Here is a 72089-nt window from a genome sequence, read left to right on the forward strand (position 1 = left end):
AACTCTACACTTTCTCTTTTAGGCTCAACCCCAAAATGTGCTTAGATTTTAAATTAGGTTTCTAGGGTAGAATTTAAATGCTGAAAATTAGGGTTTTTCGGAAATTCCAATTCAACACCAAAGATTTTGAACTTGAGTCAATCCATACAAGTCAACACATATAACATAATAGTAAACTTATTTTAGTGGATGCATATCAAAGTTTTCACTAACACATGAATGATGTGCAATGCATATGATGACATGGCATGTTTTAGGGTTTAAAACACTAGAAGTGTTACATCAAGTTCCCAAGCAACCCGTCATCCAACGAGGATGAATTGCCTTCCCACCACTCCTCTAAGGAAAATGTCTCCTCTGATGATGGGATGTCTCATTATAGTCCTCCATGGAGCTCCGAGAAGGAGGACAAGGACAACGACGACATCGACGCCGACGATGACACCGATGACTCTGACTTCGCCTCGCCTCCTCCCAAGCGAGTGAGGCTAGCACGAGAGGATCATATATTTAGATTAAGTAGTTTATAGTTAGTATAAGTAGTTTTAATAGTTTAGGTTAGTTATTATGCTTCCGAACGAGTACAATCATATACTCGTCCAAATTGTATCTATATGTTAGTTATATATAATCAATCAATGAAAAAAATTCTATTCGCGCAGATTTGATCTCTTCAATGTCACCTTTTTTATATGAAATGCAAAGAAAGTTCTTTCCAATACTACTTCCAAATGGCAGTGCACGGATTTGATCTCTTGATGAATGTTTTTTAATTTTTTGTATATTTGTGAATTAAAAGGAAAAAACTATCATGTACAGTTGTGGTTGTTTCTAGGAGAATTTAAAAGCAATTTAACCGCTGACAATCGCCATATTATAGCGTTGGATTAGCGTGGCAATGGTCGGCTTAATATGGACACTGTTTAACTTATCCCATGCCATCCGTTCTCGCTGCCAATCAATCAAGACCGTCCGTTTGGCAACAAACATAGAAGTGCCTTGCCCATTCCCAACTCCCCTCAGGTCCTATCGGCACCTTGGCAGTGGTTTGACCAACTAAAAACCCCAATACAAATCCATTAGTTCTCCCCACCCATTGTTGCTTCATCTTCATTCTCCCCGCCCATTGCTTCATCTTTATTTTGACCCATCGCCTGTACTTGCCTTGCCTCGAGCTCCTTGCATTGTCATTATGAACAACGCCCCGTGAAGGTTAGATGGATTTGGTCACCCCCCCTATTTGCATTTGGTTCCAATTGGTTTTGGGTTCGGTATCAGTTTTGTTCATATTAGGAATTTCTTTATTGCAACAGATGTCTTACTTCAGAAGAAGCCATTTCAATATGAGCAAACTTGTGTTTTGGCAGCTAGGGGTGGCACCAGGACCCCAGATGATGTTGTTTGCTACATGGGGATGGAGCATTCACCCAGACCAACTGTTGATTATTGAAGCCATTGTTCGTCACCTTCTCGGACCACAAAATTTGACAAGAATCATTTAAGACCCTGTTTGTGGAGAGATTTTGTGCTTTGCAGGACTGGATAGGAAGTAGACATACTTTATATGGACGGAGATGTCATCTTTACTATAGTTCACTACCTCTAGCTTTTGAGACCGCATCAACCAATTGAGTACCTTAGCAACTGCCTACCCATCTGACATTAAGTCTTAGAATCTGTGAAACTTTTATGCTAATGAAGATAATATGTACTAATGCAACATATAGATTAGTATGTATCAGTACTGCATAATCGTTGAACTATTACTTTGGTTGAACTATTAATTGAATCAGCTGGTCTTGATTGTGGTCCATATGTACACCTCTATGAGCACAGAGGATCCAAAATAAGCCTTCTTCTACATGCATATAGTACCCTGAACCACTGGTGACATAGCATTTCATCTTGGCGGGAATGCAAGGTATTTGAAGGACGTTTTGGCGCCTTGGCGGGAGGCAAAAGTGTAGACAAAACACCTGGGCCGACCTCTTCACTCAGAGTGTGCAACACTTTGAACCTTGACTGATCCATGGCTGCATCTAGCTCCAACTCCTCCCAGTGGTCGGTTCCATCCTAGGGTACCATCATGAGAATAACACCACCTTTCAGCGGACCAGGCTACAATGGGAGGGGGCTACCCATCCTGTGCCGTGTCGAGAACCACCCCTATGCAAATGAGCCACCACTTTTGTGTCGCTGCGGCTTGAAGACGCCTCGGTGGATTTCGTGGATGGATGGAAACCTTGGACGTCGGGACCACAGATGCTGTAGGGCAAATAATCTAACTCAATTTCTTTCTTGTTCATTCTATTTTTCACAATGCAAATGCTAAAATCCTACTGCACTTATGATAATTTGGTTTTTTCATAGCCTGACTTAGATTGTAGGTTCCTTAAGTGGCACAATCCCCCATATAGAAAATTTTTTAGGACTTTGATTTTAGATTTATGTAACAAGATTTGGGAGCTGAAGGCGGAGGCCAATGTTACAACAAATGAAGAACATCTGCAGGAGGAGGAAGAGATTATGCCACAGATTGAAGAAATGGTCAGGGCTCCAACGAAGATGATGGAAGATTTTGTACCTTTGAGAAAGAAATGTGCTTCCTATTCTTGTTTCACCTATTTTGTACTTACCTTATTTCTTGGTATGTTCATTGGCAAGTTGCTTAGTTCACCACAGTAGATTCAAGTATCAATTTATGTATCGGACTGAAATCTATCACTTTTATACAACCATTGTGGAACTAAATGCAAGGTAATTAACTAGGTGTTCAATTTATTGAACTCTAAATGATAGTAGATCCAAGTATCAATTGATGTTTTGAAGGCATCCTACTTCCTTGGACGCTGGGCCCTGGTATAGGGGCAACCAATGTATTGAATTGTATATATACTCTACTATGGTTCTACCACACCTTCCTCCCAACCATTTTGCACTCTGCTCCCTTGCTCTACTTCACCCTGATAGCGTTGGATGAAAGGCAGCCTCTTGAGTGCTCACTGCGCCGTAACCTCCAACCTCACTGACACACAAATCTTTAGCGCACCGTCCCTACTTCTCTGCTCCATCCAGATCCAAGATAACTGCACTAGATCTGCTCCTTCATCGGGTTCTATATTCCTTTGTATTGCTCTCTCGTGCTCTCTGCTCCTTCACCTCCAACCTAGCTACAGTAATTTTGTTGGATCTACAGATGAAAATACATCTTCTTGTTTTGGAGTTTGTGACCTTGTATATCTATGGAGTGCAGCTTGTGAGCCTTATTGTCCTTAGTATTGGTTAACCAAATCAGTGCTTAGTGAACAAAGTCAATGAGCTAAATGAAAGTGTACCAATGGATGTGGACAGGGTTGTAGTGGTCAAGTCTTGGGATGACATGGAGATTGACAATGATCCCATGGAGGTCGACAATGATCTGTAGGATCTTATGGAGATTCACAATGATCCCATGAAGGTCGACTAGGATCTGCATGGAGAATGATTAATTATGCAACCAATGATGTACATATGAAGGCCTTTTAACTTTTGCATAGTGTCGGCCTAATTAGTATCTACATTTTAGCATTCGGCATGCTTGTTAGCTTGGTAGTGTCCACCTATTATTCGGTATGAATGTATGGAACTCAAGTTGGATTCCTTTCAATATGATAGTACTGGCATTGTGCTTTCCTTATGTTTTCTAAGTGAGTGTTTTGGCTTTCTTTCAATGTATATCTATGTGCCTTATTATTCACCATCAAACTCAAGTTGGCTTCCTTTCAATCTGAGTACTGGAATTGTGCTTTTCTTAGTTTTCTAAGTGCGTAGTTTTGCTTTGTTTCAATGCCAAATGTTAAGATTGTGTGCCTTAGTGTTCATCACCATATCATGCAGAGGTCTTCTGGTGGTAATAGGACCTATTCACTGGTGATGGTACTGTGCATTCACCGCCGCTTAGTTGCAAAATTTCCAATCCCGTGTTTGAACCCTCCTATGTGAAACTAATGAAAGTTTGATTCCCATGTGCCGTAAAATTTACGTAGAGATCAAGCAACCCCTACTCCAACATCCCCCCTAACCCCCCCCCCACACCCCCACCCCACCACCACTGTCCCCCCACCACACACACATAGCTTCTCTTTTCCTCATTGCTGCTGTTCGTCATCGCCGCTCCTACTCATCAGCATTGCTCAGCTCTTGCTCCACGCCAGTGCACATTGCCGGATTGCTCGCACAAATCCATCGATGAATGAGCTGTTGCTATCACCAGCGTTGCCACTCGTGCTCACCGCTGCCAGATCCAAAGGCAAGTGTAATAAGGCCTTACTTGCATCGCTATCCCATCTCCTCAAAACTCATCTCCTTACTAATGTTTATTCATGCAATTCCATGGTAGGGTGGCCTCATCTCTTTGGCTGGTGGTGTCCTTCTAGATGAAGGAGGCCCCCAACATGAGGCCATGGACAACCTCTCAAATGATATGCTTGCTGACATCTTCCACTACCTCCCTATCCGGTCCTTGTGCTACTACAAGTGTGTCTATCGCTCCTAGAATCACATCATCTCTGACTCCTATCACCGTAAGAAGCTTTCATAGACTGTCATCGGCTTCTTCTATGACAGCTGGTGGAAGGGCAAACGCCACTTCACTAGCTTCACCAGTGAATGGCCCTGCTTGTCCTTCTTGCCTTTCCCCTTCAAAAAGTCCAAGTCTCATATTGTTGCAACGGCCTCGTCCTTTGCTAGTGTACTGGGCCTGATGGATTATAGAGCAGTAAAGGTGCATTTCCTGCATTTCATCGTCATGACAGTCTTTGTTTAGGTAGGGAGTTGTTTTCATTCTATGTATGTATAGGCCAATTTTGGCTTGTTAACTAAAGGAATGGTATGTTTAATATTATTAATTCTACTGCTTTGTTCAGGTTGTGGATCAAAGATGAATAAGAGGGGTTCCATGGTGCATTGGCTACAAATACAAAGGATGCACTAATTATATTCATTTTGACTTGCAACTAGGAGTGCCACATAGAAGGAGCATAGCTACGCCGTTTCGTTATGTAAGTCTGTATACATCAGTACCTTTAGTATGCTCTATGTACCGCTTGTGTTAGGACATCAGTTGAGAAAGATGTTATGATGCATCCATTGTTATTGCAAAAAGTACTCTTGTTTGTGAACATGATTTATGGATGTAATGATTATATATTTATATGCTTTGTGTTCATGAATCTATTAAGGGCCCAACTGAATTAGTAACTATTATGAAACTGGATGAAATTATGTCACCGTCAGATGTAAGCGTTGTTCATTGTTTTGTTATCACCAACGTCGCTAAACGTATGATGCTGCATGGATCAAAAGTATATCACCGCCAAATCCTTTAGTAACCCAACACCGACTAAACGATCAACAAGGGTGGATCATGGTGCAAGGCGATAGTGACCATGACCTTTGTACTGGCGGATCATACGTTGAAGCGATAGTGGTGTTAACATCTACACAGGCATCTCGACCGTCGAAGCGACAGTGAACCCACACCACTGACAGTCGGGTCAAAGTACAAGGCGATGTTGCTGGTGACCACAACATAGGCGGTTGATGTGCCCACACGATGGTTTTGATAGCCTCAACATAGGTGGATCATCTGCTAATACGATGGTGTCAGTGTACATCCATAGCGGGTCATGCTCTAATGCGATGGAAGTAAGGACCTAATCACGGACGGATCATAAGCCAATACGACGGTGTTAGTGTACACCATAGTGGGTCCCAGATGACGACAATGAAGGCTATGACCATCACTGTCGACAGCTTACCACCGAAGCTAAAATGCAACTACGATGGGGGTTATGACTTGGCTGCAAAAGGTCCAAGTGTAGTATTGAATATCAATAACGATGCCTAGAATACTCTCGGTGAAATGCTACAATGATGTTCTGTGCGCTTGCGGAATCCTTAATATTATATTTGCACTCACAAACGTCAACAACATCCACGCCTAGACGTGCGCTGACACCAAGACAAGATGGCCTTCCTTGCGAGCCAAGGTATCTAGTTTCCCCTCTGATGTAGACTAGGCCCGATCTTCCCTCAGGCTCACGACCGCTCGGTCAGGAGTACCTATCTTGATGTATGTAACCTAGCCCCAGACTCTATATAAGGGTGGCCAAGGCTCCCTTCCAAGGGGACAAACTCTCGAGACTTTATTCGGGCAGTCCCTCACCACTCTCCTACCTCTTTCTCTCTTCTTGCATACCCCATTGTAAGAACTCTAGAGAAATCAACCGAGGAACACTCACTCAAACTATCTATGAGACTGGACGTAGGGCTCTGGCCTAAACCAGTATAATTCCTTGTGTCTTTGGATGCAACCATCATCTTCCTAGAGTAGCATGACACACGTATAAATTCACTCATCCGGTGACAAAACACTGATAGATTCACTAAATGCTTACTTGCTTAGTTTCGTTAGAAATCGAGTTTGAGATGGGAAGTCACGAAGTCACTCTCACGCATGTAGGATGCTACACCGGGTTAACTAATTACTAAAACCTTATAAGGGTGACAACTTACCCATTTCCCTAAATATAACTAAGGACCAACCCCCAACTTGAAACATACTCATGATGATTAATTTGTTAATCTCCACTCAAGCAAGGGGTAAGGTCACTATGAGTGTTGGGCCTCAAGTGACGTAGCTCATGGAGTAATTAAGGACCATTCATTGGGATAGTGAGTCTGAGTGACCACCCATACAGACCACATACCACAAATGGGGATGGTAAGCCAAGTAAATAATTGTGACCCGTCTATCCGTGAAACTTGCATGAGGGTGGCATCGGGTAGATGGTGGTAGCATTACCCAGGAACTTATCAACCCTTTCATGGACATTCTGGCTAGATTAGGGAAAGGTTGGAGACGTGAGGCAACCCTTACCCTAGTGCATAGGTATGGTGATTAATCCCATTCTTTCGTGTGGGTACAGTTGTACACCTCTGTAGACTTTAGTTGAAAGCCTGAAGTCCCTCGGGACAGAACCTTTGATTGTTCTTACTTCTAGACCATTATAGTGGTGATGACACTTGATGATGAGTTGGATGATCATGATGATCACCTTGATTATGCAACTCATTATTACTAGTTAGGACATTATAATTTTCATTTCACTTAATTATGAATCATGAGCATGTCATTCTTTAATAAACGCCATGTTTTTCTGCAAATGTACAAACGCCTAAAAATACCTTGCATCCACCAAATATCTATGTTAGAATTAAGTCCTATGAATACGCAACGTACTCACGGTGCTGCCGTTAAGTTATTTTACAGGCATATTCGATTTGGTGCGAGCTAAGCCAAGCTCAACCAGCCAAAGGACAATAGACCTTGGAATGGGCGATTCCAAGATGAGCTGCATGTTAACTCTAATATAAATATGAGTGAATGAAATGGAGAATTACCATAGTGGGTTACGTTAATCATAAAAGATTTTGTAATACCGTTCCATTGTTATCTAAGTACGAACCTTGTTACTATCCATATTGGAATCATAAGCGTCATGGCATAGTGATCGTGTTATGTATTGGTTTGCCATTTGGATGGTTTCGTGTCACTCAACCGTAAAAAGATCCTAAAAAGGAGATGCGGATGGCATTCTCCTAGGGGCCTCATGTCATTTGGGATTAACACAGGTTGGTCAAGAGGAAGACACTTGTGTTAGCCTGGCAGGTACAGGAATATTCCCTCACAGCAACTGCACAAAGCGTGTGGCGAAGCTCTGGCAATGCTCTGGTGACAGGTGGTCTTGGGGCCAGGGCCAGCTATCAGGCAAAACAGTTAGACAGCGAGGTTCATAGGGTCATGGCGGACACGCTCAGCTGGATCTCGTCTCATGATGCAGCAGGCTTCATTGGGGATGGCCTCTGCATGGCGACGGCTACGTGCGTGGCCGTGTCGGCATGGTAGCGGCTACCAGTGGTTTTAGGGGTATCTAGGGCCAAAGGTGGATGTTTTGTGCGTTCCACAATGGGTCAAGGCCCACCTTGGGGTCTGGCTTGGTGCGAGTGGAACGGTTCTCACTATGGCTGAGCTCTGGCCATGGCCAGTGCGTGTAGGTGCGGTGCAGAGCACCGGCATTCCCAAGCCATGGTGGCTTGGCAAGGCCGTGCAGTGGCTCATGTAGCTGCGTGTGTGTGTGTAGTGCAGGGTGATGGCCAAAAGGCATGTCCTTAGGCCTCCCAGGTGGGGAGACCACATCAGCGGCCATGGCAGGCACAAACGATGGTCTAGCAAACGGGGCTAGCAAGGCTAACCGTGGGGCTTGGGGCTATAGGATAGTGGTGCGGTGGTGAATCGATGCAGCGGAGAGGTGAAGTAGTGTCGTGCCACACCCCTATAGCGATGAAGAGGATCAAGGCATCGTCCTCATCTCCGACAGTGACTCCTTGACGACAGCGGCTCCATAGTAGTGTTCTCCTTCTCCTTCCTAGCCCTTCTCTCAGACTTGGCGAGTGGTTTGGATGCCACCAGAGGTGATGGAGTGGGATAGGTCTTGTGGGGGGTGCGGGGCTTGGCTTTTATAGTCGTTGGCTGGCCATGGTGGGCGACAGATGGTGGGGAAGTGAGAGGGAGCACGTGTAGGGTGATCCAAGGGTCTAGGCTAGGGTTTTGGGTACGCGAGGAGCTCGCACAGGCACTGGCGCTCTCATTTTTGAATCGGCAACAGTCAAGGGTGGTTGGGGGTGGTGACACCGACTTCGTCAGCTCGGCAGGTGCCGTGGGCGCAGATGTCGTGGCGGTAGCTGACACAAGCGAGGACAGTGCTGTGGATTGTGGTCGTGGCGCCCATCTAGAGGGGGCGCGCTAGGCGGGCGGGCATGAATGGCCGTGATGTCCCATGGGGCCTCAGGTGCTCACCGGCGGAAAAGCAGAGAGGGGAAGAAGAAAAGCAAAGGAGGGGTTGATGGAGGGGATGACAGATAGGTCCCATAGGCCCACATGGCAGCGGCGGGTGACAGAGAGTGAGCGAGCGCGGTGAAGGCGTAAACGGCGTGGGGCGCCTTTGGATGCGCCCACGGGCGCACGGGTTGGAGGGGTTGCTCGGCTGGCAGGGCTGCGGTGGTGGGTTGGGATGGTTGGGTCGGCTAGGTTGCTTCCCCCTTTCTTCTTTTCCTCTTACTTCTATTTCCTTTTCTATTTTCTAAACCCTAACCTTGTATACATGTATAAAATACATGTATACTCCCCTAGTGGGGTCCAGTTAGGTCAACTTAGGGTCTTGGGTCAAGCCAAGGGTTTGGGCCCACACACACAAGCAATTATTCAGAAGTTGATTATGTTTTAATTACCATCACATAAATTCAAAAGAAGCAACTCAGAGTTGAATTAATGCAAATGCTCATTCATCTAGATGTAGGTGCTACTAGTGCAACTAGGGTGGCTTCCTAGCATTCATCACTCATCACAAATGGGTTTCTAGAAAAAGTTTATGAAAGTATTTGGGATATTGGATTTTTAGGGTTGTTACACACCACGTCAGCGATCCGTGTGCCATTCCACCCCAATCGTTGGATCAAATCGACCTCAAACCACCTTTGGATCAATGGTGTACATCTTGGAGCTTGCCTAGCATGCATGAGGCTAGAGCAAGGGGGCGTCGAGCGACCACCTAGGGGTGTCGGCCGACCCCCTATGACAGGTGGGGCCTCCCCCTTCATCTAGAAGCTGGGTCCACTTCTCATGAGTGGGTGTGGGTGCCTACAAAATGGTTGTCATGTTGGTTTGCTTCCTTGTGGGCCCATGGATCAGTGGGAGATGATTGTGAGCCATCCATAAGAAGCACAATTGTGATCCAAGGGTGGAGAATCACTTTGGAGTATGTCACATGCATCATGGGAGGCTTGGGAGGCTAGTGGGCCCCACATGGGGTATGCCAACCCCCCATGTGGGTCCCAATGGCTCATCTGTTCCTATTTGCCATTATCTGCATAGAAAATACTCCATGGACATGGACATGTGGAACTAGTTATTTGATAAAATATGCTCAGGATATGCTTGTCTCCCTTCATCCTGAGTCTATTGATGGTCATTTTAAATATAGAAAATTATGACATTTTCACCATCAACATTTTACATTTATGCAATTTACTATTCCGCAATGTCGTGCCTACACCTAGGTAAGAAGGTAAGTAAACATTGGCTATCCGGCAGCGTTGGCAAACTGAGCTATCACACGGCTTGATAGATGTGGGCTATCATGCGATGTCAATAGCTGTTAGCTACCACACAACATCAGTAGACTTCCTGTCGGTGATGAGGACCGGACGCTTCCCCCAACAAGTGGCCTACTTAAGGTGCAACCCATATAGCGATATGTGGGGGTGTGAATCCAATCATTGAGATAATCATGACCGGGTCCCTGGGACATGTTTACTTAGGGATGTCCCATAAGGTGATTTATACGGGAAGTCAATATGTTGCTCGTAGCATATGAAGTGTTCTCCGTGCAACGTTAATCGCACGAGTACCACTCCTGCATGTTGGGTGGTAATGTATGCTAGGGTGAGCTATGATGAAATCTTCTACATGTACACTAAACACAAATAGGTAGTTTTGAATATAGCTGATAACTAGTTATATATAGAGAGAGTACATGTTATGCCATTGAAACTATAAACGTGATTCACATCATGTCATGGCAATGTTGTGAGAAGAGATAGGATGAACATGCATCATGTTTTTTACTTTGTGCATTAACATGCTTCCTTCACCTCTCCGAGTAATAACTTATTGCAACTAGCTAGTTATCAATGTGATGCTATCCTCTTTCTGTGAAACTAGGTAGAGACTCATATACTATGGTGTTTGAATGGCTTTGCCTTGTATGTTTTGCTTCAAAAGACTGAATAGATAACAACTAATAGTTAATAAAACTCTTAAATTATATGAAACTGAATCTTATGGTTGGAACTTGCAATTGGCCAGTACATACGTCTTTTTTCATAAAGGGTCAGGTTTTTCATCGATCCCACAGTATTACACATGAGATTGTTATATAAGAATGAATACCTAGTCACCTAGGTAGTTCCATGTTTTCATGTGATCCTTTGTCCTAAAAATAGACAAGAGGTTTGTAGTTGAGCCGTGCCAACTTCTCTCCTTAAAGATCCGAGTCTGTGTATGGATTTTTGGCCCTAGAATGCTTCCACCAGTACAAACATGTACATTGCATCTTACCTGCCTTTTATTTGGTCAACTAGTTTCAAAGAAATAACTAGTTGGAGTTAAAGGTCTAAAGCTAGCTTAAGACTTTGGTGTTATGGAGTTAGAAAAGTCGAAAACACCCAAATTCTTCTGGACTATCCTAGGAATCCTTTGGTGCAAGGGTATTCTCGATTGCCACATTGCCTTGTGGTCTTGTTACCTTTGTGAACCATATTGTTGCTATGGCATCGAATCTACAGTGGTGTATCGATTTTGTTCCATGAATTATACTTGTTCCCATTCCAAATTCTTTCAAGGTTTCTGAATGCTCGTCACCCTTCATCTTATCCTTTCTGGCCCAAGAATAAATACTTGTTGGCTTCTACCCTCGTGGCCAACCTTGTTTGCTTTTCGTCGCGCAAAAAAAAAAAAAAATCCGCCTACACGTGGTACTTGTCCTTGTAAGATCCAATTGTGCCACGTGGGATTTTCTTTGGTGGTGTGCTGGATAGTGGTGCCATGGTTAGGCCACATGGTTATGCTGCTTCGCACACATGGATGTCTACTTCACCCACGGACGGTTAGAAATCAGCAGCACAATCTACTACGATGTTATAATCACTGTCGTACTACATACAGAATAGGCACATTCATCACTATGGGGCAACCTAGGATGACAACCCTGACCACTACCTCGGCTAGGGGCAACACCAAGCAAACCTTCAACGCGTTCGCACAAAAAGGTGACCCCTGTGACCTCAACTTCAGTCGTGACACTACAAGGAAAATGACAACCCTACAAGGAGCATTTGGCAAATTACAGAACATAGATGCGCTGTGACAAAAATGCGAGAAAGATGTCATGGGCCTAAATGGGTCATATACTGCAGCCAGCGTGGGCTTTAGTGAATAGTACCCATGAGAACTGTAGCACAAGCAAGAGTTAGGTTTATAGTTAGAGTCTACAAAATAGGATTGCTTGTAACACAAGTCAAGTCAGGTTAGATCCTGGGATTAAGAGCATCTCCAAGAGTTCTCTAAATATTCATCTTAAAAAATCCATGTTTGCTAACTCCTAAAAGGATATTGGAAGAAAAAAAAAAGGACATCTTCAATAGTTCCTAATATTTCACTTCTAAAAAAATCAATTTTTTTTGCCGGCCTTTTTTCCGCACGGGTCTCTTTGTGCTCGCGCAATACGTACGCTACCGCCGCCTCCTTTCCTTCATGTTGCCCTAGCCCTGCTCCTCCCAGCCGGCGTTGGCCATTTCCCCGAGCCATTTTTTCCTCCCAGCCCGCGATTCCCTGCCGTAGCTAGCCAGCGGAGTCCAAGGGTGGCCTGCTACCACTCAGGGCCAGGAGGCAGCCAGCACTCATCGACCTCGCCGTAACGTAAACAACAAACTGATCCTCGGATCCTGCTAATTAAGCTACCTTCGTCGTTGTCCACCATGCCACGTTTCGACAACGATGTGGAGTTCGACCGCAATATTCTGGAGCTCGAGCTGATGACCGAGCGGGCCTTCCTATCCCGCATCGAGGTGTGGATCAACTACTTCAGGAGAGTCGCGGCGTAAGCCAAGGGCGTCCTCAACGGCTTCGAGCGCCGCCGCCGCGAGTAGAGGATGACCATAAGGCCCATATGTTGGCGGAGCGCGCACAGGGCGCTGAGGTACTTGACCCTTCAGAACCCGACACTGGTCCAGCGCGCCGCGGCCAGGGACGTGCGGAGGGCGCTCACGCACGTCAAGACGATGGTCCGGAGGCCACGTTCCGGCAGAAACCTCGCTGATGTACGACCACCCTGAGTGGGTGATGGGCTGGGACGGTGATGTGGAGGCGGCAGTGGAGCTGCTGCTGAGCCAGCGCAACCAGCGGGACACGCAGGTGCTGGCTGTCACGGGCGCCGTTGGCATGGGCAAGACCTGCCCTCGCCAGGATGTTCAACGACGCCAAAGTGCAAGAGAAAATGATGGCGTGAAGAAAAAATGGCACAAGAAGGATACGCGGAGCCGGAGGAGCGGATTGGGTCAGTTTTTCCCAAGTGTGTAAATTTTAGGAGAGGAATATGAGTTGTTGGAGAGGGGTTTTTCTGATCTTTCTAAAACCAAGGATTAGGGAGGAATTCAGTGAACTCTTGGAGATGCTCTAAGCAAGAGTAATCCAAGGGTAGAACCTAAAAGCTCTCTAGCCTCCAACGCTCGATCCGCCGACAAACATGTCACCTTCCCTGTGCTTGGACGGCTGTTGTTGCCGCCCCCACCCTCAGCTAGCCCTAGGGTAGCTGTTCCAGTCCCACCCCTACCCAATTCTATCCTATAATCCTTGTCCCCAGATTCAAACCATTACATAAAACATTAGCAGGTTTAGTTGACGAATAATGAGATAATCAAGTTTGGGCAGGTAAGCAATAAAGATGGAAGTGTATAAGCCATATTGTTTTGGGTCTATTTAGTTCAACTATGAGCTATGAAAAACCAGTTGCGAGTTATATGTTGTGAAAAGGTTGTAAACTTCTAGTTAAAATATCTATTGAAACCACCATTTCTCTTTATCTCCCTTGAAACAAGTGTAAAACGTATCTTCATTTCCAATTATTTGAAAAGGCACAAAGTCTAGTTTGTCGACGTTCTTGGTTGGTCCTGAACACTAGCGTCTTACCAGTGGGTGTAGAATACCTGGAACTTGTCGACGCCGTGTAACTTTGCTTTCCTGTCGTCTTAATGAAAAACAGGTTTGCCAAAAAAGAAGGTAGAAAGTTGAAAGCCAAAAGCAGGATCAAAAGTGCTGTGAAATTGAACTACCGAAAGTAGTTGAGAAAGCAGCTTTTGCGAAAATTGTACTAGCGAAAGTAGTTGCGAAAGCAGCTTTTGGTTCTACTCGTTTGGTTGACATTTTGCTTTTTGGCAGAAGCAGCACTTTCCAAAAGCTGAACAGGCAACCTTTATCAAGTTGGATAACTTACAAACTGCAAGGCATAGCTCCCTCACCAACAGGAAAAGTCTACATAAGGGTCGGTGAGTCTATTCTACCACATCATCCTAGCCACTGCAACAAAAGAACGGTGTAATAAGTAACAGATCTATCACGTATTCTAGATTCAAAAAAGAAATAGCAATTTACGGACTAGTTCACAAATCAAACATTGCATACTATCAGATGCGAGATACAAAGGAAGAGATTACCATAATAAACGTGAATTCACTTGTGTTTTGCTGATGTGTCCTCCAGAAACTTCCAAGAGGACTTCGCCACCTTTGATGGCGGAGATCCCACAGATTGCACGAGACTTTCAAGATGTCTGATTTTGTTTGCAACTTTCTCCAGTTTCATTATAGCATCATCAAGAGTATCAGGAGGCACCTCTGTAGCAGGTTCAGATGAAGTTTTCTGTCTCTTGAGAGAGATTGGACCTGATTGATCATCCAAAAGGGCCTCAGGAGAATCACCTCGCTTAGCAATATGATTCTCCGTTCCACTTTTCATGCAGCAATTGACATTTTGGTTAGGTGGAAGATCTCCTTTTGAATTGGTAGCCTCCTGAGGCAGTTCAGATGCTCCAATCAGACATTTTGGTGATTCCACTTTACCATCTCCTTGATTGTTCATGAAAATTTTGTCATTGATTTTTGCCGAAAGTTTTGTATCAGTGTCTACGGCTTCCGCAGGCACATCAGAGAATCCATTTAAGCATTTTTGTACTTCCTCTTCACCACCACAAGATTGCTCAATGTCCTCATCTGAGGTGCTACTCCCTGAACCTGCATTCAGATTGTGAACAAATATTATGATACATTGCTACAGGCTATTCTTTCAGAATTTTTTTTCTCAAATAAACAGGAGAACTACATCTTTGCACTAAGAAAACAAAAAAAAATGCTTACAATTAGGGGGTACAGGCAGTTGTTTCTCTACAAAAGTTAGAATTATTTCTCCACACGAGTCAAAGACTGCGTATCAACACAGACTACTAATGTACACAAGAACCCTTACAATGCACGCCAACACATACTCACAAAAAGAAATTAAATACAAACAGAGCTTGCCTATGAATGAACTTGACCTAGACAAGAGAAACCCCAATTAACCCCCTCCTGGTGCAAGCGCCAGAAGTGTTGGCTGGAATATTGAAGTCCTATATAAAAAGGACCATCACTTTAAATATTCCATGGATTGATTTTGAAGTGTCTATGTCAAAACGTTTTGTGGTATATTACAATCCAGTTTGCTAAATGATGTCCTAAGATCAGCAGTTTGCAGTTAAAATCGGCACATTTCCAATTGCTGTTACTTATTCATGTCATAGCTATAACAATTCACGATAATTGATACTCCCTCCATTCCAAATTATAAGTCGTTTTGACTTTTTTTTGGTACATCCATTTTGCTATGTATCTAGTTCCAACGTATGTTTAGATGCATAGCAAAATAGATGTACCAAAAAAGTAACGGAGGCAGTATCTCAAATTAGACAAAACAAGGATCTGTTTACTATTTTCTACTCCCTCCATCCCAAAATAAGTGATGTTTTAGGTTTGTCCTAAGTCAAACTATTTCAAGTCTGACCAAATTTATACAAAAAGGTACTAATGTTTTTTATTCCAAATAAGTTCTATTAAATTCATCATGAAATATATTTTCATACTCTACCTATTTGGTGCCATAAATATTGATGTTCTTTCCTAAGAAACTGGTCAAACTTGAAATGGTTTGACTTAGGACAAACCTAAAACATCACTTATTTTGGGATGGAGGGAGTATTTGTATTGGATAGCTCAATAGAAAGAAGATTTGATACAGCCCTTTCATTCAAGAGAGGAATTGCTGTGTTGATGCTGCAGCACACATCCACTACATAGTAACCCCTATATAAAGATCCATCCAACACTACAGGAATGGTACTGCAGCAATATGTTGGGTAAAGATGTCAAAACTGATTAGGCTCCTTAAAGAACTGTATCTGAGCCATATTTTAATGTAATAATAAAATAAATCAGCAGATTCTTTGTACCTGATCTCTGTATAATCAACTGAGCGGTGTACCAGCACTTCCCATTGTCCTAAAACAGAATTATTGGCTAGGTAAAGAAAGAAATAGATGGCAATTATACAATTAGTTGGCAATATTCAATATGTGAAGCCATTGAATTATGTATTTGCTTGTTCATATCCATGGGAGTTATGTAGTTAATAGATTGGGAAACTGTCTACAACAAACCATTTTGAAGGTTGACAGGTTTATGATTGCAGGAGCGCTTTTCAAGGTATTAGTATTGATGGCAATCGTATAATAAACTGATATCAATCTATCTAAGCAAGAAAAAGAATGTTTTTTCCTCAAGTCTCAAACTAATTACCGTGAAATTCATACTCACAAAAACAAAATCAAAATCAAGACTGTGGGGTAGGGAGGACCATACTTGATTGAGATCTGAATAAATTAGCACGGTAGCTACACAATTGTGTGATAATAGAGACTCTTAGAATTTTCAACATTAGTGACATGATTGTATCAGCTTTTATAGATCTTATCCTACAAGGAGGACAACATAATTGATAGATCCACGCAACAAGGGCTCAAAATCATGACAACCTCTGACAATTATTAAGGCATTCAGTTAGATTACCATGTACTTGTGCAATCGAGTTTTAAAACTTTGACTGCTGTCCAGATACGAATAAATATTTTACGACAACTCTTCGTTTATAGTATCAACAAAACCTGAACATCACCTATGTTATTCCAGCATATCCTGTCGCAAGCCCAGGTAGAGGGTTGTTGTTAGACTCCATATACGTGTATATAGCTGGATTGGGCCGGGGCTGTGTGGCTCCTATAGCCGGTCGGCCCCCTCCTCTGTGATTATGGACAGGTATAGGAGATTATGGAAAGGAATAGGAGAGGAGAGCCTGTTTGGTTATGTTTCTATAAACCCAAGATGAGATTATGGATTAGTGACTTTTGAGGGTTGCAGTTAGACTGCATATGTACCCCTGTACCTTGATGAATCAATCTACTATTTCCACAATCTTCATTGCTTTCATGGTATCATGAGTCTGGGAATTCCCGGCTCTCTTCTATTGCATAGCGCACCCCTCGGCGCCACTTCTCCCCTCGGATCGAGGCTGCGCCTCCCGCATGCCCCTCCCGGTCGCGCACGGACTCCGCCATGCCACGCCTGTTGGCCAGGTAACACAAAGAGGAACTCAGTTTTGAACTGCCAGAGGGCAGCGTGGCCTTAGCCGCTTATTCTCATTTATAGGAAAAGCGAACTTGGGATACAAGAAGGTCCTCAACCACTACAGCATATTCTAACTGCATAAAGCAGATGCTACTTATCCTTAGCCTAAGAGCTGAAAACAGCTTGACAGGAAATAGTAAATAGCTAAGTAGTTTTAACTAGATACATAGAGCAGCACTTAGTATTAAAGATGCACCAAAACATATTAGCACAGTTTCATTACGCATAAAAGTGAATCTAATCATAGGTGATCTCATCCCAGTATTCGTCCATTCCAAGGACGTGGCTCTTCGAATAGATTCAATACACTCTGCAGAGGTTGTACAAATTTCCCCACACGATAGGCGTAGCCAACACCAGGGCCAGTGGTGCGGCAGGCCTAGCTTGATCTCGTACCCGGATGGACGCATCCTCAGATTTCCATATAATTCTACCACAGCTTCTCAGGGGTTGGGAACACACTAAGCTAGGGAAGATACCAAATCATCCCATCTCAATGCTTCGGATGATACCAAATCATCCAGTTATTAATAATAAGTACGGGCTCGAACGCGGCCAAAATCAAGGGGCTTTACGTGGAGGATTACATAGCAACCACGCCAACCGGGTCATGGAAGATCACATAGCATCCGTGCCTTCTCCTGATATTCCGCTGCCAACACCAGGCCTCCTAGTAGAAATTATACTTCAATCTAACGAGGTGTGAGATCAAGTCTACCCATATAGACATGTGGTTGTACGAAATATCTCACTAGGCGAGATGGCCTACGAACCGGTCCTTACGTGACCAAGGCGAGTATCTCCCAATAGGAACCGTCACTAGGCGAACCTGCCAAGGTTACCTGTACCGCACAAGTTACCCCTCACTCGCCCCCTGTCATTGTTTAGTTCAGGTTTACCAGTTTTAAGTGTTACAGTTATTATCCTTAGGTTCATAGAGCTCATCATATCAAGATAATCATTTACCATTTCATCATTAATCACATATCATAGTCAAGCTCATATCATATAGAGATAATCATTTATCATATTCACCATTAATGCATTATAGCAATCGAGCTCATATTTCAGGTTAATAATTTATAAACAGAGTATTTAAATAGCATAAGTTGAGTTATTTAATTTAACGGATGGAGATGGCGAGGGAGAGTATGGTGGGGTTAGCAAGGTGGGATGGTCGAGGTAGGGGAAGTGGTTAAGGGATAACATATTATGTGGAGGGAAGGGATAGGTGGGGTTAGGACTTGCCTCCGCTCGCCGGCGAGTACATCCATAATCCAAGGGTCCGACTCTTCTTACTCTTATGATCGCTCTTCGACTCCTTACGTCCTCCTTCTACATCGTCGTTGTCTAGCGTCGACACACAAGGCAAACACCAAGCAAGGCATACATAGCAAACATATCCGGCCGGGGAGAGCTCTGCTGGCAGTCATGGCAGAGCAGCAGCTGATTCGTACTCGTCCTGGTGCTGCATTGTCGACGGAAACTGCGGGGGGACAACGACGTGCATCTGTGGGACACAAGCAAGATGACACCCGGGGACGCACGGCACGGCTGTGGTCTTTACTGGGCTGAGCCCAAGCAATTAAAGCGTATAAGCCACGATGGGGATTTAATTAAGCCCAAAAAAAGTTTTGTAATTACTGAGGAGTCTTTTGTATTTTCCCAAAATAAATCATGGAGGGTTACGAAAGGTTTTCATGGGATTTGGAACTCACGAAAAATAATGGGACTGGAAATACAAGGAAAACATTTTTGGCGCCGCAAATAAATTCTAGAAAAGCACACAAACAATACACGAACACTCATAATGCAGATGGTGAAATTTTTAATGCAGGTTTTTTTTTGGAAAAGCTTTTTCTAAAACGGTTCCGTAGAAAATAAACTAATCAAGTTTTAATTTGTTGTAAAATTCTAAAAGTTCAAATTTTTAGTGATTTTTAACGGGATGAAAAACACAGGGTGTTACACCGGCTCAGTGGGAGGCGACCCCTCGCCATCACCCACTGCCTTTAGCCTTCCACGTCACCTCGTCGATGGTGAGGTCCTCAAAGTCGAGGAGTGTCTCCATCGCCAGTGGGATCTAGGAGTACTTCGGGACAACGCGCAGGAGCTTCTCCACCGCTCGCGCCTCCGTGAGGTCATCATCACCATGGCGAGCCATCTGCTGCATCAGATTGGAGACGAAGGGCAAAGTCATCGACTTCCTCACCGGGGCGGAAAGCCAGACGATCCCAGTCCTGGCAGAGCCACAGCAACGTCACCCGGTGAACCCGATCAACGCTGACGTGTACTGCAGCGATGGAGTTCCACGCCTGCTTGGCGGAGGCCTTCTCGGCGAGGGAAGCTCCCAGCTCTCGAGGAACGGTGGTGAGGATAGCCTCGAGCGCCCGCCAGGTCATCGTGGAAGTTGAGAACGCCGTCCTTGACGGCGTCCCAGAGCTGTCGGGCCTACATCTTGACCTTCATCGGTCGAGACCACTCGTGGTAGTTTGCCTCGGTGAGCATCGGCCACGGCGTCCCCGCTCTCGGATCCTTGTAGACTGTGTGCACCACCGGCGACCGGCCGCAGCGCCCTCGACGTCGATCGAGCGACCGCGATTCGCATCGCGGCGGCGGCTGCTCCATCTCCGCGCGCAAAGGCTCGGCAGCAGCCGCTACAGCCTAGGCTGCGACCACCGCCTCCCTGGCGGTCAGGGACCACACGCGCAGCTGGCACCTACACAGCAGCGATGCGCACGGTGGCGTCTTTGGCGGCTGTGGTGCTAGCGGATCGCGCACGGTGGCGTCTTCGGCTGCTACGGATGGCGGGGGCTGTGGCGCTGGCGGATCCTCTAGAGTGATTTGATTTGGACATGGTGGTTCTCAACTCTAGATACCAATTGTTGGCCAGGTAACACAAAGTGGAACTCAGTTTTGAACTGCCAGAGGGCAGCATGGCCTTAACCGCTTATTCTCATTTATAGGAAAAGCAAACTTGGGATACAAGGTCCTCAACTACTACAGCATATTCTAACTGCATAAAGCATATGCTACTTATCCTTAGCCTAAGAAATGAAAACAGCTCAACAGGAAACAGTAAATAGCTAAGTAGTTTTAACTAGATACATAGAGCAGGACTTAGGCTTAACCCTCAACTGCCCACCTCCCAGCCATGCCTGGAACTCCTCACCTATTCCCTTCTGCGGCTGCCACTGCAACCAAGGAACAAGCCGACGCCGAGGCGGACGCCGCTGCCATTAAGGCAAAGGATGACACCATCCTCACTACTGCCACAGCCGAGAAGGCCGTGGCTGATGCCAAGATAGCTCGGACCGCCAACATTCGTCAGTTCTGTGAGGTCACCCTTGTCTGCGCCCTAGAGCTTCGAGTGTGAGGCCGCCCTCGCTGCATAGGAGGGGGACACCACCGCTGCCCAGGCCCGTGACACCCTCACGCCGTCACGCGGGCGGCCCAGCGAGCATGCTATGTGTCTACCTCTCCTCGGAACATCCAAGACGCCATGCTGCTTGACGAAGCCACCTACGCCATCCTCAATCTCCATGCCCAAGTGGTCGCCGTTCGGAACATTCGCTCTCTGATCCCACTCGTTATTGATCTCAAGACCGGCAACTACAACCGCTAACGTGACTATCTGAGGCCTTCCTTCTCACCGTCAGCAGGTTCCTGGTCATCCCTAACTAGGCTCACATGGATTGCATCGTCCACTCCTCGCTACTCATGGAGGAACTTACTCTCTCCAACAAGTCTTCTACGCTGCGCCACTCGTCTTCTCCCACCTCCACCTTCAGTACCTTCTCCATCGCACCCCTCCACCAACGGGGGTGGCTACCACAGCAAGGGCACGAAGAAAAATGGTGGGCCTCCTCAAGGTCACGCTCCTGGTAGCCAGCCAACCTACGGGGGTCCTAAAGGCTCTCCACCATCGATTGGCTCCTTTGACACTCCTGGCGGATCATGGCCCAGCTTCTACAATCCATGCAGCAGTTCCATTCAGATGTAGCCTAGGCCGCGCCCTGGCGCCTCTAGCCCAGGCACACCCTCTACCAGTGCAACAACTCCACCAGCAGCCGCACGCCTTCTCCACAGGTGCACAAGTGAAGTACATGCCCTCCCCTCACGGACAGCCTGCACCACCGGGTTTTCATAACCCCCTGCTACTCCTTCCTGGGACCAACCACCTCAGCATGATTAGTACTTCGACTCTGGCGCTACAAGTCACATGACCCCTGATGCTGATATTCTCACTCTTTCACTACACCTCACTCTTTTCCAACCTCCATTGTCGTCGCCAACGGGGAGTTGCTTCTTGTTTGTTCCTCCAAGTCTTATTAAGAATCTTATTTTTGTCCAACATTTCACTACTGATGGTCCTCTAGCCAATGTCGCCTCTAGTGGCCCCACCGCATGGCCACATGTGGTTCCTGCTGACTCTCCCGCACCACCGGCTCTCCCACATAGCCACGTGCAGCCCCTTCCATCCAGCCCAATGTTAATGGTCCAGCCGGACCCGCTGTGAACCCAGCTGACCCTCCCGCACCACCGGCTCTCCCACATAGCCACGTGCAGCCCCTCCCATCCAGCCCAATGTTAATGGTCCAGCCGGCCCGCTGCGCACCCAGGACATCCGCTTCGTCTACTCCCGACGTCCACGATAGGAGGATTCTGTGTCCCTGTCTCGACCCAGTCGGCTCCCTCGTCATTGTCACTGCACCCTTACCATGAGGGGCGGTTCTTGCTCCGCCGGTCAGCAACCAGCATGCCATGACAACTCGTGGCAAGCTCGGCTTTCGGCAGCCCACTATATCATGCGACACCGCTATCGCGGATTCCTCGTACCTACCGCACCACCCTCGCCAATCCTCATTGGTAGGAGGACATGCAGGACTTATCTGCCCTCTAGGACAACCGTACTTGGGATCTTGTTCCTCGTCCACCCTCAGCGAATCTTGTGACTACCAAATGGGTGTTCAAACAAAAGTTCAAATCCAAAGGTTCTCTTGAGTGCTCCCTCAGCGAATCTTGTGACTACCAAATGGGTGTTCAAACAAAAGTTCAAATCCAAAGGTTCTCTTGAGTGCTACAAGGCACGTTGGGTACTGCGCGGTTTTACACAACGTCCAGGCATTGATTTTGATGAGACCTACATATGCGTGTATATTGCTGGATTGGACTCCTATAGCCGGCCGGCCCTTTCCTCTGTGATTATGGATAAGTACACAAGATTATGGATAAGAATAGGGGAGGATATCATGTTTGGTTATGTTTCTATAAACCCAAGATCTCCTCTGGACTATATATATACATGTACCTCTGTACCTTGATGAATCAATCTACTATTTCCGTGCAATCTTTGTGATAGGCCTGGGGAGCCAACATAAAAAACAAACGACCCTTATGGAGTTTGGGCTGGGCACATTTCCACTGAAATCGAAGAACCAAACCCAAACAACTAAAATTTTCTGTTTTCTAATTTTTTTAATGATCGGTTTGGTTCGCGGTATAAGTCTGCTCAGTGCTCATCATGTTGTTCAGTTCCTACTCAATAGAAACCGAAGTACTGATACAACAAACTCCAAGCATTTTGGGCCTGTTTGGAATCCTGGTTCTACCCAACACGGCCGCCTGGCATGGCTCTGGCCAGCTCGAGCACAGCTTACATGGTGTAACCCTGTGTATTTGTTTCACTGGTCCAGAAGAAGCCAGGCTGAACAGAGATCGTGTTTGTTTGGCTGTACAAATGGTTGTGGCTACCCTTGCTCAAGAATCTGGTGACCTTACCACCACCCTTTTCTGATCTCTCTTTGTTGGCATTTCATCGAACACTCAAGCTGAGCTCTCTGCTCTTCTTCGCACTACTCCTCAAGTCTGTCCTCGGAGGTCCTCCCATGCCTCGCCTCCTCCAGGCTCCAACTGCTCCTCCCCATGGCACGAACGTAGACAGTTCTGCGAGCCTTGCTCGGCTACCACGGGCCGCGGCACGGGCTGCCGCCGCGCCCATGAGGGATGACGGCGATGACAACGGTCCCATGACATCCGCGCAACGAGGAGGATGAAGCCGCCGCTGCCGGTGCCGTCACGCTACCAGCAGCCGCGCGCCGACGACGGGATGCGCATCGTCGTCACGGTGGCAGCCATCTTGTATTGCACAGTGGCGAAGAAACGCTGGATGTCCTCCAGCCAAGGTGCTTTGTCGGAGGCAGAGCGCGTGGCGCGGAAGGGCATGTCAAGCCAAGCGTCGCCTATGGCGGCGGCTGCGGCGGGCGGCCTGGTGATGCCGGAGATCGCGAGGAAGTCGTGGTGGCCATGGTGCCGGCCCGCTGCGGCCCGCTGTGCGGGGTGGCGGCACAAGCCGAGGGCGCCCGCAGGCGCTTCCTAGGGCGTCAAGCAGATCCATCCCTCGTTGTGAGCACGAAAGGCACGTGGCCGGGGACCTCGGGCGGGAGGTGAGAGTGCAACACTCCACGGAGGTGATGGAAATCATTCCTCCGGCGCCTTATCGAGCCAGCCTCCAAAAAAACGAGATCGAAATTCGATTCTTCACAGCCTGGTTGCCGGTGCTTTGAGAGCCGTCTTAGCCGGGCTCTGGTGGATGTCCAGGAAGACAAACTAGTGCGGTTGCATCTAATGGGCCTGGCCTGACCTCTGGTCCAGGATTCCAAACAGGCCCTTCATGGCCCATATCTCCAACATCGCAACAGGCAGCAGCCCAAGTCAATGCACCCACCCCCAGTGGTGGCTTTATCTCCATTCATCATAACCCTAGCGCTGCTCACCTCTCACTGCAGCAGCTAGACGCCACGCAATCATGACAGTGTCATCAAAGCAACTCGCTAATGCAACCACATTAGGCACTCGGCCATCACGACATGAAGGCGCCACAAGTTCGCAAGCTAGGAAGCCAAGGCCTGGTAGGGATTGGCTCTTGGTATTGGGTTGACTATATCACTTCAATGTGTTTTCTTTTATATAAAACACTTGCACGTGTGGATTCTGCTTAAAAGGACTATACTGACAGCAAGTGAACAGATTCCTCTTTGTTTGATTGTAACCTTCATGTTCGATTGTTTTTGTGTAGATCTCTCTCTTGTTGCTTGCTGTGCTACAAAGGGAGATGCAATGATTGATTGAGAACTGAACAACCAAATTGAAGAACCGAAACTGATTTGTGTGGTTTCTATATTCTCTGCAGAAACTTCGGTATGCATTTTTGAAACACTGAAACTTTTGTTTGCCAAAATAACTGCCCCCATTGAGATAGAACCCAAAATTTATATTGATTGCTTATTAAGCAATCCGCATGCTCAAACCATAACCTGAGCTATAGGTCTTTTTTTGAGCCATAAATACAGCAGGGGAAGCCCCCACTGTTGGTATATAAATTCAAATAAAATAAACTGTACAGAGAGAAAGGAGATAGGGAAAGGACTACAGTCTACAGGCTGTACAACTGTACAGAAAGAGAGGGAAAGAAGAGAACAGCAGGGGGGAGTCAGCCTTGGAGTCCTAAAGAGGACAGAAAGGTTGCTCTTTTTGAATCACAAAGTCTATGGGCCTGCAGTCTAGCTTCCTCCACAAAATTTTGCTTCCAAGAAACAAGGGAGGGACGTCCTCGGTCAAAGATAAAATTTTTTCTTTGTTTCCATATCTGCCAGGCTCCAATGACGAAGATTTCCATGAAGAAAGTGCTCTAGAAGTGCTGCTTAGCTTGGGTTATCATTTGAAAGAAATCTGCACCAAGATTCCAATGGATGTCAAGTTGCTGCCAACAGCTTTGGCTGAATGGACAACCAAAGAAGAGATGAAAGGCTGTTTCTTCCATGTTCCTATTGCAGAGCACACAGCTGTAGTTGTCCCCTTCTAATTTCTGCTTCTTTCTCTTAAGGATGTTCCTTGTGTTCAGTCTATTCATTAGAAGTAACCAAGTGAAGACTCTAAGTTTATTATAGCATTTGGAGTCCCAAATCCAAATGAAGGGCTTAGGAGGTTGGATATTTTTGTAGGGAAGGTTGTAGAGCTTAGAAGAACTGTATGTATTATTTCCCTAGATGTACTGCCAAGTGTCTTTATCTTCTTGCTGAACCTGAATGGTTTGTAAATAATCTTGGAGAGTTTGATACTCATGATAAGCTTGTTCAGAGAGGGGCAGGTGGAACTGAATTTCCAAAGTATTACTTGTCAGGAACTGAGCAACTGAGATGTTCTTGTTTTTTGCAAAGGTATAAAGCCTTGGATACCTGGTGTGCATAATATTGTCATTCCAGAGGTCAAGCCAGAAGAGAACAGTTGAACCATCACCCACCTTGCATTTAGCAATTCCACGGAACATATCACAAAGTTTCAAAGCATCCCTCCACCAGAAAGAGCCTTTGTCAGTAGTGACATGGGGCATTTGACCATTAGGGTAGTGAGCATTCCAGATCAGCTTAACCCACGGAGCTTCTTTCTTATTGTAGAATTTATCTAGGTGTTTGAGAAGAAGAGCTTTGTTTTGGCTTCTTAGGTTTATTATTCCCAGTCCACCTTTTCTTTTTGGTTTGCAACATTTCTGGAAAGCGACAAGGGGCTGCATTTTAGCATTACTATCAGCTCTTCTCTACAAACAGTGCCTTCTTGCTCTGTCAATGCATTCCAGGACAGCCACTGGGATCTGTAGGGTGCACATGGCATAGGCAGGAAAAGAAGAGAGAACTGTATTGACCAGTTGGAGTCTTCCAGCATGGGTTAAGAGGTTGGAGGTAGCAGTAAGCCTTCTTTCAATCTTGCTCATTATGAAGCCGTAGTGCTCTACTCTCGGGTTTGGTGGTGCCTAAAGGCAGACCTAGATAGGTGAAAGCAATGTTTTCTGATCGTCCGATTAATCGCGTCGTCCTTATCGGTACTTGGCAATTGATTAGGCCCTCTGATTCGATCAGAGCGATCAGAAACCTGATTGTCCGATTAATCGTCGATTACTCGCGATTAATCGTCCGATTAGGTCTCTTTGCCGATCAGCACTAAATAGGCAGATGGGCTACTTCAATTTACTGGGCTATATTTATTTGGGCCAGGCCCATTAGAGTTTCTCTTATATACCTCACCCCCACTCTTTCTCTCCTCAGTCCTCAGTACTCCTCACTCCCGCTGTGTGTGCAGCTGAGCTCCATCTCTTCCCTGCTGCGTGCATCTCACTCCCTCCTCCCTCCCTTCTAGTTCCAATCCAAGCAGCCCATCCGTGGATCTTCCCTGCTGCTTGCTGCTTCCTCCTCCCTTCTGCTGCAGGGTCGCCTATTCTCTTCCCCACCTGCAGGCTGCAGGTCCAGGGAGCATGAAGATGAGCTCCTCCTCTGAAGGTGAGTCATTAAATCAGCTTTGTTCTGTCATTTCTATCATTTCTGTCATCTCCTTTCCTCTGCACTATGCTCAAATCTTGATGCTTTGTTTCTTTGGCTCTTTGCTGAACTTGCGTAGATGAAAATCGAAGGCAGCAGCTTGCAGTGGAAGTTATCATGCCTGGGCCTAATCCTGAAGGAGGTGCTGGTGCATGCTCATCAGTTGCATCAGGTGGTGCTGGTTCAGCATCCTCAGCTGCTCCAGATGATTCAGCCCTTGTAGTATATGGTATATTATATATACCATACATATATGATATATAATTATATAGTCCTGCTATATGCTGGACGATTAGACCGATCAGAGGTCGATTAATCGTCCTGATCGTCCTAATCGGTACCAGACCGATTAGGAACGATAAGCCGATCAGAAAACATTGGGTGAAAGGTAAGGTTTCTAGCTTGCAACCGAAGACACCTGCCAGCTGTTGTGCTTTGTCATCACACATGTTGAGAGGAACAAGACATACCCCATGATTTTATAATTGACCCTGAGCCCAGTCGAGGTAGAGGACTCCAATAACCCCTTGAGTGTGAACAGTTTTCTTTGGGAAGCTTTCATGATCAGCAAGGTGTCGTCAGCATATTGTATCATGGGGTATTGATCCGACTCATAGGAAGGGATGGGGAGTTCAAAGAGACCATCCTGATGACCCTTATTGATGATACATTGAAGGAGATCAGCCGCCAGGACAAATAGCAGGGGAGATAGAGGATCCCCCCTGCCTAACACCTCGCTTACATTGGAAGTGATTTCCAGGGACACCATTGAGAAGTATGGAAGAAGATGCAGAGGCAAGGATTCTTTGAGTCCAATCAACCCATTTATCACTGAAGCCCAGATGCTGCATCATTTGAATGATTGTGTTATGCTCAATCGTATCAAAGGCCTTAGCAAAATCCAACTTCAAAATGATGATTTCTCTTTTGGAGTGCTGGCACTGGTACATATATTCATATGCCCAAGCAAGACAATCTTGGATTGTTCTGGTCTTGATGAAGCCATACTGATTTGTGTGAATCAGGGGAATTATCTTGGCTTGCAGACGGCCAGCCATGAGCTTTGTGATGAGTTTGAGGATACAATTCAAAAGAGAAATGGGCCTGAAATCACCAACAGTTGTTGGATTATTCACTTTGGGGACCAGTGTGATAAAAGAGCTGTTGATGGCCTCTAGATTAAGTGAGCCATTGAAGAAATCAAAGCACAACGTATATACATCTTCCTTTATTATTTCCCAACAGCTTTTGAGGAAAAGGCCGTTAAATCCATCGGGACCAGGGGCCTTGTCCACAGGCATTTGTTTGATTACTTTATCAATGTCACTTGTTGAAAATGGAGCTGAAAGATGCTCCAAATCATCTCTAGGCTGAACCAGTTGACTGAGATTGTACAACATTGCAGGATTTGAGGCTTTTTGAAATCATACAGAAGGAGAGCAGCCTTTTCACTATGAGCTGAAACTGTTCTGTTGTCTTCAGTGTCAAGGCTAGTGATGGTATTTATTCTGTACCTTTGAGTGGCAGCTGCATGGAAGAATTGTGTCCCTTCATCTCCCAGTTTGGTCCATCTAATAGTGTATCTCTTTTTCCAATATTCTCTCTTGTATCTTAGCAGGTTAAGGATATGCTCCTTCAGAATTTTCCTAAAGTTAAACTCCTGGATGTACAAGGTTCTTTGCTCTTCAAGTGTGTCCAGGAATTCTAGGACACTATTGCAAGTTTTGATCAAACTATTGAGATTTGACAGATTTTTACTCCATTTTGAGGGCTGCTCTTAAGAGTTTGAACTTAGCAGTAATCCTTGTGGCACTATTTGTAGCATTAACATGGGAAGACCAAACAGATGCGACTGTGTCATAAAAGCCTGGATGCTTGATCAAGATATTTTCAAACCTAAAAGCCTGAGCCTTGGGAATAGAAGTGCCAATTTGAACCTTGCATGGGATATGATCAGAGGTTGGTCTAGCCATTGGGAGGTGGAGTGTTGGGGTACACAGAAGTCCAGTTGACGGAGGTGAAAACCCAGTCAATTTGTTCTAGAAGAGGCTCATTTTGCATATTACTCCAAGTGAATTTTCTACCTTTTAGAGGAATTTCCATCAGATCCAAGTTGCTAATTATCTCATTAAAGATCATGATGTCATTCATGTTTCCACCATCTTTGTTTCTGTCTGAGAGGGATCTGTAGAAATTAAAGTCACCCAATATCATCAGTTATCAACTTCAATTTGTAGATTATTGAGCCACTGAACAAAAACATCTCTTTCAGGCCCATGACAGGGGCCATATACAGTTGTGAGTTTCCAGATTTGGCCATTATGCACTGAGGAAAATTGCACTGTGACAGAAAACTTATTTATCTGAAGCACCTCTCCACTGAATATAGAACTAATCCAGCCTATCAAAATACCTCCCGAGGCGCCATCAGAAGGAGAGAAGGCAAACTTGTTGAAACGTTTGGGTGCAAGCTTCTTGATATAAGAATGGTCAAAATGACTTCGCTTAGTTTCCTGAATGCAGAAAATTGAACAGGCACTTTCTTCAATTTTTTCTTTAACAGCATTACACTTGTCAACTGAATTTATCCCTCTGATGTTCCAGTTAAGAATACTCCAATCTCTATTAAACTTACCGTTGCTGCTTTCACTGGTCCCAGTATTCATTAGGGATGGTGATCATTTTTTTTTTCTCGAACACGCAGGAGAGCTGCGTATCAATATATTAAGAAGAAAAAAGGGTAAAGCACCCAGGTAGTACACTGGTTTTTTTTTTGAAAGGAGAGAAAACCAGACAAAAAAACTCCAACAAATACACACACGCTAGATCACCTATTACATCCAGGAACTACCCATGACCAGGAAAAAAAAAGATCAACTAGGAGGCTGCAGGGCGAGGAGTTGAGAAATGCCTCGAGCCCCAGCCATATCCCACATGTATAGATCAACCCTGATAGAACGGAGCAACCCATACAGCTCAGGTTGCTGTCCATCAAACACACAGCGGTTCCTGTGATTCCAGATGGCCCAAGCCACCAGGATAACCAAGGAGTTCAGGCCTTGCTTTACAAGATCAGTCACCCTAGTGTTCACCTGTTCCCACCACTCATCAAATAGCAGGTCCCCAGGTTGTGGGGCAAGACACTGCAGTCCAAATTGCTGGAAGACAATGAACCAAACCTGGCGCGAGAACACACAGGAAACGAGCAGGTGATTAATCGTCTCCTCCTCTTGATCACATAATGGACATTGCTCTGGATGCGGCAATCCCTTCCTAGCAAGTCTATCGGCCGTCCAGCATTTGTTATGGGCAACCAGCCACATAAAGAACCGGCACTTTCCAGGCGCCCAGCTCCTCCAGATTCTTTCCCAGGGTTTGAAATGAGTGGCCCCTATGAACATTGCTTCATAAGCCGACTTAGCTGAGTACTTTCCTGTGGAAGAGAACCTCCAAATGTGAGAATCATCCACTTCCGGCTGTAGCACCACCTCAGCCAGCAAGTCCCAAAGATTGAGAAATTCAGTCAAAACACCCACAGTGAGGGCACCTCTTATGTCTGCAACCCATCTACCATCAGTAAGAGCGTCATACACTGTTCTTTTCTTTGCACGGCTAGAGACAGAGTTGAACAAGAGTGGAGCAAGCATTTCAAGACTGTCCATGTAGCCATTTATCAGTCCAAAAAAGTGTATTCTTACCATTGCCGACCTCAGAAGATATGGCTGCTGAGAAAAAGGTTCTGACAGAGTGATGCACTTGAATGGGAAAAAAATTCCATGGTTTGTCAGGCTCAGTTTTGAGCAACCAGAGCCACCTCATTTTGAGTGCCCACCCTAGCTGTTGTAATTGTGAAATACCAAGCCCCCCCAATTCCAGAGGACGGGTTACCTTGGGCCAGGCAACCAAACAGTGACCACCCCTCACATCTTTTCTTCCCTTCCACAAGAAACCCCTTCTGATCTTATCAACTGCTTTCAAAGCCCAGGAAGGAAGATCCAGGGCCATTGCCAGATATATCAACATAGAGGTGAGAACAAATTGTACCAAAATTTTCCTACCAGCTTTAGTGAGCAGGTCAGCTTTCCATCCTGGCAATCTGTCAGCAATTTTATCAATGATAGGGTGGACTTGGGCTCTTGTCAGCTTGTGTGGAGAGAGAGGCACTCCCAGATATTTGCAAGGAAATTCAGAAATCTGGCAGGGGAGATGCGCAAGCAGGACTGCACGGTCCTCTTCCGAACACTGAATGGGAAGGACATTACTTTTCTGTATATTGGTTCGGAGTCCAGAAGCCTCCCCAAAAAGCTGCAGCAAATCTAGGGTGATTCTGATGTCACTCACCGAGGGTCGAAGGAAAATGACCACGTCATCAGCATATAAGGAGATCCGGTGTTGTATATTCCTTCTAGCCAGGGGTTGGAGAAGTTCTTCTTCAGCTGCTTTCTGAAACAAAAGACAGAGAACATCCATGGCCAATATAAAGAGCATTGGGGAGAGCGGGTCTCCTTGTCTTAAGCCCCGGCGATGTTTAATTCTCTCCCCAGGAGAGCCATTCAACAGGATCTGAGTGGATGAAGAGGCTAACAGCCCACTGATGATGTCACACCAAACAGACCCAAAACCCACGTGCTGCAACACTTCCAAAATAAAAGGCTAGGAAACTGAATCGAAAGCTTTAGTGATGTTCAACTTTAGGAGAATGCGAGCCTGTTTTTGCTGATGTAGATACTTTGTAGTGTGCTGAACCAACATGAAGTTATCCAAGATGAATCTACCCTTGATAAAAGCACTTTGGTTTGGTGTGATCAAGCGATCCAAACGACCAGCAAGCCTATTAGCGAGCAACTTTGTTATGAGTTTGGCAAAGGAATGCACCAAGCTTATTGGTCTGTAGTCCCTGATGCTCGTGACATCATCTTTTTTTGGTAAGAGAGTGATGAAGGCAGAGTTGAGAAGCTCAAAATTGTTGAAATTCCTGCTCCAAACAGCTGAAGCTGCTGCCATAATATCTTGCTTAATTATAGGCCAGCAGACTTTGTAAAACTTTCCGGTGAAACCGTCGGGGCCTGGGGCCTTGTCAGGAGGCAAGGAACTGATAGTTTTCCAAACTTCCTCCTCAGAGAAAGGATCATCTAGCTCGGATAGGTCAAGATTTGGTGCATTTAGTGCTTCCAAGTTTACTGTAACACCCCGATCCAGATTTTCACCCAAGAGAGTACTATAGAAATTGAAGATATTCTGCTCCTTCTCCTCATGTTTTGTGAGAACCAAACCGTCATCAGTTGTGAGCTTGTATATGAAATTTTTCCTCATCCGATGCCTAGCATGGGAGTGAAACATGGCTGTGTTGGCATCGCCCTCACAGAGCCATGAGATGCGAGATCGGCAGCGCGCAATGGTGCGCTGCAGTGACGAGAGTGCCAGAGAGTGCAGCTTGAGTTTGTTACGCAACCAGAGCTCCAGGCCAGAGAGGGCTCGATGGTCTTGAGCAATTTCAAGCTGGTGCAAAATCTCTCTGGCCAGCCCCAATTGAGTGTTGACATGCCCCACTTTTTTCTGGCTCCAACTTTGTAATCTTCTGACAGTAGCTCTGAATTTTCTTGCCAGGGTGTCGAATGGGTAGCAGGAGGCGTCCACTGAAGTCCAAGCAGTCTCCACTGCATCCTGAAACCCCTCAAGTTTGCACCAGAAGGATTCGAAATGAAATCTTGCCTTGCGAGGTTGAACATCATGCAAACCCAGAAGGAGGGGGCAATGATCAGAGCCATCGGAGGCGCCGCTCTGCAGAAGACAGTTTGGAAACAGGTTTTCCCACTCTGAGGAACAAAACACTCTATCTAGCTTGACAAGCGTAGGGGATTCTTGCTGATTTGACCATGTAAATTTTCGACCTTGCAAGGGCAGCTCTTTTAACTCCAATTCATTGATTAGACGGCGAAATCTGCCCATCATTGCTCTATTAAGAATCTCATTGTTTTTGTCTTCAGCATTTGTGATGAGATTAAAATCCCCAAGAACAGACCAGGGTCCTTGACAAGCAGATCTCACATTTCTTAATTCTTGTAAAAAGAGTATTTTCCTCTCATCACCTTGAGGCCCATATACACAAGTAAGCCACCAAGGTTGCAGGCCAGCAGGGGAGAACTGCACAGAAATACTGTGTTCATCAACACGACTGGCAGTGGCCGGGCCTAGATCCTGCCTCCATGCCAGAAGGATTCCTCCACTTGCACCAACAGCCGGCAAAACGACCCAATGAGAAAAAACCGAGCCCAACATTGAAAGAATGACGCCTTGAGAAATTACCGGCATTTTTGTCTCTTGTAAGCAAACAAAGTCAACACGACAGGAATTCACTAGCGTACGCACTGCATCTTGGCGAGCCCTCGAATTGAGGCCGCGAACATTCCAGCAGAGGATGTTTGAAGGATTCATTATGTTATGAAGAAGGGAAATCGACCAGACGAGAGAGAACAAAATCAGATAACAACTGGCAACACAGCCTGCCCACTATCAGGAACGCTCTCTACTTCCCCCACATCCGGGGTTGCCCAACCAAAAAGAGCCGCTAAGGCCTGAACATGAGATTCTGGGAGAGGTTGACCGAACAACTTGCCATAAGCATCCAGAACATCTTGATGAATACCATCATTTTCATTGACGACGTTCAGGACTGTCATAACTCTTTTCCTGTACCTGGTGGGAACAGCTCCGGATGGTGACTCTGGCCCAACACCCGCAATTCTTCTACTTCTTCGTGGTGGGGCAGCAGACGTGTGAGACCGGGCTCTTGGCTTCGGGGCGCGCGGAGTAGGAAGGATTTTTTCAATCCGTTTAGAGATTTTCTTCATGAACCTTGATCTGCGCCTCGACGGAGACTCAAGGATGGCCTTGCCGCTGGGAGACCTGCGTGTGGCAGCAGGCGGAGTTTCAGCCATGACCTCAACACACCCAGGACCAAGGGCAGAGGTCCGGTGCGGAGTCACGGCCAGCACATCAACGCCCGCCGGCCCGGCCAAGGCTTCCACGCTTGCCAGGAGAGGTTCTGGAAGCGGAGCCGCGGCCACGCCGTCCCCCCCCAGCCATACGTCGCCGCCTTCTGGAATAGGTCTTCACAGGAGAAGTGACCCCCCTGCCCGCCAAGACGCCCTGGGCATCTGTAGGCGCTGAGTCAGCAGCGGTAAGATCCGGCGAAGAGCTCATTGCCGCCAGCACCGGAGCCTGGGTTGGAGCTTCATCCAGAGATGGAGAAGCAAGGAGCCCCGCTCCACTGATGACCTGAGACGTCAGGCCCGGCTGGTCAGGACCCCTCGAGGAATGTGGGCCTGATAGCAGTGGGCCGGCAGGCCGGTCCCCTGGAGACTGGGCCGTAGTGCCATCCTTAGCCCACCATGTGTCGTTGCTGAGATTTTCATCCAGCCGAACCGACGAGGCAGGACTAGCCTCCGACAACCAGAACGGAAATCCCGGCGTCTGAGGGATCAAATCTTCGTTCGCCAATCCGGGCAAAATGACCAGTGCCGCCAGATCATCAATGGCCACCGGCAGGGACGAGGCAGGCGAGAGACTTGAAGGCGCCCGCGTCGCCTCGGGCTCCACGGGCTGTGAAGCCGCCGCCTGCGTCGCCTCGGGCGCAGCAGAGTTAGCGCCATCAATCGGATCCTCGACTTCCGCCCCTTGGTCTACAACCACCGGGCCAGCGCCCAATCGCCGATGCACAGGGACCCGCGGGGCACCACCGGAGGCACCAGACCCAAGGGCGACGGACTCCGGCTGTCAGTAGTTAGCCTAGTGTTCTTGTTTTTCATGTTACCTGCTATAAGATATTTACTATTCTCTGTAATGTGTTTCCTTGGCAACCAAGTTGATCATGGTGCCTTGGCAACCAAGTAGGAATCATAGCATCTGCTTTATGCAGTTAGAATATGCTAAGAAGTAGGTACACCACTTGCCTATATATGCAGTGGTTAGCATCTTTGTATCCCTAAGTCATTTTTGCAATACAATCCAAGCGGCCTGTTGGCCAAGCTGCCCTCTGGCAGCCAACAATTGGTATCAGAGCCGGTTGAGAGATAGGGAAGAGCATGGCCACCTCCGCAGAGAGAGCAGCAGCAGCAGCCGCCGCCGCCGAGCACCGGGCGCAGCGTCTGGCCGCGGCAGAGGCCGCAGCCGCGCAGGCGCAGCAGGCCGCGGAGGCCGCAGCAGCAGCAGCTCGGAACGCAGCCGCCACGGCCGCGGCTCTGCGTCGAGAGTTGGTGGAGGAGGATCCGCCGCGTGATCGCCGCCCGTTTCCGCGGAGGAGTCCGGAGCGCGAGCGCAGGCAGACGCGGTCGCCCGATCGGGATCAGGATCGCCGCCGCGGACGGGCCAGGGGCCGCTCGCCGGTGATCCAGACCGTGTACAAGGACTCTGGCGCAAGTTCCACCTGGCCGATGCTCAACAAGACAAATTACCATGAGTGGGCCTCGATCATGAAGCTGAAGCTCCAGGCGCGGCAACTCTGGGATGCGATCGAGTACCAGGACCTGCCATACCATGAGGACAGGCGCACGGTGGAGGCGATCATCGCCGCCGTGCCACAGGAGATGCAGATGCCGCTGTCCGAGAAGGGATCGGCCAAGGAGGCCTGGGACTCCATCGCCGCCGCGCGAATCGGAGTCGATCGAGTGCGCCGCGCCACGCTCCAGCGACTCCGCAGCGACTGGGAGAAGCTCGCCTTTCGTCCAGGAGAGCAGATCGAGGACTTCACCCTTCGCTTGATGGCCCTGAAGCAGCAGCTTCTTCTCCACGGCGACAACGACATCGATGAAGAGCGCGCGGTGGAGAGACTCCTGCGCGCCGTGCCGCCAAAGTACGCTCAGCTCCGGATCGCCATCGAGACGCTTCTGGACTTCCAGGACCTCACCATCGAGGAGGTGTCTGGACGCTTGAAGACGGTGGACGACATGGAGGCGTTGGACGCGGAACCGGCCGCCATCGGTGGACTGCTGCTGACAAGGGAGCAGTGGCGTGCCAAGGAGAAGGAGGAGGCTGCCGTTTCCGCGTCGGGCAAGGAACCACGACGTCGTCCACGCGGCGGCAAGAAGCAGCGCGGGAAGGGAAATCGCGGTGGCGACGATCGCGGGGTAAACGACGACACCTGCCTCAACTGTGGTGATCGCGGCCACTGGGCGCGCGACTGCCGCCAGCCGCGCCGTGGTGGTGGTGACCGCGGTGGTGGCGGTGGCAACCAACGCGGAGGAGGCTACCGTGTTGGAGGTGATCGAGGAGGAAGGCGCGGTGGAGGGCGTGGCGGAGCTGCTCACGTCGCAGAAGCAGAGGACGATGATGGTGCTCTGTTTTTCGCCCACGGCTTCCTCAAGCTTGACGAGAAGGACGAAGCCGTCTGCTCCAAGGCCACGGTCTCCCTCGACATCAACGAGCCGCGCGCGCGAGTCTTCCTCAACACCAGCGCCAACGAGGAGGCGCTCGACGGATGGTACCTCGACAGCGGGGCCACGCATCACATGACCGGCCGCCGGGAGCTCTTCGCCGAGCTCGACACCACGGCGCGCGGCACGGTGCGGTTCGGCGACTCGTCTCGAGTGGAAATCAAGGGGACCGGCTCCATCGTCTTCCAGGCCAAAAACGGAGATCAGCGCGTCCTCCACGGCGTCTTCTACATCCCAGCGCTCCGGAACTCGATCATGAGTTTGGGGCAGCTCGACGAAGGAGGCTCCAGGGTGGAGATTGATCATGGAGTGCTCCGCATCTGGGACCGGCGTAGTCGTCTTCTCGCCAAGGTACATCGCGGGCCCAGTCGGTTGTACGTCCTGCACTTGGAGGCCGCGCGGCCGGTATGTCTTGCCGCCACGAAAGAGGACGAGTCATGGAGGTGGCATGAGCGCTACGGGCATCTCAGCTTCGAGGCACTGCACCAGCTCGGCAAGAAGGAGATGGTGAGGGGGATGCCGGTGATCAAGCATGCGGAGCAAGTCTGCGACACCTGCGTCACTACCAAGCTCCGCCGCAAGCCATTTCCGCAGCAGGCGCAGTACCGCGCGCAGGCGCCCTTGGACCTCGTCCACGGCGACCTATGTGGGCCGGTGACGCCGGCGACGCCAGGAGGGCGCCGCTACTTCTTGCTGATGGTGGACGACGCCACCCGCTTCATGTGGGCGGTGCTTCTGCCGACCAAGGATGCTGCTGCGGATGCCGTGAAGCGGGTGAAGGCCGAAGCAGAGAAGGAGACCGGCCGTGAGCTCAAGGTACTGCGGACCGACAATGGAGGAGAGTTCACCGTCGGCGAGCTAGCGCAGTACTTCGCCGCCGAAGGAGTCAAGCGGCACTACTCTGCACCACACTCACCGCAGCAAAACGGTGTTGTGGAACGGCGCAATCAGACGGTCGTGGCGACCGCGCGCGCGCTTCTGAAGCAGAGGTCCATGCCGGCCAAATTCTGGGGGGAGGCGGTAATGACGGCGGTGCATCTGCTCAACCGCGCGCCAACAAGAAGCTTGCAAGGCAAGACCCCCCATGAAGCCTGGCATGGACGAGCGCCGGCGGTGAGCTACCTGCGTACATTCGGCTGCGTCGCCTACACAAGGGAGCTCGGACACCTGCGCAAGCTCGACGACCGCGGCAAGGCTGGGGTCTTCATCGGCTACGCCGAGGGCGCCAAGGCCTATCGGGTCCTCGATCCGGTGACGGGACGCGTGAAGGTGAGCCGCGACGTGGTGTTTGATGAAGGGCGCGGCTGGGATTGGTCCAATTCGGCCGCCGGGACGTCTGCTTCCGCCTCCAGTGACTTCGACATCGAGTTCTGGGGAGTCGACACAGACGGAGCCCCGCCGCACACGCCGTCACCAGCTCCAGGGGAGCATGATCCACAAGCTTCCTCTACTTCACCAGCTTCCTCTGCTTCACCAGCAGCAGAAACAGAGCAGGCGGACCCAGTTGAGTTCGCGTCACCGCTCGAGGACGACGACGATCGCCTTGATGCCTCCTACGGTGGCGAGCAGCTGCGGTACCGTACCATGCCCAACATCATCGGGGACGCACCCACACCGCTGCCGGCTTCACGTCTCTTCGCCGAGCTTCATCTCACGCACGCCGGCGAGCCAGCCAACTTCACGGAGGCTGAAGGCGATCCTGCCTGGCAGGCCGCCATGGAGCAGGAGATCAAGGCAGTTGAGCAGAACTGCACTTGGGAACTTGTGGAGCTTCCTCCCGGTCATCGGCCCATCACTCTGAAGTGGGTCTACAAGCTCAAGAAGGACGAGCGGGGCGCGGTGACCAAGTACAAGGCGCGTTTGGTGGCGCGGGGCTTCGTCCAGCAGGAAGGGATCGACTTCGACGACGCGTTTGCTCCCGTGGCGCGCATGGAATCCGTCCGAGTTCTCCTCGCGCTGGCAGCCCAAGAAGGATGGCGCGTCCACCACATGGACGTCAAATCTGCTTTCCTCAACGGCGACCTCAAGGAGGAGGTGTATGTGAAGCAGCCGTCTGGCTTCACCGTCGCCGGGAAGGAGAAGATGGTGTACCGTCTGCGCAAGGCTCTGTATGGCCTGCGGCAGGCTCCTCGAGCTTGGAACGCCAAGCTGGATGCCACCCTCAAGGAGATGGGTTTCCAGCAAAGCGACCATGAAGCTGCGATGTACAGGCGAGGAACAGGGGAGGAGCTGCTGCTGATCGGTGTCTATGTTGATGATTTGATCATCACCGGTGCCAGCACTCAAGCCATAGAAGGTTTCAAGGCTCAGATGAAGAAGGTCTTCGACATGAGCGACCTCGGCCTTCTGTCTTTCTACCTGGGAGTCGAAGTACATCAAGATTCAGCTGGGATCACTCTGAGGCAGACCCATTATGCCAAGAGGATCCTTGAGCTAGGAGGCATGGATGCCTGCAACCCTGCCCATACACCAATGGAGGAACGGCTGAGGTTGAGCAGGCAGAGCACGGCTGAAGAAGTTGATCCTACCCAATACAGAAGATTGGTGGGCAGCCTGCGATACTTGGTCCACACAAGACCTGACTTAGCCTTCTCAGTTGGCTTTGTCAGTCGGTTCATGGAAAGACCAACAGCAGAGCACCAAGCTGCCATCAAGCGCATCCTGAGATATGTGGCTGGTACTCTGGAATTCGGACTTCACTACACTAAAGCTCCAGGGAGAGCAAGGTTTGTTGGATACTGCGACAGTGACTTGGCTGGGGACATTGACACCAGCAAAAGCACTAGTGGCACTCTGTTCTTCCTGGGAAGCAATCTTGTATGCTGGCAGTCTGTGAAGCAGAAGGTGGTAGCTCTATCTAGTTGTGAAGCTGAGTACATTGCCACTACCACAGCTGCAAAACAAGCTATTTGGCTATCCAGGTTGCTAGCAGACCTCCTTGGAAGGAATGTGGAAGTGGTTGAACTGAAGGTTGACAGTAAGTCTGCACTTGCTCTAGCCAAGAATCCAGTCTTTCATGAGCGCAGTAAACACATCAGAATCAAGTACCATTTCATTAGAAACTGCTTGGAAGATGGAAGTATCAAGGCTGATCACATATCCACCACTAATCAGCTGGCTGACATTCTAACCAAGTCTCTTGGAAGATCAAAATTTGAAGAGATGAGGGGAAGAATTGGGCTCAAGCATATCACTTCCAAGGACCACAAGGCTAAAGGGGAGAATTGTCAGTAGTTAGCCTAGTGTTCTTGTTTTTCATGTTACCTGCTATAAGATATTTACTATTCTCTGTAATGTGTTTCCTTGGCAACCAAGTTGATCATGGTGCCTTGGCAACCAAGTAGGAATCATAGCATCTGCTTTATGCAGTTAGAATATGCTAAGAAGTAGGTACACCACTTGCCTATATATGCAGTGGTTAGCATCTTTGTATCCCTAAGTCATTTTTGCAATACAATCCAAGCGGCCTGTTGGCCAAGCTGCCCTCTGGCAGCCAACACCGGCGAGGCAGGGGCTTGCCGCCGGCGTCGACGCCTCCCTTGGTCGGAGTCGTCGTGCAGCGGAGGCGAAGGCGGATCGTCTTCCATCCCAAACGAAGTCGACGCAGAAACTGCAATCTTGATTTCATACCTTAACGCACGCTTCACCGGCGGAAATTCTTCAACTTGTATCGGGGGCTCAACAATGTCCAAGTCCAAAGTCGTCGGGATGAGTTCCGGCTGAGAACACCAAGCCTTCAAGCGGAAAACCGAATAGTCCTTGCGATCAATCGTGGCAGGATGGAGCTCGCGCACCCAGCCCCACTCGTCCAGAAGATGTTCCGCCGTCTCCAGTTCCCATGCATGTGCAGGTATACCCCTCAGCTCAATGTCAACAAGCGAGGGCAACACCACTGCAGACGCACCCTTGAACGGAGACCAGCGCCGGAAGAACAGGGTGAACAGAGGCAAGTGAAGAGGCCTTCCTTCATTGTAGACTCGGACAGCAGAAGCTTCATCGGGGAGGATCAGCAGACCATCTTCACGGCTCAGACTGTGAAACTCCAGCGACTCGATCGGGAGTTCATGGCGGCGAGCTAACTCATCAACCAGAACGTCAACCGAAAGAGTCGCGGTGTCTCCAACAATCGAGACCGAGAGCGCATTGCGAAGTTCATCTTCAGCCCTGGACATCTTAGCTGAACGATCAATGACACGACGAGGCCGGGCAGGAGCATCACCGGAGACGGTCGGAGCATGATCGCAAGCAGCAGACACGTTATTCTCTTCATCTTCCTGGCCAGACGGACCGCCCGAGCCAGCAGCCTTCGAACGCCGCCGCTTCCTGACTCGGCGATGACGTCTCGTCCGCGTGCCTGGAACAGCCGCCGCCCCCGCCGCCCCGGAGCCCCCATCGTCAGGCGCAGCTGTTGAGGACACCATCTTCATAGATTTCGAGTCTCCCAGCGTGGACTTAGGACGCCACACGAGGAGAGCCCGAGGAGCCGCCGCGTGCAGAGCCTGGCCACGGCCACCACAGATGGACGCACGGTGGCCAATCGCCCGGCACCTGAAGCAGCGAGGCCCCTTCAAGCAGGAGGCCGCACGGTGAGACGGGGAGAAACAATTGAAACACCTCCCCCTGAGGTCCGCCGGCACCGAGCGACGAGGTTCGCGCAGCCCCCGCAGCCGCCGCTTGCGAGCACGACGACCCTCGTACCGATGCCACCCGGCCCCGTCAGGGCCCTCTCCGGCGGACGCCTGAGGGGCCCGCGACCGGAGAACGATTCTCGGAGGCCGGCGAACTTCAGCCACCACCGGCTGCGGCAAGGCTGACGAAGAAGCGCCACCAGAAAGGAGCACCTCCTTGAACGAAGGAACGGGAGAGGAGCCGCCCGCAGATGAGGACGGACTGGCGTCGCGCCACCTTTCACCTTTGGAGCGACCTACCTGGGTTGCCAGGGAGGAGGAGGGCTGAAGGGGCTCGACTGGGAGGGTGGCCGTCGAGCCATGAACAGGCACCGACGTGGGGCTGCTGTATGGGAGGGCGCCGGGGAGGGGAGGGGTGGGAGCGAGAGAGGCCATCCTCTTGTCCGGGATGGTGATCATTTGTGCTGCCACTCTTGCTTGGGCCAGCTTCATCTTCAGGCCTTGACGCAAAGAGCAGTTCCGCTGTCACCTCCGAAGGAGCGACGCAACAAGTTTCCACTGCTATCTTCTGAATTTTAGCAATAGGTATTTCATTATCAGCATATTTAGCAATATCAGAGAGTCCTGGGAAATCAACATCTTGACTAGGAGGAAGTAAAATACTACCAAGGAGATCTGCTTGGGGCATGGTTCCTTTTCCTTTGGCTTTGTTTCTGATGGTTGCTTTCTTTGCAGAGATCACAGTTGGCTTGCATCCATCAAGTGTACCAATGAATCTCGGACTCCTGAGCTCCTAGTGGTAACAGGGGTGCTACATCTCTTTTTCCTTGCAGCTGTATCTTTTCCTTTGTTCACATTGGGAGTGTCAGTTGGGAGAGCAGCTCCAAATTCTTCAGGGAAGTCAGGGACTCCTGAGCTCCTTTGTTCACATTGCCTGCATGTTCTGGGGTAGGCTCCATTTCAGTGATTTGCTTTTCAAGTGTCTTGGTCTTGTTCTTGAGCTTCTTCCTATAATAGACCTTACTTATGGAAGTGGTGCTTTTGTATGGAGCAGCAACTGGACCTTGCAGACTTAGCAAAGCCAGAGAGTTTCCTGGGGCTTCGTCTAGCTGAAAAATGCCAGGAGCAGTCACTGCATTGATGACATTATTCTGAGCAGGAGCATTGACACTGATGCTGATTGAGTTGATCCACAGAGCAGAGAGATCAATCTTAATAAGGGAACTTGGGGTGGACAAGCTGCCCCTTAGTCCTGAGGCACCTGAAACCCTTTGATTAACTATGAGTAGTTTCAGACCACCAGCCAGGTAATTGAAGATGACCTCTCTCTGCATGTTGTCCCTCTGCTCCTTTGTCAAAGTGTTGTTCATGCAGGGAACAAGGGGGTTGTTGTTTGTAGGTACTTGTGTTTGCTCAACTGCCACCTGCTGGATTACTAAAGCGCTCTGAACACTGTGATCATTTGAAGTGACCATTTCTTTGATAGCACCTTGCCCTGGCTGGAGATGACTATTAGAGGGCGCAGCATGAATCCTTGCAACAGAGCCTTGATCTTCAGTTATAACTTCCTGATTCTAATTAGCTTCTATCAAGTGATCCATGACTTGGTCAGCAGCTTGCACAACATGGTCCACTTCGCCTGGAACAATAGGCCCTTGAAAAGGATGTGGGCCACTGTTATGCGCAGGGGGGTTGAGGAAGACGGAACGTCGCTTGGCGCATTGGGTCCAAGGGACCACTGAATAGAAATTTCTCCCTTGCCGCTAGTTTCTTTAGATGGGTGACACTTACTGGGCTTCAAGGCCCATTTCAGATTTTGGTCTAATCGCCTTTTGTTACAAAAGCGAGCTTTATGACAATAGTTGTAGCAATAAAAGCACCGGATTTTCTCCCAACAGTCTCTTATTATATGGTCTGGACTCGGGCATTTGAAGCAGAGGCGAGTTGAAGAGTTCAGGAAGAAATTTAAGCGTTCACCTTGGGGATGAGGCCCTTCATTAATCATTTCAGTCGGCTGAAAGTTGGCGGCCTGCTCAATGTTGCCGGCCTGATAAATGCTGGTGGCTCGATCAGGAGGGCAGTTGATGTGAAGATCTCTTTTGAGATTTTGAAAGATACCTTGGTTCCGAGAGCCCTCTGTACTTGAGGTAGCACTCTTGCTAGTACCAACAGGAGCACTTTGAACAATATGAACACCAAGCTCACCATTAACATTGTGAACACCAAGACACCAGAAGACGCCTGAGAGATTTCGAGGGGTGGCATGTGCTCAGAATTCCTTCCAAGACCAGAGTCAGCTGTGGAGCAAACCGAATCACTGCTGGACGAAATAGTGATAGGACAAAAGAACTTGCCAATCTTGATGACCAGGCCAATCTCAGTAGGACGAGATTTACGCGCTGGGGAATCTTGAACGAGCTTACTGCAGAAAGAAACATTCTTAGAAGTCAATTTGCGCTTATTTTTTGGACTAAGCACCGTTGTCCTACTAGCTTTCTCTTCTTTGTCCCAACGCTTCTTCTCAAGTTCCCAATTATCACCTCCGCCTCGCCACAAGTGGAAATAGACGTCAAAATGAGCAGTCGTGATTCTTCTGAGAGATCGAATTAGCAGACGAGAAATGAAAGTGGCGGTCACTTTGGTAAGTGACATGAAAACCAGCGGGAGCGCCTCCCAGACAGCAGTGCAAAGCCAAAGCAACTGAATCTTCCGTGAGACGAAAAAGAAACCTGCTGAAAACCACGAGCACGAAGAAAGAGCCGTCCGGGGAGGAAGAAGGATGATGCACTGAGAAGGAAAATTTGTGCACAACCTCAGCTTCAAAGCGCTTACCCGGGGAGAAGTCCCACTCTCTGACCAGCTCTGCAAGAGCAGGGTCCTGCTCGAGTTCGATGAGAGCGCTCGGAGGTTGCCGAGCCGTCAGAGGCGACCTAGCCGAAGAGGTGCCTCCCCAGAGATGCGCCGATGCAGCCGGGGACCAACATTGACGGGGGAGAGGCAAGGCGAGGTTGTTGGCGCACTGCGAGGGGAGGGGGCGGCTGCTAGAGCGGAACGGGAGGGCAAGAGCGCCGGCTGCGCGCGGGTGTAGCGCGAGCGAGACTGCGCGTTGGCCGGCGGCGCGGGCGAGCGCAAGCGAGGCTATGCGTGGGCCGGCAGCGCGGCGGGCAGCGGCCGACACGAGCGCGGCACCATCTCTGTGTGGCCACTGCTTAGTTGGTAGAATTGATGAAGCAGCAAAGTCACTTGATGTTATGCACTCAGTTGAGCTATAGGTCTTTGTTTACCATAATTACTATTACTAATATTATTTCTATTTTTTTACCCTCTTTATTGGTAAATCATGTTAGATTTTATTTTAGGCCTTATTTGGCAAAGCTCTGGCTCTAGGAAGTCGAGCTGGTCACCTGTAGCTCTAGGAAATCCTGGATCTAGAACTGCAGACATGTAAAGTGCATTTACATGACTCATTCCGTTTATGTTTTAGATTAAATAAAAATATTTAAACCACTTTAATTTAATCTACAAACTACATATCCATCATAGACCTCGGAGCTAGAGCTGTAGTAAATGGGCCTTTAGACTACACCAATTTTCTTGGGATTAAAAGGCTCTGTTGTCATTGCTAATTTTCTTACATAAAAATGCATTAGTAGATCCATTTTGATAAATATTTCAGTGAGTTCACTCGCATATGTTTATAATAATGTTCAAAGACATGTATCAGAGGCTTTGTCAATGCCAAAAATAATTATTAACAAAAATCGGAGGGAGTAACAACATGGAAATATGAAACCACTGGATATAAATATATAAATGCATGACAATGCATGTGTATAAAAAAAAATTGACCAGGGGGAGAGATGTCCCCCTGATTTTCGTCTTTAAGAAGATGGTGCCGTGACTCGAACCCGGGCTAGCTCAGCCAACCGCTTCTTTGGCGTGTTGTGCTGACCAGTTGCACCGTGAGAGTGTTGGCACAATGCATGTGTATAAGAAAAAACTACATCAACAATGTTATCATTTTGGTGAATAGAACAGGCTTGGATCACTGCTATGTTTGGCATTATTGCACCTTTTTAAGTACAGTGCAGAATCCAGTTAGTAACAGAGGATCATTAGCGGATCTCATATCTTTGCCAGTCTTCTTATTATTCAATCTGTTTATGTGATAAAATTACAAAAATAATGGTGTGAAGGAGTTTTTTCTACCACCAGCATCATTTAATCATTACCTGTGAAACAGGCACACTCCAACCTTTTTCAAGGGACCAATCAAGGGCCGGCCTCAGATCCTTACAATCAGCATCATAGTAACCACCTTCACCAATTGGCTCTTCATGCAAAGCTATCTGCAGAAAAAGGCCATGTAAAAATAGCTCATTGTATCTTTCTCGATATACATGGCTCTGACTAAAAATTAATCACCAAACGATAATGCATTTTAATCACCAAAATATACCACTGACTATGATATTGATAAGTGGCACCCAATCTCAAATATTAGTGGAACACTCAGTTGTATTTTTGAGAAGTTAGTTTCAATTTTTATGAATGGGTTTTCTATTAAGAAATGACTGAAACATAGGATTAAGCATATGTTAGCTGACTGAAAGGGTAAAAGTTTTCCACTTGTTAAAAACTACATATTATCAATATCAATGTGATTATTTCTAAAGCATAACAGCTTGCATAATCATTGTTTGCTAATCCCACCTTTCTCACATGGTTCCATATGCCACAAAAGTGGATACCAAGTGCATGTGTAACGAACATGGGCACAAACAACACAATGGTGCAAAATATTGTGAAAAAAAATTGATAGTGCAGCATGATTATGCTTAATTGATATCCTCAGAAACAATTTCCACAAGAGTGCAAATAAGAAAACAATGGACAGAAATCAATTATGTGAAAGCAGCAGGGCATTGTTATTAACCATTTGAACTGTTAAGTATTACCTTTACTTTGTCATCACCAAGTAACTCAATAATTTTCCCAGTCCAGTAACAATCAGTATACCACCAATCGATCAAGTCACCAACTTTCCATGGACCAGTCACAATTGCCACAGCATGTGTCTTTGGGAGTTGGTTAGGTTTTTCATTCTCCCAATAGCACTGTGGAAAGGTAGGGCGTACCATGATCATCCTACTCGGATTTGATTTCCTCATGTGGCTACCTGGGGGAATTTTGTATAGCCGAGTCCATGTCTTCCCTGACAAAGGAAAAAGAAACCTGTAAGACGTGAAAACTGTTGTGGATCACCGGCAATCTCTTGGCGCTGGAGAACTCTAATCCGAGCACTCAAGAAACCGAAGAACAACTGATGAACTCAGGATTTTGGTGCTACTAAACTTAGCAGTGTTTTCTGTGTATAACTGTATATTGCTGAGAATATATATACAAGTGATTACATAAAACGGAAACAACTCCATACGCTGAACTCCACGCATGATCACGCCATCCCACGATTGCTCCATGTTGTGCATAAAGCCAGGCACTCACCTATGACTCCAACTCCACTAAACCAACTACCCACGCGATCTCTGATCAAGTCCATGCTAACACCAAACGAAACAGTTAACAACAAGCTAACTTAACTACCCTAAGCTAGCAGATTAGATGATAATGGTGAGGAGCAGGAGTAGCTCGACAAAAACTACAGTGGACAGCCTAAACTGGCTTTCTGACAAGGGTACAGCTGAACAGAACAAAACAATGTACTGAACCTGTGCTTTGACTTCTACTTTTTTATTAGATGCAAATACAACAGCTACTGTTAAATACTGAACTTGCATGGTTTATAGGATCATCACATTGAAATAATAAAAAGAAATTACCCAAAAAATTGAAATTTACAATATTTGTGTGCCCATGGGCACTTCCCCAGCAAGTGAAAAATCATTACAAATACATGATACACTATTCCAAATTTTCTAAAATTTTAATGGTTAAATCTATTACCTTATGATACAACGACAACAATAGCAGTAACAGAACCTTTTAGTCCAAAGCAAGCTTACTTGTGGGGGATGGGTAACAAAAAAGACAAGCTCTGGACCATGCGCAATTCATATCTAGTGCTTGTTTTGTAGTTCTCTAACATGAAGGTTAATTGCACCTTGAAATTTTGTATTCACTGAACCTTGCCTTCCACTATCAAGGTTGAGTTGAGGGGAGGGGCATCCCGCCCATGCTTGGGAGCTTGCGACGGCGGAGCAGCTCCTCAACAAGTTTTGTTCGACAAGAGGCCCACACCATGACATGGCCGCTTGACGCGACATTTTCTAGGTCACGGCTTGGTGTCTCACAGAGATGGTGCTCAAAATCATTGAACCTCTGGTGGCCATTGAAGGACCTCGACCGGCAAAGTGCTCCCGGACCTATCCAGTTCGAATCTTGGTTACACCGTTTGACCAGCAGTTGATGGCGGATGATCCTCCAGCACTGCCTCCAGCTAATGACAATCGACATCATCACAGGCGGTGCCGCCGCCACCAAGCTTCTCCAACTTCTTCACCGGTGCAAGCGGCGCTGGGCAACTTGTTGTCGGTGGAGGCGGCGCCATGGGTACTGGTGCTTGCTAGGTTGGGGCCGCAATCCACTGGAGCCAGCCACGTGGTGCTTGAACACAAGTCACCACCTTCGGTGGACCCTCTTCCTCCGTGCAATAGCTGAATTCCTTCGGCCGGCAATGATGGCTTGGTGGCCTCTGTTCTTTCCGATGTTCTGCTGGAGAACAAGACGCTTTGCCTGGAGAACGATGCCCCACCGCACGCGGACGATCCAGTTGATCAACCGCTTGTAAATGTGTCCGGCATGAATACCTCTACGCCCCAGGTGTCCTACCCTGTATGCATTGCTTCCGATAGGAATCACACGATGGGAGGGGGGGGTGTACGCGGCTGCTGAGCTGTCAGCGGGTCTCAACTGGGTAGGATTGCTGGTGTAATTCTTTAACCCCAGCTGATGTTTCTAAAGTTTTGTCTAGGACTAGTGGGGCTAGGAGGGTCCTTGAAGAACCCACAACAGCCTGGTTCCCAGGCTGCCTGGCGTCCCCACAACCCTTTGATCATGAAATGGAGGTAACTGTCTTGAGTCCTAGGAGAGAGATCAGCAGCCTTTAGATTATGGTGGCTTAGGCATTCATAACCTAGAAATCCTCGGTTGAGCTTTGCGCATCTGTTGGCTTTGGGCTACCCTGCTGGGCTGTGGACTGGTATTAAAGAATGCCCAAGCGTTAAATATGGCCACAGAAACAGTTGTGGGGAATGGTGAATCCATTTGTTTTGGATGGATTGGGGGTTGATGGGCAGGACCGTGGCAGAATGAGCTACCAATTTATTTAAGGCAGTCCCAAGAGGGGCAGTAGAAGGGCAGGCCTGGTGCAGTGGTGAGAGCTGTCTCACTGAGTCACCAGGTCGTGGGTTCGAAGCAGCCTCTCCGCAGATTTTGTGGGGGAAAGGCTTGTCTCGGTTTATTCCTTCCCCAGACCCCACTCATGTGGGAGCCTCCGGCACTGGGTCTGCCCTTTTTTTCCCCAAGAGGGGCACTCGAAAGCTCGGACTGTAGCTCAGGCACTCCAAATAGGAATTGGGTGCGTGATATCAAAGGGGTCCTAACAATTGAGGTACTGGTTGAGTACCTGCCGGTATGGGACTTGGTGGATGGCCTAATTCTGCAACCAAGTGTCCTTGATCAGCATTGTGGGAAGCTAACCCAATCCAGGGTCTACAGCAGCAAATCAGCTTACGCCACATTCTTTGGGTGCCTTTGGTTGGGCTTTTGGGAGCTGCTTTTGCTTCCAAAAAGCCAAAAGCCAACCAAAGGGGTGGAAACCAGAAGTTGCTTTTTCAGAAGCAGCTACTTTTGGGTAGTACAGTTTTGAAAGCGCCTTGGACCCTGCTTTCTGTTTTGAAATGGTGAAAATATAGAGCTGTTTCACAGTGGTTTCAAGAAAAATAGAGATAGGAGGTAAGTTTTATACTTGTTTGAACCAAACAGCTTACAACTTTTCCACAGCCCACAACCTATAGCAACTTTTTCACAACCCACAGTAGCAGAGCTTTTTCAGAAGGCACAGCCCAACCAAACACATTGGAACCATCAAGTTCATCCCATGGAGGAGGATCTGGAAGAGTTGGGCCCCTTTGCGCTGCTAATTCTTCTTGTGGTTGGCTATCAACAACGGATGTTGGACTGCAGACCGGCTAGCCAAGCTGTGATTACCTCATCTGACTGCCTGCCTGTTCTATGACCAAGCCAAGGAAACAATGCAGAGCATTTGGCTAGTCTCTTGTGTTTTCTCTCGGCAGGTTTGTTTTTTTTCTCTTTTTACAGCAACTGGATCTGGCAGCTGTAGCACTTACAATAGGAACAAGAAGTTTCTCTAGATGGTGGAGGAGCATGATCAGAGGAGTGCCAAAGGAGACGCGGAAAGGGCTAAACTTCCTTATCATTCTAGTGGCTTGAGAGATTTGGAAGCATCGGAACTCATGTGTATTTGAAGGAATGCAGTCAAACCTTCAGGCTCTCCTTCAGACAGTGGTTGTTGAGAGCACCATATGGTGCTGGGTTGGTGCTTCCAAGCTCCAGGCCCCCTCACTGGGTCACCAATTTCATAGTTCTTTAGGCTTTTGGGTGGTTTTGGTCAGGCCTTTATTATTTTTTTGTGGCGAGTCTTTTCCAGTGGGGGGATGTTTGGTTGTGGGTGTGTGTTTGTGTTCGGGTTGGGCTTTCTGCTTGATTCTTTGTACTTGTGTTTTTTCCTACCTTAATGAAATGACACGCAGCTCTTGTGCGTTGTTCAAGAAAAAAAATGTTCTTAATGGCAATGGGGTTGACCTCAATTTAAAATACAATTTAGCTAAAACAAAAAAGAGGAAAAATTGTGCATTCAAGATAATGGTACATCTTTTTATACAAATCATGGTAAAGAACTGACACAAACAAATAGATACCTAGGTCAAGATAGCACAGCAAATGACAGATTTGGATGTCTTAAGAATCTAACAATCATATACTAGTAGATCCTCAGAATAAATAAACTGTCCAAGGTACGGAAAAAAATACTTACTTTCATCTGGAAAGTCAAGATACTCCAAAAGACACTCCAGGTGACCTTGCCTTATACACATAAGGTTTATCTGAAAGGAAAGAGGTCAATAATATTAACATGAGGGAGAAGTCCATGTTAGAAGCTACTACCTCGAATTATCCAGTTTGCACACTTAAATCAAACTGTGACATGTTACTACCCCAAAAAATCACCACCTACAATTTAAAATTTCATCGCATTGTCAACATTGAGTAAAATAAGTGGCAGTTCCTAAACATGTCACATTGTATCACTCAGATATATGCATTCTGGAAACATAGTATATGCTCATCAATATGAGTGCATGAGCACATATGGTTCCCAGATTACAAGGTGTACCTTACTGCGGAACCATGCACCCCTGTAACCGAGAGAGAAGGACCTTGACTCAGCTATGTCTCCAACTTTAAAAGGCAGCATAAGATCCATTTTCAACCACCCAACCTATAATCATATAAAGTTTACCAACAGAACAAAATTTAGTACAATCACAGGGTAAAACTGCATCAACCAAGATGCAGATAGCAAAAATAACTATCAAAAAACAGAATATAAAGAAAGAAAACATGAGCAAAAGCCAAAATCCAGATTGGCTTGTTTCTAGCCTGGCACAAAACAAATTATAGACTTGGACAAAGAAAAGTACCGGTTTTATGTTAAAAAAAAGTGTACTCGGTAACAAATTAAAAGGTCCTGGGGTCTACAGAAAGGATTTTCTAGGAAGAAGAGGAGGCTTATGCGAACTTTCAAACCTAGGACCTCCAGGACACAAGAGGATATACTCCACCGCAACAAAACCAAGCACACCCTTCTTTGTTTTGAAGAAAACATCATCAACAATTACCCGTGAACTAAGTAGGGTACAAACCTACAGTTTGATGAAAAAGAAAAGTTAATCATCTAGTACATGTTAGAAATGGCAAGTCTACACCATGTGCACCTTCATTTGTACGTTTTTTTTTCTAAAACTGAGAAATTTGTGCTCAAAAGCTAAAAAAAAGTCCTGAATCTAAGCGCCCCAGGTGGTAGATAGATTGCAGAACGAATTCGAATACATCTATCGATATTGGGAGGATAGGATACAGCATTTTCCCAAAATAAAAAAGTTACGCAAATACGTTTTACCATTTCTTAAAATTAAGTTAATAAGTTAATACCAAGGTACACTAAAATTCTAAAAGCAATAGCACACTGAAATTACTTAGCGTTTTAGCAGAGAATTGAATGCAACGGCAATGATTGACCATTTTCTTGCACTGCATATCTCCATAGTAAATTCCTATTGCAATTAAACCATCCAAGTGCTTGCGGTCTTCCAATACTCAAGCTTTATCCAATGCAGAAAACCCGCTATTGTTGTTCTTACTGTTATTTGCCAGAAGAAGAAAAGGCAGCAAGAGCACTAGCAGAGTAGCAGGAGCACTAGCGCTAGCTCGATAGTCGATGCTACCCTCTACTCTTGGCTGGGAAAAATCAAGACAAACCAGGAGGGAAAGGAAAAAATCAGGAGAGGAATTGGGAGGGGAAGGCACTGAATACGTGGATCGGTAAGAAGCAATCAATCAAGAAGAGGACAGATCGAGCAGAAGAAACTCATTTTCTACACGTACTTGCGGGGGGAGGCAGCTTCTCGCGGACTCCGGAGCGGGCGACTCTTGCTGGCGTCGGGCAGCTTGTGACGGCCAGGCGGTGCCGCGGTAGCGTTCCTGCAGGCGGGTGGCGGCGGCTCGATGCTTGTGATGTGCGTCAAGTGTGCTGGGTTGCGGATAGTTTTTATACTAAATAAAATTAATATTTTTGTTATTTTTCTAAAATTTCCAATATTTAATTAGGGTTTTAGGAATTTCAACTGTGCAAATCTGATTTAAAAAAAGGAATTTTATAATTAATTAGATTTGTTTGTTACATTCATGCCTTTGCATTAATTTTATGTGGTGAAAATAATTTATTAATATTTGATTGAGGTGGAGTTGGTTTTGTTCCATTTATAAAAGAAAGTGTTTAAATAAACAAAATAGTTCAAAAAGTTTACCTCCAAAAGTCAGAGTTAATTTACAAAACTCAGAAAATAATGTGAAACCAATTTTGGTTCAAAAACGAATTGATTTGATTTTCAAATGAAATTACAAAATAAAAGAAAAGAAAACGGATCTCTCCCTTCCCCTTGGGAACCTCTCTCTGGCCTGGGCCAACTCCCCTGCCTCACCCACGCCCTCCTTTTCTCCTTTTCTTGGGCTGCCGGCCTGCTAGCACCTCAAGCCCACCATCGCCTCTCCCTCTCCCGTCGTCGTCCTGTCCGGTGGACCCCGATGTCAGCGCTGCTGCCCCTCTCTCTCGGCCACCGACGAGCGGGCCCTGCTCGTCGTCTCCTTTCTCAGGCCCTCCCTCATCCTTTTCGCCATTGCCAGATCCCGCGTGACCTAGCCCCATGCGGACCGAGCCCTCCTGCATCCCCACATGACCCAGCCCTCCTCCTGGGTCAAGCTTCGTGCCACCTCGCTAAGCCATAGCCGCTCTCTTCCCCAGGTCTCTCGCACTGCCAGATCAGCCCTCGCCATGGCCGGCATGCCGAGCTCCCCAGCTCCATCCACCACTCCTCGCTCCCTCTCAACCCCTAAGAGGAGCTCCTCGGCACCGCAACTGCACACCGCTTCCACGCCGCCCCTCGCCGAGCCCTCTCTTGTTACACCCCTGGCCACCAACGGTTTGCCATTGGCGTGAGCAGTACGAGTGGATCGCCGGAATCGGCCGTGGAGCAGAGGAACCTCTGTCTCTCGCTGAGTTCTATTAACTTAACAATATATTTGATAACCTTATTACAAGTTGAGTTTAGAATATATGGCTCGAAAGGCCAGCTACCCCTAGGGCCCCACATGTCATACATAGTCGTGATACAAGTGAATATAAATACGCTCTCTGTGACAGAACCGCCCTAATTTATACAAGATCAAGTACGGCTGTCCCCGCTAACACATTGACACGCACATACTTTCACTCATATAAACCCTGGTAGTCCACCGAGTGTCCCGAAAGACCTCGGTAATTCAACATCACAACCAAGATTGCGGGATTAAGCAAATACACCTCACATACATAGGGTTGCAGCGGAAATAATATTACAAATGGGTTCACAAATAAAAGTATCAGTTTGGGTTTCAAAACCGCTTAGTGAAAACAACATAGCATTTAAATGATTACATTAATATAAGTTCCAAATATATTGCTAGCATAAGTGACATCATCCGATAAAAAGCATATAGATGAGAAGTAAGTATAGAATCACCGAGTCCACCGGCGGTTAGCCACCATCATCAACAGGTCGAGAACATCACCTGCAACAAGGTGGGATAAACCCTGAGTACTCGAATATACTCAGCCAGACTTATTCCGTCTTAAACCAAAATAAAGTGACACCAAGGATTATGCATAGGCTTTCTTTAGTGGGCTAGCTGACTTGTTTACGAAAAGCATAAGCTATCATGAAGAAACCATTTTAAGTACTTTGCATCATCTTTATTATGACCTATCCATCTAGGTAAGCACCTATACTATAGCAATCACTTGATTAACCAATAACGATCCAGTTACCAATTTAGATTTAGCATATCCTATACCATCCTAGATAACCATCATTGTTCCATAATAATTACTACGATGACGTAGCTCGAGTCAAGTGTTCACTATCCAGTGAACGATGGCGATTCGAATCGATTATTAACTAGCTGGTAATTTATTCCTTACACAAACCTCACTCACCCACTAAAGTGAGGTATCAGTTACCGAGTCAACTATCTAGAAAAAATCTCGAGTTTGCCAGGAACCACATGTATCCTGGGGGCCGACCGACTGCCTTTCGGTCTTATCATTGCGCCCCCATGTCCTACCACACCTACTCCGGTACAAGTGCGCTGCGGGCAATCTCCTCGACCCGAATAATCTTCTAGCTTCGCGGTCGAAAGGTACTTTATTCGGCCAGCTAAATAGTAAGGCATGCGTTCAACATGACCCGAGGCCCAACAACGGTCAGTCCTTAATCAACACAGACTGGAAACTAACAGCTCCCCAAAACCCTGTCTGGTTGCCTCCAACTTTTTCCGTCCGGTCTCCAATTATCCATCACACATGGTTAATTCTAGGATATCATTCTTTCCATCGCTAAATTCTTCTAGTAACCCCCTATAAATGTAGGTGACCGAAAATCACCGATCGCTACCTGGTCTAAGCAAGGCTAAGCAGCTATTCGATCACGACCTAACAGGGTAAAAAGGTAATAAGGTAGACAAGGATAGTAATAAATGCATCAACGGTTTCAATCAACTCCTACAACTTAATGCAACAATATATAACTCATAGAAAGAATTGCTTTTATAAAGTAGGAGACTTAGAATGCTCCGGGGCTTGCCTGGGATCCGACGCAAGTCAGTTCAGTTAGCTTGCACCTGTCTTCGGGTTCGGCTCCAACATCACGTCCTTCACGTGGTTCATCTAGCGTACCTAAATGAGATGCAAGATGCATGTGTATGAATATGATGAATTGTAACACAAGATGCATCACATAAGCATTCAAGACAAACATAAGATTATGCAAGACATAGACACCAATAGCTATTTAACTAACCTCACACAACTAACTATAGAGAGCAAGCTATTCACATCAAACCAAACATCGAGATAGCAAGTACAACAAGCATGGCATATTAGTTTACTTACGTTCTATTCAAATTACTTTAACTTGCCAAGTTTAGACAACCTAATATACAATTGCTCATCTTCAGTTAAGGGCTTGGCACCTGCAACTAACAAGTTATCTTAATTAGCCTAGCATCTAAATCATCACATCAACTCATATCAAGCAAACAAGTTATTCACAGGCAATCACAGAGGCAAGGATGCAACAGCAGCAGCTAATTTTACTCATAATAGGAGTTGTACTAATCCAAAAGACATGCAACAAGACAATCTAGAAAGCTTATGGAATTTTCCACAATTTATCTTTAATCATCTAAGCATGATTCTCAAGTTAACTAAGTCAAATATACCCATTTACAGAAACTAGGTCCACAATTGACAGAGAGCAGCCATTTCTGACACCCAACTTTAAACAGGTATAACTCACAAACTACTTGGCCAAATGACACCAAATTTTAATAGTAGATAGATACATGAATTATATACAACTTCCTCATTATCATCTAGGTGTGATTCAAATTCCTAACTAAATCAAACACTAGCATCTTTCAGATCTGCTCCGAATACAATCAAAACTCGATAGAAGACTTAAAAGTCATGTAACTCCTAAACTATCAGGCCTATGGTCTTACAATTTGAACACAAGCAAGATTATGAAATTTGTTACAACTTTTGTATTCACTACAACCATAGCAAACATCATTTACACCACGAAAATGATTGCATAAGCCAAAACTGCAAATCCAGCCCAACAGCAGTGGTATAGAAAACTGATAGGAACTTCAGAGAAGCATAACTGGAGTTCTAGACCTCCAACAAATATGAACCATAACTTTTTGAAAAGATTAGGAAGTTACATACAACTTTCTTATTCTCATATTAAGATTATTCTACAGTTAGAAGGGTCAATTAATCCAATAATTGCACCTCTGTCCAAAACATAGACAGAAATTGACATGCCAGTTTAAACAGCTATAAATGGAGTTATACATGTCCAATAAATGTGGTTCTAGACTTTTTAGAAAGCTTAGCAAATTCTAAACAACTTTGTTGTAAACACCTAAAGCTAATTCTACTACTAAGAAGGCCCCACAATAAGAACAAGGAAACCCTCTCTGGTTTTGGGCAGAAACAGCCACATAGATTTAAGCAAGTATAACTCAAGATCTATTTAGCCAAAAATCATGATATTTAACTTTTTGGAAAGATTAAGAAAAGTACCACAACTCATGTATGTTCACCAAGTCATGATTCATAACTTAACTGAGCCAATTAATTCAAACATGCAGAACTATTCAGAGTAGAAGCAAAGCAATACAGGGCATTTGTTATTTTTATAATTCTTAAACTATAAATCCTAAACTCCTAAAATTTTTACCAGACAACAACAATCACCTTAGTAGCACTCCACAAAAATTTCACATTTATTTGAGCATAAAAACTGTAGTTATGAAAAAGACAAGACATGGCAAGTAACAGGAACCTAGCTGCATAGATCTATTTTTACAGCAAAATATTTAAACTAAAACATGCCACATTATAGATCTACTGCATAGACAATTTCACAAGGATTCCAAAAAGTCCTCATTTTCTATTTTATGATTTTTGTACGAATTACTATGAATTTTCAAAGTGGAGCATTCAAATCTACAAAAATCAGAGAAAGGAAATTTAAATCTTGCTTCGAGGTCCCTGAATTTACACAAATTAAACCTGACCAATATATCCTTACTGCACTATTCATCAGAGTCACTAGTCTATTCACTTAACCCCCTAGAGAAGCTTCTATTTCTGTGCGTGGTCCACCTTCTCCTTCCTCACGACGGTAGGAGTAGGGGAGTGGCCGGCTCGCGGCTCCGGCCGGCTGTGGGCGTCGACGGTGGCGGTGGAGTGGCGGGGAGGACTAGGGGTCCCATGCACACATGCTGGGCTACTCAAATTGGCTAGAGGCGGGCTGGGTTGGCCTGGCCATGCGCACAGGCATCCACGGCGCCCACGGCACCAGTGGCCACGTGAACAGGCAGACGAAGGAAAGCCGGGAAGGAGCGCACGAGGCCAAGTAGAGGGAGGCGAAGCTAGTGGCAGAGGATTCATGGGCTACGAGGTGCTTGGAGGAGGAAGAACAATGGCGGCCAATCTCGAGCTCGCGGTCGGCAACCATGGCGGCCGTGTCCTGGATCGCGTGCACAGCACTAGAGAGCGAGGGAGGGAGAGTGGGGAGGCGAGTGAGTGCTCGGGCAGCTTGGGCGTTCGCATTTGGAGGCATAGGGAGTAGGGGTGGCGCGTGGCGTGGAGGTCAGATGTGTAGTAGCAATGGGGCGCGTGCGCTGCTGCATGGCTGCCACGGAGACAATTCAACGAGCACATGGCGTGCGTCTCTATGACTGACTTGGGGTCCGTTTTTTGGCATATTCCGTGCGGATTCCGAACTAGGCTCTAGTAGAAAAGTTGCTCTACTCAGGATGGTCTACAAACTTGGTTAAGGGGTCACATCCATTAGGTCTTTGGAACAACAGTTAATTAGCGTCCAATTAGCAAGTGTCAATGCATTGACAGCGATTACCAAATTCCAAAAATCGATGGTCAAGACAAGGTCCAACGAGTGCCATCCTTTTGCATGCTCTTCTTCCCGATGTATGCTCCAACTTTTATTTTGGGATCAAGTCAAGTTGCTTAACGAAATTTGGAGAATGCGAGACGCCAATGCCGATGTCAATGAATTTCTAGACTTAGAATATTTCTAAGTGCTAAAATCAGCAGCAGGTTCCAACTTCGAGCCTCTGTTTAACTTATTTCCAAGTTGATCTAGCTCTTGGTCCAAAAACAAAGTTTGTTATACATAACATGGACTACAACTTTTATTTAGGTTCCACTGCCATAGGAAACACTCTAAGCTGCAGTTCAAACCATGTCAACGCAGCATCACGATAAAGCTTAAATTACCCTTTTTGATCTATTGGAGAATTTTCTGGCCACTTGCTCAACACGAACCCTTCATAACTTTTGTTCATGAGTGTAAGCAGAGTTATTTGAGTAAGGTTGCAATGTTTGTTTGTCATCACATGTTCTCATTCACCTAATAAAGCAATTTAGACAAGGACATAACTTGTCATTTCATGTGACTTCTCGATTCCAAACTTCATGAAACTTTTCCAATCATCCATGTGGGGTGGAAATTGATGTGAGGCACATGAAAGAAGTAGATCCAACATTACTCAAACATACTTTTTGGAAAGGGCAACATGTAAGCAATGGTGCATCGTCCAAGTTTAAGTGGTGGCTCATTTTTGTAGATTTGATCTTTCACCACTTAACATGTCATGGTTGAGCTCAACTGGTAACAAACACCTAGAGGTGTTACAACCCTCCCCCCTTAAAAGAATCGCGTCCCAAGATTCAGGATGAAAGACTTTTATGGAAGAGAGACATGCTACCAGTTTCCAATATCAGCCATAGCTTTAGGCTACCTAGCTTCAAGCATAAGAGAGGCTAATTTGGTCAAGACACTTTCTGATACTTGTCCTTTGTAGTAAGTTTTGTCTGAAGAATTTTCTTCATTGGCCTTCATGAAGTATTGTTACTTTGGGAGGAATCCAAGATAGCAATGTCCTACGTACTTTGTCCTTGATGTACGAAGAGCGATACAAACGTAGACTAAATACTTGCAGCATCTACTTCCCAAGTGGATATAGCACATACCATATGGACTTTGCACTAGACCGCAGCCTATTGACGGATATTCCTTGCAACGGTGCTATATTTGTTCCTAAGGTTTGAAAAGCAGTTCTCTACAAAAGTGGCTTGAGCACAACTTTTCATAAGGGATGAGATCCTATACGACAAACATCCACTGAGGTTATGGAAAACTGACTAACCAACAGACAATGTCTATTCCAGTTGTAACTGTCTAGTCATTTGATGCCAACTGATGGAAAGCTACATAATGTTCCATGGGTGTAGTTCTCTTTCTCTGATAACAATATTGTATGGTCTGAGTCTACTGAGTGAGTGATAAACGTAGTAGCTGACTCTGTTGGCTCAATATTCTCGATGATCATTCCTTAGGGAGCCTTTGGATCCAAGTTGCAACAGTGATCTAGGTGGAATCTGATGCAACCTCTTGGGTAAAAACACATATAAGGTACCAAAGAACAAGTCCACCATGGAAATCCTTGCAGAAGAAGGATGATAGCGAGGTCTGGAGGTCAACGAAAGTTGCAAGTATACACCGGCTAGGAAAACAGTACACTATTACACAGGTTGAGCACAATTTGCCTTCGTGGTGCAGTTGCACAGCAAGTTGGGTTGACTTGCATCGTAGCAAAACCAGCTTTCTTAAACTATATTTGACGTCGAGGCTTCCATTCTTAGGCCAATCAATATCTTAAAAACCATAATCCAAAAATCTATGGTTTGACACATTTCCAATTACTTTCGAATTACAAGGGCACAATTTGACTTTTAGAACACCTTGACTGCTCATGCATTGCTGATCTAAGAGGGCAAAAACAAGGCACATAGGGGTGCAATTAGTCTTCTCAAGGGTATGGAGGGTTGTCTAATAGCAATACACCTACAAGTTGTAATTTCTTGGCAGGAATGACAAACACAACCGTCTAATGCAAATGATGATCGCAGTCACAACGAAATTGCAGATTCTGTACCCTTTTGTTTTCTATTCATATCTCACAAACTACTGCTCCAATATGCACAAAATTTGGTGGGCATGTAGATCCATGGGTCTTCTAACTACTCACCAAAAATCAACTCAACCGGACACCATTTGACCATCCAACAATTCATCTACCAAAACTGCTCTGTTCTAAAATGGCAACAAACCGAGCCGACAAGATATCTCTCAAATCCAATGTTTTACTCAACCAATACTCCAACAAACTTGAGGCATCGACCTGTCCTAAGTGAGGAATGAGGTCACCAAAATTTGAGGCCATTCCAACCATGTTTGAGTCACTAATCGTTGACTTGAAGATGTTTGGTTTTGTATCCTAAAATCTAGACAGATTTCTCGTTCTTCCTTTATAACCGTGGTAGCTTTCTCGCTGAGGATGGAGGCTAGGGTTTTCCTCACATGTCTCTTAGGAAACAACTTTAAATGTTGATTTAGACACCAACTCGACGATGCACAAACATTGGACTTGTGGGCTATTTTCACAAGGCACAAAGCATTACTCCACAGGAAGGGCATTCCTATATAGATAAGGAACTGTTTCTGAATATTCTCTGGCACCTCGTCCAATAAAGCCTTGAACAAATCTGTTTGTGGTACCTAGGGGCACAATGATGCTGACCAAAACTAGGGATATGCTTTCTCTAGTTCTTCACTTAGCTGATACAACATCTTGCATTATATACGTGATTGTCCAAGATGGAATTGACTTGATAGCACATTTGGAGAAGAAGTAGCACTTGCATTGTGGGGCCAGGTTTGCTGTTTCCTTGATCAACATTGCTCTGTGAGACATAGCCTTCATAATTAGCAAAAAGTTGTCACCTAGCGAGAGGTGAAGCTTCATACTAGTAACTAATCAGTTGGCTCTCAACACAAAAAGGTTCCAAATCTTCACTCTTGACAATAAGAATTTTGGTCGAAGCATAAACCGATGGTCGCCATTGAAGTCAGTAGAAAGGGGTCACACCAAAGAAGGTCGATTGATCACCTTGCACATAAAGGTCAAGACTTGGACAAGAAGCTCATGAGCACTAGGTGACCTACTACAGCACATAATATCCTAGTCCATTTATCTTCCGACTGATAACTTGTCCAACTTTAAGTGTGGTGCACCCTTTTGATCCAACGGGAATGACATAAGTTGCTCATTATATTAAATGACCAATGTCATTATAGGGACAGTCAAGTAGGGTCACTTGTCTACCATCTCTTGTAGTCTGTTTACGTTCCTGTCAGTGACCTATTCTTCAAAGGTTGTCCTCTAGACGACTTCAGAAGGATGCTCTATTACTTTTGATCTAATATAAGGATCTTCCGATTAGATATGGAGAGATAACCAAGGAAGAGCTCACATGAAAATAACACATTGGTGCAGTTCTGCAATGGATCATGACTAGAAACCTTGATACCAGCGCGTGCCGAGCAGCATAGCCTTGTGTGTGCACCCATAGGAGGCTCTCAGTTTTGTCGCGGCACCATAGATCGCTAATCGTGGCACCATTACTGAACATATAACCTACAAGAAATCTCACATGGCATAAATTGGGTTGCATAGGAGCAAGCACTATGCGAAGGAGGGATAGCAAACAAAGGTAGTCACAAGGTTAGGAGTCAACATGTAGGGGATCCGAAGATCAAAACACCACGCAAGAGAACATAGCCTAATTATTGAGGACAACTGAGCAGGGGACTCTTGCATAATTTCCATATACGCCTTGTGTCCACCAAGGTGATTACCAGGTAAAGATGAACATGAGATTTGGTCTTCCCGAGTAGCAACATGAGATCAAGACTGATAACATCTAGAGACTTGAAAGAGTTGGAGACAAAACAAACGAGATTCGAGGGACAGAGCCAAGGCACTGACTAAGGATTTAGTTGAGAAAGCAACAACATGATCTACAAGGAAAAGGTTCCAAAGCCCGGGTAGATAGCGATTAGCGTTGCACCAGATCATCAGTAGGAGAAGGAATAATGAGGCTCAACAAGGATTTTTGAGCAAGGTCCTCCCCCACAAGAGCGGGACAACCACGACACATGCAAGCATTCAAGGGAACTAAACTTGGGCCTAAGGTCAAGCAAAGGCATGGATAAAAGTCTTTGTAGCGCAACGTTCAATGGCTAGCAACCTCGTATACAGGCTTAGGCTCCTAAGAGAGAACTTAATTGGAGACGACAACCATGAGATTATCAAAACTTGGACGCTGCTCTAGGATAGTGCTCTTCAACACCCGTATGCTTACCGAGGACAAAAGAGTGATAGCTACGGCACTACCTAGATAATGAGCATCCACATCTACATCATGTTCTTAAGTAAGCATTTCGAAACACTCAATCTAATTAGCTTAAGCGACTATCACTAAGCACAAAGCTCGCACATACAAGCAGTCACCTACAACAACACTACTACACAACTCATGCAAAACATGGTGGTAAGGCACTGTTATTTTTATTTCCTTTTTACAGAGTAGGTGGATATCTCTACAAAACAAGTTTCACTTACATTTAGCAATTTAGTTTTCAAAGAGGTGAACTTTTTTTTTGCTAACTACTAACTTGTCATCTATTTCCTTTGGAAGCAAACATTCAAGGTAAAGCTAATCGCACACTATCTTCAAGCACAGCTATTCAAGCAGTATGGAACAAGGCACTTTGTCTTGCTTCACACAAGGAAAAAATAGTAGCATCACATTGATCACAAGTTACTTAGTATTAGAACAAGGTGAGGGAAGCATATTTATGCATAAACACAATCATGATGCATGCTCATCCTATCCGTCCTTACAAAATTGCCAGCCTAAGGCGGCAATCACGTTCTACGTCGGTGGCATAACACGTACTCTCTCGATATATAGCTAGTCGTCAGCTATATTCCATCTACGCATTCGTGGTTAGCATACCTGCAGGCAAATTCATTGCAGCCCATCCCCACAAGAGATAAATAAGCACATAATGAAAACAGTAAACTAAGATACCCTCCATATACACATCCCCAGATATATATACTTCGGTATCCATAGCTACCTGGTAGATATACCCACAATTAAGTACCTTCATATATACATGTGTGTACCATGTAAATATTCTAGTAACCATAGCTAACTCTCCCCTAGACCACTAGTTGGACGGTCATGCTCTCACAACTCACACTTACCTGGGTGTAGAGGCAATTGATCCATACATTACCATTCAAGCGAATGACATCCATACAATAGCACGCCGTATGGACGACGAAAGAAAAATTGCAATAAAGTACATCCCTCAAAGTTAGTACTTAGATAGCCACCTAATAGTCCTTAACTAGGCATAAAGGAAGATGTCGCTAGCATAGTTTTACAAATAAGTTTTGACAAATTTGCCTGTAGCTAAAGTTTTAGTTAAAATAGACTTTTTAAAACTAAAACTTGGCTTTTAAAACTATGTACCTGACAGTATTATGCTTAACCTCGCTCTGATACTAGCTGCGACAGAACCGTCCAATTTATACAAGATCAAGTATGGCTATCCCCGCTAACACGTTGACACGCGCATACTTTCACTCATATAAACCCGGTAGTCCGCCGAGTGTCCCGAAAGACCTCGGTAATTCAACATCACAACCAAGATCGCAGGATTAAGCAAATACACCTCACATACATAGGGTTGCAGCGGAAATAATATTACAAATGGGTTCACAAATAAAAGTACCAGTTTGGGTTTCAAAACCGCTTAGTGAAAACAACATAGCTTTCAAATGATTACATTAATATAAGTTCCAAATATATTGCTAGCATAAGTGACATCATCCGACAAAAGCATATAGATGAGAAGTAAGTATAGAATCACCGAGCCCACCGGCGGTTAGCCACCATCATCAACAGGTCAAGAACATCACCTGCAATAAGGTGGGATAAACCCTGAGTACTCGAATGTACTCTGCCAGACTTACCTGTCTTAAACCAAAATAAAGCAACACCAAGGATTATGCATGGCTTTCTTTAGTGGGCTAGCTAACTTGTTTATGAAAAGCATAAGCTATCATGAAGAAACCATTTTAAGTACTTTGCATCATCTTTATTATGACCTATCCATCTAGGTAAGCACCTGTACTATAGCAATCACTTGATTAACCAATAACGATCCAGTTACCAATTTAGATTTAGCATATCCCATACCATCCAGATAACCATCATTGTTCCATAATAATTACTACGATGTCGTAGCTCGAGTCAAGTGTTCACTATCCAGTGAACTATGGCGATTCAAATCGATTATTAACCAGCTGGTAATTTATTCCTTACACAAACCTCACTCACCCGCTAAAGTGAGGTATTGGTCACCGAGTCAACTATCCAGGCAAAATCTCAAGTTTGCCAGGAACCACATGTACCTGGGGGAGTTTGCCAGAAACCACATGTATCCGGGGGCCGACCGACTGCCTTTTGGTCTTATCATCATGCCCCCTGTGTCCTACCACACTTGCTCTGGTACAGTGCGCTGCGGGCAATCTACTCGGCCCGAATAATCTCCCAGCTTCACGGTCGAAAGGTACTTTATTCGGCCAGCTAAATATAAGGCATGCGTTCAACATGACCAGAGGCCCAACAACGGTCGGTCCTTAATCGACACAGACAAAAACTAATAGCACCCCAGAACCCTGTCTGGTTGCCTCCAACTTTTTCCGCCTGGTCTCCAATTGTCCATCACACATGGTTAGTTCCTAGGATATCATTCTTTCCATCGCTAAATTCTTCTAGTAACCCCCTATAAATGTAGGTGACCGGAAATCACCGATCGCTACCTGGTCTAAGCAAGGCTAAGTGGTTATTCGATCTCGACCTAACAGGGTAAAAAGGTAATAAGGTAGGCAAGGATAGTAATAAATGCATCAACGGTTTCAATCAACTCCTATAACTTAATGCAACAATATATAACTCATATATAGAAAGAATTGCTTTTATAAAGTAGGAGACTTAGAATGCTCTGGGGCTTGCCTGAGATCCGATACAAGTCAGTTCAGTTAGCTTGCACCGTCTTTGGATTCGGCTCCAACATCACATCCTTCACGTGGTTCATCTAGCATACCTAAATGAGATGCAAGATGCATGTGTATGAATATGATGAATTGTAACACAAGATGCATCACATAAGCATTCAAGACAAACACAAGATTATGCAAGACATAGACACCAATAGCTATTTAACTAACCTCACACAACTAACTATAGAGAGCAAGCTATTCACATCAAACCAAACATCGAGATAGCAAGTACAACAAGCATGGCATATTAGTTTACTTACGTTCTATTCAAATTACTTTAACTTGCCAAGTTTAGACAACCTAATATACAATTGCTCATCTCCAGTTAAGGGCTTGGCACCTGCAACTAACAAGTTATCTTAATTAGCCTAGCATCTAAATCATCACATCAACTCATATCAAGCAAACAAGTTATTCACGGCAATCACAGAGGCAAGGATGCAACAGCAGCAGCTAATTTTACTCATAACAGGAGTTGTGCTAATCCAAAAGACATGCAATAAGATAATCTGGAAAAGCTTATAGAATTTTCCACAATTCATCTTTAATCATCTTAGCATGATTCTCAAGTTAACTAAGTCAAATATACCCATTTATAGAAACTGGTCCACAATTGACAGAGAGCAGCCATTTCTGACACCCAACTTTAAACAGGCATAACTCACAAACTACTTGGCCAAATGATACCAAATTTTAACAGTAGATATATACATAAATTATATACAACTTCCTCATTATCATCTAGGTGTGATTCAAATCCTAACTAAATCAAACACTAGCATCTTTCAGATCTGCTCCGAATACAATCAAAACTTGACAAAAGACTTAAAAGTCATGTAACTCCTAAACTATCAGGCCTATGGTCTTAACATTTGAACACAAGCAAGATTATGAAATTTTCTACAACTTTTGTATTCACTACAACCATAGCAAACATCATTTACACCTCGAAAATGATTGCACAAGCCAAAACTGCAAATCCAGTCCAACAGCAGTGGTACAGAAAACTGATAGGAACTTCAGAGAAGCATAACTAGAGTTCTAGACCTCTAACAAATATGAACCATAACTTTTTTAAAAGATTAGGAAGTTACCTACAACTTTCTTATTCTCATATTAAGATTATTCTACAGTTAGAAGGGTCAATTAATCCAATAATTGCACCTCTATCCAAAATATAGACAGAAACTAACATGCCACTTTAAATAGCTATAAATGGAGTTATACATGTCCAATAAATGTGGTTCTAGACTTTTTAGAAAGCTTGGCAAATTCTAAACAACTTTATTGTAAACACCTAAAGCTAATTCTACTACTAAGAAGGCCCGACAATAAGAACAAGGAAACCCTCTCTGGTTTTGGGCAGAAACAGCCACATAGATTTAAGCAAGTATAACTCAAGATCTACTTAGCCAAAAATCATGATATTTAACTTTTTGGAAAGCTTAAGAAAAGTACCACAACTCATGTATTTCACCAAGTCATGATTCATAACTTAACTGAGCCAATTAATTCAAACATGCAGAACTGTTTAGAGTAGAAGCAAAGCAATATAGGGCATTTGTTATTTTTATAATTCTTAAACTATAAATCCTAAACTCCTGAAATTTTTACCAAACAAATTTCACATTTATTTGAGCATAAAAACTGCAGTTATGAAAAAGACAAGACATGGCAAGTAACAGGAACCTAGCTGCATAGATCTATTTTTACAGCAAAATATTTAAGCTAAAACATGCCACATTATAGATCTATTGCATAGACAATTTCACAAGGATTCTAAAAAGTCCTCATTTTCTATTTTACGATTTTTGTATGAATTACTATGAATTTTCAAAGTGGAGCATTCAAATCCGCAAAAATCAGAGAAAGGAAATTTAAATCTTGCATCGAGGTCCCTGGAATTTACACAAATTAAACCCAACAAATATATCCTTACTGCACTATTCATTAGAGTCACTGTCTATTCACTTAACCCTCTGGAGAAGCTTCTATTTCCGCGTGTGGTCCACCTTCTCCTTCCTCACGACGGTGGAGCAGGGGAGCGGCCGGCTCGCGGCTCCGGCCGGCTGTGGGCGTCGAAGGCGGCGGTGGAGTGGCGGGGAGGACCAGGGGTCCCACGCGCACATGCTAGGTGCTCAAATTGGCTGGAGGCGGGCCGGGTTGGCCTGGCCGCGCGCACAGGCATCCACGGTGGCCACGACACTGGCGACCACGTGAACAGGCGGCGAAGGAAAGCCGGGAAGGAGCGCACGAGGCCAAGTAGAGGGTGGTGAAGCCGGTGGCAGAGGATTCAGGGCTGCGAGGTGCTTGGAGGAGGAAGAACAATGGCGGCCAATCTTGAGCTCGCGGCGGCAACCATGGCGGCCGCGTCTCAGAGCGCGCGTAGCACTAGAGAGCGAGGGAGGAGAGTGGGGAGGCGAGTGAGTGCTTGGGCAGCTCGAGCGTTCGCATTTGGAGGCACAGGGAGTGGGGTGGCGTGTGGCGCGGAGGTCGGATGTGCGGTAGCAATGGGGCACGCGTGCTGCTACATGGCTGCCATGGAGACAATTCAACGAGCACGTGGCGTGCGTCTCTGTGCCCGACTTGGGGTCACTACTACCAGAAACGTTTTTCGTGGCGGATGAATTTGCTTTCCTGCAGCGGGCAAACACGTCCGCCACCGCGTAAAGGTCACGGTAAATCGTGGCCTTCCTGCGGTGGGCCGCTTTGCCCGCTGCGGTTAATCGATTTACCGTGGCGGGCACATTAGGACTCCCGCCACGGTAAATCATTAAAAAAAACAAAAAAAACCTAGGAGCCCGCCGGCGAGCCCATTCTCAAGCCCGCCAGTGAGCCCATACATTCCCAGCCCAACCCACCGATGCACCGGCTGGATCCGCCCACCACCGCGGCCAGGGAGCTCCTCCGCACCGGATCCGCCCACCACTGCGGCCAGGGAGATGAAGGAAGAGGGAGAGGGAGGGAAGTGTTGTACCTACCTCCACGCGCCGCACCGCCGTGGATCCCCACCGGAGCAGGTGCCGCCGCCATGGATCTAGCCCCAGCCGTCGTGGATCTGGCCCCAATCACCGTCGTCGTCGTGGATGCCCTAGCCACCGCTGCCGCAAGGAGGGAGGGGGAAGGCCGCCGTTGTGGATCCGTGCCATGGAGAGGGAGGGAGGAAGGCCGCCACCGTGGTGAGGCCAGATCCATCGGGGATGTCGTGGTAGACGCCGCCGCCACCTTGCTGTGGCGGTCCTTGCCGCTGGGAGATGCAGGTCGTGCCTCCTCTAGAAGCAGCTCGCCGGCTTGAGGGGAGGGGGCATCCCACGGCTGCACGTGGAGGTGCAGCTCGCCGTCAGCCTTCGTGGAGAGCTCACCGGTGCGGCCGCGTCGGAGGGAGCAGGGCAGGCGGCGGTGTCCGTGGGAGCAGGGGACGGGGGCATCCCGCGGCCGTCAGCCTAAGTATACCTATATATATGTGTAGACGAATATCGGACCAGCTTGGGCCTAATGGGCCTAGTCCTTTTCCGTGGCGGGCTTTTAACGTTGTCCGCCATGGTAAATTGATTTACCGTGGCGGACACCTTACGATGTCCACCACGGTAAATACCCTATTTACCGTGGCGGACATCTTAATATGTCCGCCACGGTAAATCGATTTACCGTGATGGACACCTTACGATGTCCGCCACGGTAAATAAGGGTATTTACCGTGGCGGACATATTAAGATGCCCGCCACGGTAAATCGATTTACCGTGGCGGGCAAAAGTGCCCGCTGCAGTAAATAAAAAATGCCCGCCGTGGTAAATCGTGGGATTTACCGCAGCGGGCAAAAATAGGTGCCCGCCACGGAGTGCAAAAGTGCAACGCTGCGCATATTCGTTTGTGTAGTAGTGGGTCCAGTTTTTGGCATATTCCGTGTGGATTCCGAACTAGGCTCCAGTAGCAAAGTTGCTCTACTCAGGATGGTCTACAAACTTGGTTAAGGGGTCACATCCATTAGGTCTTTGGAACAGCAGTTAATTAGCATCCAATTAGCAAGTGTCAATGCATTGACAACGATTACCAAATTCCAAAAATCGATGGTCAAGACAAGGTCCAACGAGTGCCATCCTTTTGCACACTCTTCTTCCCGATGTATGCTCCCACTTTTATTTTGGGATCAAGTCAAGTTGCTTAACGAAATTTGGAGAACGCGAGATGCCAATGCCGATGTCAATGAATTTTTAGACTTAGAATATTTCTAAGTGCTGAAATCAGCAGCAGGTTCCAACTTCGAGCCTCTGTTTGACTTATTTCCAAGTTGATCTAGCTCTTGGTCCAAAAACAAAGTTTGTTATACATAACATGGACTACAACTTTTATTTAGGTTCCACTGCCATGGAAAAACTCTAAGCTGTAGTTCAAACCATGTCAACGCAGCATCACGATAATGCTTAAATTACCCTTTTTGATCTATTGGAGAATTTTCTGGCCACTTGCTCAACACGAACCCTTCATAACTTTTGTTCATGAGTGTAAGCAGAGTTATTTGAGTAAGGTTGCAATGTTTGTTTGTCATCACATGTTCTCATTCACCTAATAAAGCAATTTAGACAAGGACATAACTTGTCATTTCATGTGACTTCTTGATTCCAAACTTCATGAAACTTTTCCAATCATCCATGTGGGTGGAAATTGATGTGAGGCACATGAAAGAAGTAGATCCAACATTACTCAAACATACTTTTTGGAAAGGGCAACTTGTAAGCAATGGTGCATGGTCCAAGTTTAAGTGGTGGCTCATTTTTGTAGATTTGATCTTTCACCACTTAACATGTCATGGTTGAGCTCAACTGGTAACAAACACCTGGGGTGTTACACTCTCCTCCCTAGAACATGCCTTCTCCTCTGTATGCCATCTTCAAGTAGTCATTGTGACATCTCCCACTACCAAAGAGCTTGCTTGTACCCAAGCAGGTGCAGAAGTGTCGGGGTCACATAACCAGGATACCCCAAAGCATGGTTATAGAATCACTCAGGATGGCTCAGCTAGCCACAGCCCAACAAGATCATGACCTGTCATGACCTCTCACCCCCCTGAGCCGTACGAACCCTGCCTCGACCTCTCCCGCCTCTCGACCACACACCGTGCAACATCCTTGACCACCTCTAGCCTTAGCCGCTAAGGAAAGGACGGGAGGTGGGTGGACGCATTAAATGCATCTAGGTGGATAGGATGCGCATGCACGCACTTCGTCGGATACGAGAAGGATGACCGCCCCTCTAACCGGTAGGACCTGGGGTAGGGCATCATCTTGGGCAGCACTCCACTAACAGACAAGACAACACCAGGGCTCGGCTATGTCACCCCCACATGGCTCTACACCGCCCAATTCTCGTCCAACCGATGGAAGGGCATACAATCTCACCCACTATGGTATGGGAATCATGACCAGGAGCTAGCTCCTCCCAAACCAGCTGCATCCAATGCCCTTGACCCAACCATAAGAGGTTGGGGCAACAGCGCCACGACCTCGAGAGTATGCAACTATAGGGTCGAGATGACAGACTAGAGGGGGTGAATAGTCCTTTCTAAATTTAATCACGCCAGCTAACCGAAACAAATACAGAATTAAAACAATCAGTCTAGCCAAGACTACACCCCTCTATCGAAGTTTACAAGCACCTTATAAAGATCCTAATTTAGGCAACAAAGGTGCCGGGCTAGCTAGAGCTCACATATCTAATTCTAGGAGCAAGGTCACACAAACCTATGCCATTAGTACTTTAAGCAACGAGGGAGCTCCTACACATGCTAGTAAGTAAAAGCACAAAGCTACCTAAGCTCACTAGCAATGCTCAATAACAAGGCTACACAAGCTAAATTATACAGCGCAAATTACTTGGCTACACAAACTAAGCGATGTGACTAACAAGGTTATACAAACCAAATTAGCCACACAAGGGAGCTACTTCTATGCTACACAAGCAAGAAGGTAACTAGTGAGCTACACAAGCTAACTAATTACAAGAGCAACTACACAAGCATAATGTATATGAAAGTAACTACAAGCTTGTGTAAGGGGATTGCAAACCAACAGGAAGAACAATGTTGACATGGTGATTTTCTCCGTAGGTTCATGTGCTTGCCAACACGCTACGTCCCCGTTGTGTCGACTGCTCACTTGATGGTTCAGTGGCTAATTGGCATCACCCACCAAGCCTGCACGTCGGGCACCGCAAGAACCTACCCGAAAAGTGAGGGTATCTCAATGACACGCTCAACTAGATTGCTCTTCTTGGCTCCCGTGGGGCAAGCACAATGAAAGCTCTTCTCTAAAGCACCGCACAAGCTACTTGCGGGCTTTGACGGAGACCACCACCAAGCCGTCTAGGAGGTGGCAACCTCTAAAAGTAACAAGCACCACCAGCTTGCAAGATGACCACCTAGTGCCACTCGATGCAACTTCATGATGCAATCGCACTAGAATCGTTCACTCACACAATCAGATGATCACTATCAATCATATCTAAGATGGAGGGCTCCTAAGCACTCTCAAGCCTAGACACAAAGTCCCCCAAGGTGCTTAGCAATAGTCATGGCCGAGACTACCTTCTACTTATAGCCCCATGAAAATAGAGCCATTGTACCCCTTCACTAGGCACAGCTCTGGGTGACCGGATGCTCTAGTCAGATCGATCGGACACACCCTACCAGCGTCTGGTCAACGGATGCACGCCACATGTTGCCTCCGTTCAACCTCAATGATCTCAATAGTTAAGTGATGACCAGACGCAGCACAGTGCTAAGACCGGATGCACCTCTGTCGAGTCTGGTCGTTTCTAGAGAGGTTCCATCCACGACCGGATGTGTCAGTTTGATCACGGTCGGACGCTGGACCCCAGCATCTGGTCACTTCCAGTAAGGTTCCACTTGCGATAAGACGCGTTCGGTCATGCTTGACTAGACTCACCCAGCGTCTGGTCACTCATTGTCTCCATTGTGCGCTACCACATCAGCATGACCGAACGCTTAATAGTGTTCAACCAGAGTCCGATCTCCTGCGACCGGTCAAGAGACCGAGGGCGGCCTACACTATGTGCCACTGACCGGACGCAGGACCCCAATGTCCGGTCACTGCATGACCAGGGTCCGGTGTACTCAATGAAATCCTGTCTTTTCTGTACAGGGCGCCGATGGCACCGTCGAACTGTCCGCACTCCGTCGGTGATGTTTCGAACCCTTTTCTTTACCGAGTTGATCCACATCAACTCCAACTTCTTCTCCTTTGTAAATGTGCCAACACCACCATGTGTATGTGTGTTAGTATTTTCATAATTATTTTCCAAAGGATTAGCCACTCAACTTACCATGCAACTCGATTCAAGTGATGATGCAAAGTTAGATCACTCAAGTGGCACTAGATGACCGATATGCAAACAAGTTTGCCCCTCTTGATAGTATGACCATCTATCCAAAACCCAGTCATCAACTTCTCTACACACATATGACTGATGAAATGAAATGCCCCAGGTTATACTTTTGCCTTGCGCATTCCATTCCATCTCCTCTATTGTTGATGCAACACATGCACCAACCAATCACCAAATGATATGATCACTTCATATCATCACGTGACCGTATTGGTTTATCGATCTTGACTTCACTTGCTTTTCACCAGTTGCCTTCGTCCATCGGCACCAAGTCTTAGTCAAGCTTCACCACCATGCGGTCCATCGCTCCAAAGCCTCTGACTTGCCCTTCATG

At 46.6% G+C, this 72089-nt stretch overlaps 1 protein-coding gene across 6 annotated transcripts; it reads right to left on the bottom strand.

The window, feature by feature from the left end:
* Window positions 1-13951: 13951 nt before the first annotated feature.
* On the bottom strand, window positions 13952-51691 carry LOC136456073 (uncharacterized). 6 transcript variants are annotated; one of them, XM_066455833.1, is made up of 9 exons: window positions 51565-51691; window positions 51321-51417; window positions 50294-50398; window positions 49934-50003; window positions 45816-46072; window positions 45090-45206; window positions 16197-16245; window positions 14371-14946; window positions 13952-14233 (listed from the first exon to the last, which is right to left on the bottom strand). In XM_066455833.1, the coding sequence occupies exons 3-8, from the start codon at window positions 50381-50383 to the stop codon at window positions 14387-14389; spliced, it is 1143 nt and encodes a 380-aa protein (XP_066311930.1). In that variant the 5' UTR covers window positions 50384-50398; window positions 51321-51417; window positions 51565-51691; the 3' UTR covers window positions 13952-14233; window positions 14371-14386. The 6 variants fall into 6 exon arrangements, with proteins under 6 accessions (XP_066311930.1, XP_066311933.1, XP_066311929.1 ...); XM_066455836.1 differs by lacking the exon at window positions 51321-51417 and adding an exon at window positions 50799-50822 and having other exon boundaries at window positions 51565-51672; XM_066455832.1 differs by lacking the exon at window positions 51321-51417 and having other exon boundaries at window positions 51565-51689.
* Window positions 51692-72089: the final 20398 nt, after the last annotated feature.

The sequence above is a fragment of the Miscanthus floridulus genome, chromosome 6 (genome assembly GCF_019320115.1).
Source record: "Miscanthus floridulus cultivar M001 chromosome 6, ASM1932011v1, whole genome shotgun sequence".
In the NCBI taxonomy this organism is placed as follows: domain Eukaryota; kingdom Viridiplantae; phylum Streptophyta; class Magnoliopsida; order Poales; family Poaceae; genus Miscanthus; species Miscanthus floridulus.

Coding starts and splice junctions, on each gene's coding strand:
- LOC136456073 (XM_066455833.1), bottom strand. CDS start 50,383: ATGGATCTTATGCTGCCTTTTAAAGTTGGAGACATAGCTGAGTCAAGG. Junction 46,073..49,933: donor TCTTGACTTTCCAGATGAAA/GTAAGTATTTTT, acceptor TTCCTTTGTCAG/GGAAGACATGGACTCGGCTA. Junction 45,207..45,815: donor TTGGTGATGACAAAGTAAAG/GTAATACTTAAC, acceptor CTTTTTCTGCAG/ATAGCTTTGCATGAAGAGCC.